Below are 72,089 nucleotides of genomic sequence, written 5' to 3'. Positions count from 1 at the left end.
TCGGTTAACAGCCGATCACGCGAGCGAACTGCGCCACAGAGACAGTCGTGCTCCACTCTCACCACCATGAGAACATATCTTCAAAGCTATCAGCACAAAGAAAAAAAAGCGCCGCACCACGACCGGGTGGGCTCGAACCTCCAACCTTTCAGTTAACAGCCGATCACGCTAGCGAACTGCGCCACGGAGACAGTCGTGCTCCACTCTCACCACCATCAGAACATATCTTCAAAGCTATCAGCGCAAAGAAAGGAAGCAACACACCAATCCCAGGAGGGCTCGAAACTCCAACCTTTCAGTTAACAGCCGATCGCGCAAGCCAATTGCGCCACGGAGACAGTCCAGCTCCACTCTCACCACCATCAGAACCTATCTTCAAAGCTATCAGCCCAAAGAAAAAAAAGCGCCACACCACCACCTGGTGGGGTCAAACCTCCAACCATTTGGTTAAAACCGAAATCGCGCTAGCCAATTGCGCCACGAAGACAGTCCTGCTCCACTCTCACCACCATCAGAACATATCTTCAAAACTATTACCGCAAAGAAAAACGCAACACACTAATTCCGGGAGGGCTCGAAACTCAAACCTTTTCGTTAACAGCCGATCGCGCTACCCCATTGCGCCACGGAGACAGTCCTGCTCCACTCTCACCACAATTAGAACATATCTTCAAAGCTATCAGCCCAAAGAAAAAAACGCGCCGCACCACCACTGGGTGGGCTCGAACCTCCAACCTTTCGGTTAACAGCCGATCGCGCTAGCCGATTGCGCCACAGAGACAGCGTGCTCGACTCTCACCACCATCAGAACATATCTTCAAAGCTATCAGCGCAATAAAAAAAGGAACACCGCCCACCCCGGACAGCTGGAACCTCCAACTTTTCGGTTAACAGCCATGCGCGCTAGCCGATTGCGCCACGGATACAGTCCTGCTCCACTCTCACCACCATGAGAACATATCTTCAAAGCTATCAGCCCAAAGAAAAAAAAGCGCCGATCCACCACCGGGTGGGCTCGAACCTCCAACCTTTCGGTTCACAGCCGATCGCGCAAGCCAATTGCGCCACGGAGACAGTCCAGCTCCACTCTCACCACCATCAGAACATATCTTCAAAGCTATCATCCCAAAGAAAAAAAAGCGCCACACCACCACCGGGTGGGCTCGAACCTCCGACGATTCGGTTAACAGCCGATTGCGCAGGCCAATTGCGCCACGGAGACAGTCCTGCTCCACTCTCACCACCATCAGAACATATCTTCAAAGCTATCAGCACAAAGAAAAAAAAGCGCCGCACCACCACCGGGTGGGCTCGAACCTCCAACCTTTCGGTTAACAGCCAATCGCGCTAGCCAATTGCGCCACGGAGAGAGTCCTCCTCCACTCTCACCACCGTCAGAACATACCTTCAAAGCTATCAGCCCAAAGAAGAAAAAGCGCCGCACCACCACCGGGTGGGCTCGAACCTCCAACTTTTCGGTTAACAGCCGATCGCGCTAGCCCATTGCGCCACGGACACAGTCCTGCTCCACTCTCACCACTATCAGAACATATCTTCAAAGCTATCAGCCCAAAGAAAAAAAAGCACCGCACCAACACCGGGTGGGCTCGAACCTCCAACCTTTCGGTTAACAGCCAATCGCGCTAGCCAGTTGCGCCACGGAGAGTCCTGCTCCACTCTCACCACCGTCAGAACATATCTTCAAAGCTATCAGCCCAAAGAAAAAAAAGCGCCACACCACCACCGGGTGGGCTCAAACCTCCAACCTTTCGGATAACAGCCGATCGTGCTAGCCAATTGCGCCACGAAGACAGTCCTGCTCCACTCTCACCACCATCAGAACATATCTTCAAAGCTATTACCGCAAAGAAAAAAGCAACACACTACTGCCGGGAGGGCTCGAAACTCCAACCTTTCGGTTAACAGCCGATCGCGCTAGCCCAGTGTGCCACGGAGACAGTCCTGCTCCACTCTCACCACAATTAGAACATATCTTCAAAGCTATCAGCCCAAAAAAAGCGCCGCACCACCACCGGGTGGGCTCGAACCTCCAACCTTTCGGTTAACAGCCGATCGCGCTAGCCAATTGCGCCACGGAAACAATCGTGCTCCACTCTCACCACCATCAGAAAATATCTTCAAAGCTATTACCGCAAAGAAAAAAGCAACACACTACTCCCGGGAGGGCTCGAAACTCCAACATTTCGGTTAACAGCCGATCGCGCTAGCCCATTGCGCCACGGAGACAGTCCTGCTCCACTCTCACCACAATTAGAACATATCTTCAAAGCTATCAGCCGAAAGAAAGAAAAGCGCCGCACAACCACCGGGTGGGCTCGAACCTCCAACCTTTCGGTTCACAGCCGATCGCGCAAGCCAATTGCGCCACGGAACCAGTCCAGCTCCACTCTCACCACCATCAGAACATATCTTCAAAGCTATCAGCACAAAGAAAAAAAAGCACCGCACCACCACCGGGTGGGCTCGAACCTCCAACCTTTCGGTTAACAGCCAATCGCGCTAGCCAATTGCGCCACGGAGAGAGTCCTCCTCCACTCTCACCACCGTCAGAACATACCTTCAAAGCTATCAGCCCAAAGAAGAAAAAGCGCCGCACCACCACCGGGTGGGCTCGAACCTCCAACTTTTCGGTTAACAGCCGATCGCGCTAGCCCATTGCGCCACGGACACAGTCCTGCTCCACTCTCACCACTATCAGAACATATCTTCAAAGCTATCAGCCCAAAGAAAAAAAAGCACCGCACCAACACCGGGTGGGCTCGAACCTCCAACCTTTCGGTTAACAGCCAATCGCGCTAGCCAATTGCGCCACGGAGAGTCCTGCTCCACTCTCACCACCGTCAGAACATATCTTCAAAGCTATCAGCCCAAAGAAAAAAAAGCGCCACACCACCACCGGGTGGGCTCAAACCTCCAACCTTTTGGATAACAGCCGATCGTGCTAGCCAATTGCGCCACGAAGACAGTCCTGCTCCACTCTCACCACCATCAGAACATATCTTCAAAGCTATTACCGCAAAGAAAAAAGCAACACACTACTCCTGGGAGGGCTCGAAACTCCAACCTTTCGGTTAACAGCCGATCGCGCTAGCCCATTGCGCCACGGAGACAGTCCTGCTCCACTCTCACCACCATCAGACCATTTCTTCAGAGCTGTCACCCCAAAGAAAAAAAAAGCGCCGCACCACCACCGGGTGGGCTCAAACATCCAACCTTTCGGATAACAGCCGATCGCGCTAGCCAATTGCGCCACGAAGACAGTCCTGCTCCACTCTCGCCACCATCAGAACATATCTTCAAAGCTATTACCGCAAAAAAAAGCAACACACCACTCCCGGGAGGGCTCGAAACTCCAACCTTTCGGTTAACAGCCGATCGCGCTAGCCCATTGCGCCACGGAGACAGTCTAGCTCCACTCTCACCGCCATCAGAACATATCTTCAAAGCTATCAGCGCAAAGAAAAAAAAGCGCCGCACCACCACCTGGTGGGCTTAAACCTCCAACCATTTGGTTAAAACCGAAATCGCGCTAGCCAATTGCACCACGGAGATAGTCCTACTCCACTCTCACCACCATCAGAACATATCTTCAAAGCTATCAGCGCAAAGAAAAAAGCGACACACCACTCCCGGGAGGGCTCGAAACTCCAACCTTTCGGTTAACAGCCGATCGCGCTAGCCCATTGCGCCACGGAGACAGTCTTGCTCTACTCTCACCACCATCAGAACATATCTTCAAAGCTATCAGCGCGAAGAAAAAAAGCGCCGCACCACCGCCGGGTGGGCTGAACCCTCAACCTTTCGGGTAACAGCCGATCGCGCAAGCCAATTGCGCCACGGAGACAGTCCAGCTCCACTCTCACCACCATCAGAACATATCTTCAAAGCTATCAGCCCAAAGAAAAAAAGCGCCACACCACCACCGGGTGGGCTCAAACCTCTGACTTTTCAGTTAACAGCCGATCGCGCTAGCCAATTGCGCCACGAAGACAGTCCTGCTCCACTCTCACCACCATGAGAACATATCTTCAAAGCTATCAGCACAAAGAAAAAAAAGCGCCGCACCACCACCGGGTGGGCTCGAACCTCCAACCTTTCAGTTAACAGCCGATCACGCTAGCGAACTGCGCCACGGAGACAGTCGTGCTCCACTCTCACCACCATCAGAACATATCTTCAAAGCTATCAGCGCAAAGAAAAGAAGCAACACACCAATCCCGGGAGGGCTCGAAACTCCAACCTTTCGGTTAACAGCCGATCGCGCTAGCCAATTGCGCCACGGAGACAGTCCAGCTCCACTCTCACCACCATCAGAACATATCTTCAAAGCTATTACCGCAAAGAAAAAAGCAACACACTACTCCCGGGAGGGCTCGAAACTCCAACCTTTCGGTTAACAGCCGATCGCGCTAGCCCATTGCGCCACGGAGACAGTCCTGCTCCACTCTCACCACAATTAGAACATATCTTCAAAGCTATCAGCCCAAAGAAAAAAAGCGCCGCACCACCACCGGGTGGGCTCGAACCTCCAACCTTTCGGTTAACAGCCGATCGCGCTAGCCAATTGCGCCACGGAGACAATCGTGCTCCACTCTCACCACCATCAGAACATATCTTCAAAGCTATCAGCGCAATAAAAAAGGAACACAGCCCACCCCGGACGGCTGGAACCTCCAACTTTTCGGTTAATAGCCGATCACGCTAGCCAATTGCGCCACGGGGACAGTCCTGCTCCACACTCACCACCGTCAGAACATTTCTTCAGAGCTATCACCCCAAAGAAAAAAAAAGCGCCGCACCATCACCGGGTGGGCTCGAACCTCCAACCTTTCGGTTCACAGCCGATCGCGCAAGCCAATTGCGCCACGGAGACAGTCCAGCTCCACTCTCACCACCATCATAACATATCTTCAAAGCTATCAGCCCAAAAAAAAAGCGCCACACCACCACCGGGTGGGCTCGAACCTCCAACCTTTCGGTTAACAGCCGATCGCGCTAGCGAACTGCGCCACGGAGACAGTCGTGCTCCACTCTCACCACCATCAGAACATATCTTCAAAGCTATCAGCCCAATGAAAAAAAAGCAACGCCCCACCACCGGGTGGGCTCGAACCTCCAACCTTTCGGTTAACAGCCGATCACGCGAGCGAACTGCGCCACAGAGACAGTCGTGCTCCACTCTCACCACCATGAGAACATATCTTCAAAGCTATCAGCACAAAGAAAAAAAAGCGCCGCACCACGACCGGGTGGGCTCGAACCTCCAACCTTTCAGTTAACAGCCGATCACGCCAGCGAACTGCGCCACGGAGACAGTCGTGCTCCACTCTCACCACCATCAGAACATATCTTCAAAGCTATCAGCGCAAAGAAAGGAAGCAACACACCAATCCCAGGAGGGCTCGAAACTCCAACCTTTCAGTTAACAGCCGATCGCGCAAGCCAATTGCGCCACGGAGACAGTCCAGCTCCACTCTCACCACCATCAGAACCTATCTTCAAAGCTATCAGCCCAAAGAAAAAAAAGCGCCACACCACCACCGGGTGGGCTCAAACCTCCAACCTTTCGGATAACAGCCGATTGCGCTAGCCAATTGCGCCACGAAGACAGTCCTGCTCCACTCTCACCACCATCAGAACATATCTTCAAAACTATTACCGCAAAGAAAAAAGCAACACACTAATCCCGGGAGGGCTCGAAACTCCAACCTTTTCGTTAACAGCCGATCGCGCTACCCCATTGCGCCACGGAGAGAGTCCTGCTCCACTCTCACCACAATTAGAACATATCTTCAAAGCTATCAGCCCAAAGAAAAAAACGCGCCGCACCACCACTGGGTGGGCTCGAACCTCCAACCTTTCGGTTAACAGCCGATCGCGCTAGCCGATTGCGCTACAGAGACAGCGTGCTCCACTCTCACCACCATCAGAACATATCTTCAAAGCTATCAGCGCAATAAAAAAAGGAACACCGCCCACCCCGGACAGCTGGAACCTCCAACTTTTCGGTTAACAGCCATGCGCGCTAGCCGATTGCGCCACGGATACAGTCCTGCTCCACTCTCACCACCATGAGAACATATCTTCAAAGCTATCAGCCCAAAGAAAAAAAAAGCGCCGATCCACCACCGGGTGGGCTCGAACCTCCAACCTTTCGGTTCACAGCCGATCGCGCAAGCCAATTGCGCCACGGAGACAGTCCAGCTCCACTCTCACCACCATCAGAACATATCTTCAAAGCTATCATCCCAAAGAAAAAAAAGCGCCACACCACCACCGGGTGGGCTCGAACCTCCGACGATTCGGTTAACAGCCGATTGCGCAGGCCAATTGCGCCACGGAGACAGTCCTGCTCCACTCTCACCACCATCAGAACATATCTTCAAAGCTATCAGCACAAAGAAAAAAAAGCACCGCACCACCACCGGGTGGGCTCGAACCTCCAACCTTTCGGTTAACAGCCAGTCGCGCTAGTCAATTGCGCCACGGAGAGAGTCCTCCTCCACTCTCACCACCGTCAGAACATACCTTCAAAGCTATCAGCCCAAAGAAGAAAAAGCGCCGCACCACCACCGGGTGGGCTCGAACCTCCAACTTTTCGGTTAACAGCCGATCGCGCTAGCCCATTGCGCCACGGACACAGTCCTGCTCCACTCTCACCACTATCAGAACATATCTTCAAAGCTATCAGCCCAAAGAAAAAAAAGCACCGCACCAACACCGGGTGGGCTCGAACCTCCAACCTTTTGGTTAACAGCCAATCGCGCTAGCCAGTTGCGCCACGGAGAGTCCTGCTCCACTCTCACCACCGTCAGAACATATCTCCCAAGCTATCAGCCCAAAGAAAAAAAAGCGCCACACCACCACCGGGTGGGCTCAAACCTCCAACCTTTCGGATAACAGCCGATCGTGCTAGCCAATTGCGCCACGAAGACAGTCCTGCTCCACTCTCACCACCATCAGAACATATCTTCAAAGCTATTACCGCAAAGAAAAAAGCAACACACTACTGCCGGGAGGGCTCGAAACTCCAACCTTTCGGTTAACAGCCGATCGCGCTAGCCCAGTGTGCCACGGAGACAGTCCTGCTCCACTCTCACCACAATTAGAACATATCTTCAAAGCTATCAGCCCAAAAAAAGCGCCGCACCACCACCGGGTGGGCTCGAACCTCCAACCTTTCGGTTAACAGCCGATCGCGCTAGCCAATTGCGCCACGGAAACAATCGTGCTCCACTCTCACCACCATCAGAAAATATCTTCAAAGCTATTACCGCAAAGAAAAAAGCAACACACTACTCCCGGCAGGGCTCGAAACTCCAACATTTAGGTTAACAGCCGATCGCGCTAGCCCATTGCGCCACGGAGACAGTCCTGCTCCACTCTCACCACAATTAGAACATATCTTCAAAGCTATCAGCCGAAAGAAAGAAAAGCGCCGCACAACCACCGGGTGGGCTCGAACCTCCAACCTTTCGGTTCACAGCCGATCGCGCAAGCCAATTGCGCCACGGAACCAGTCCAGCTCCACTCTCACCACCATCAGAACATATCTTCAAAGCTATCAGCCCAAAGAAAAAAAAGCGCCACACCACCACCGGGTGGGCTCGAACCTCCGACGATTCGGTTAACAGCCGATTGCGCTAGCCAATTGCGCCACGGACACAGTCCTGCTCCACTCTCACCACCATCAGAACATATCTTCAAAGCTATCAGCACAAAGAAAAAAAAGCACCGCACCACCACCGGGTGGGCTCGAACCTCCAACCTTTCGGTTAACAGCCAATCGCGCCAGCCAATTGCGCCACGGAGAGAGTCCCGCTCCACTCTCACCACCGTCAGAACATACCTTCAAAGCTATCAGCCCAAAGAAGAAAAAGTGCCGCACCACCACCGGGTGGGCTCGAAGCTCCAACTTTTCGGTTAACAGCCGATCGCGCTAGCCCATTGCGCCACGGACACAGTCCTGCTCCACTCTCACCACCATCAGATCATATCTTCAAAGCTATCAGCCCAAAGAAAAAAAAGCGCCGCACCACCCCCGGGTGGGCTCGAACCTCCGACCTTTTGGTTAGCAGCCGATCGCGCTAGCCAATTGCGCAACGGAGACAGTCCTGCACCACTCTCACCACCATCACAACATATCTTCAAAGCTATCAGCCCAAAGAAAAAAAAGCACCGCACCACCACCGGGTGGGCTGGAACCTCCAACCTTTCGGTTGACAGCCAATCGCGCTAGCCAATTGCGCCACGGAGAGAGTCCTGCTCCACTCTCACCACCGTCAGAACATATCTTCAAAGCTATCAGCCCAAAGAAAAAAAAGCGCCACACCACCACCGGGTGGGCTCAAACCTCCAACCTTTCGGATAATAGCCGATCGCGCTAGCCAATTGCGCCACGAAGACAGTCCTGCTCCACTCTCACCACCATCAGAACATAACTTCAAAGCTATTACCGCAAAGAAAAAGCAACACACTACTCCCGGGAGGCCTCGAAACTCCAACCTTTCGGTTAACAGCCGATCGCGCTAGCCCATTGCGCCACGGAGACAGTCCTGCTTCACTCTCACCACAATTAGAACATATCTTCAAAGCTATCAGCCCAAAGAAAAAAAAGCGCCGCACCACCACCGGGTGGGCTCGAACCTCCAACCTTTCGGTTAACAGCCGATCGCGCTAGCCAATCGCGCCACGGAGACAATCGTGCTCCACTCTCACCACCATCAGAAAATATCTTCAAAGCTATCAGCGCAATTAAAAAGCAACACAGCCCACCCGGGACGGCTGGAACCTCCAAATTTTCGGTTAATAGCCGATCGCGCTAGCCAATTGCGCCACGGGGACAGTCCTGCTCCACTCTCACCACCGTCAGAACATTTCTTCAGAGCTAGACCAAAGAAAAAAAAGCGCCGCACCAACACCGGGTGGGCTCGAACCTCCAACCTTTCGGTTAACAACGAAATCGCGCTAGCCAATTGCGCCACGGAGATAGTCCTGCACCACTGTCACCACCATCAGAACATATCTTCAAAGCTATCAGCGCCAAGAAAAAAGCAACACACCACTCCCGGGAGGGCTCGAAACTCACCCTTTCGGTTAACAGCCAATCGTGCTAGCCCGATGCGCCACGGAGACAGTCTTGCTCTACTCTCACCACCATCAGAACATATCTTCAAAGCTATCAGCGCAAAGAAAAAAAAAGCGCCGCACCACAACCGGGTGGGCTCGAACCTCCGGCGATTCGATTAACAGCCGATTGCGCTACCCAATTGCGCCACGGAGACAGTCCTGCTCCACTCTCACCACCATCAGAACATATCTTCAAAGCTATCACCACAAAGAAAAAAAAGCACCGCACCACCACCGGGTGGGCTCGAACCTCCAACCTTTCGGTTAACAGCCAATCGCGCTAGCCAATTGCGCCACGGAGAGAGTCCTCCTCCACTCTCACCACCGTCAGAACATACCTTCAAAGCTATCAGCCCAAAGAAGAAAAAGCGCCGCACCACCACCGGGTGGGCTCGAACCTCCAACTTTTCGGTTAACAGCCGATTGCGCTAGCCCATTGCGCTACGGACACAGTCCTGCTCCACTCTCACCACCATCAGAACATATCTTCAAAGCTATCAGCCCAAAGAAAAAAAAGCACCGCACCACCACCGGGTGGGCTCGAACCTCCAACCTTTCGGTTAACAGCCAATCGCGCTAGCCAATTGCGCCACGGAGAGAGTCCTGCTCCACTCTCACCACCGTCAGAACATATCTTCAAAGCTATTACCGCAAAGAAAAAAGCAACACACTACTCCCGGGAGGGCTCGAAACTCCAACCTTTCGGTTAACAGCCGATCGCGCTAGCCCATTGCGCCACGGAGACAGTCCAGCTCCACTCTCACCACAATTAGAACATATCTTCAAAGCTATGAGCCCAAAGAAAAAAAAGCGCCGCACCACCACCGGGTGGGCTCGAACCTCCAACCTTTCGGTTAACAGCCGATCGCGCTAGCCAATTGCGCCACGGAGACAATCGTGCTCCACTCTCACCACCATCAGAAAATATCTTCAAAGCTATTACCGCAAAGAAAAAAGCAACACACTACTCCCGGGAGGGCTCAAAACTCCAACATTTCGGTTAACAGCCGATCGCGCTAGCCCATTGCGCCACGGAGACAGTCCTGCTCCACTCTCACCACAATTAGAACATATCTTCAAAGCTATGAGCCCAAAGGAAGAAAAGCGCCGCACAACCACCGGGTGGGCTCGAACCTCCAACCTTTCGGTTAACAGCCGATCGCGCTAGCCAATTGCGCCACGGAGACAATCGTGCTCCACTCTCACCACCATCAGAACATATCTTCAAAGCTATCAGCGCAATAAAAAAGGAACACAGCCCACCCCGGACGGCTGGAACCTCCAACTTTTCGGTTAACAGCCAATCGCGCTAGCCAATTGCGCCACGGAGACAGTCCTGCTCCACTCTCACCACCATGAGAACATATCTTCAAAGCTATCAGCCCAAAGAAAAAAAAGCGCCGATCCACCACCGGGTGGGCTCGAACCTCCAACCTTTCGGTTCACAGCCGATCGCGCAAGCGAATTGCGCCACGGAGACAGTCCAGCTCCACTCTCACCACCATCAGAACATATCTTCAAAGCTATCAGCCCAAAGAAAAAAAAGCGCCACACCACCACCGGGTGGGCTCGAACCTCCGACGATTCGGTTAACAGCCGATTGCGCTAGCAAATCGCGCCACGGAGACAGTCCTGCTCCACTCTCACCACCATCAGAACATATCTTCAAAGCTATCAGCACAAAGAAAAAAAAGCACCGCACCACCACCGGGTGGGCTCGAACCTCCAACCTTTCGGTTAACAGCCAATCGCGCTAGCCAATTGCGCCACGGAGAGAGTCCTGCTCCACTCTCACCACCGTCAGAACATACCTTCAAAGCTATCAGCCCAAAGAAGAAACAGCGCCGCACCACCACCAGGTGGGCTCGAACCTCCAACTTTTCGGTTAACAGCCGATCGCGCTAGCCCATTGCGCCACGGACACAGTCCGTCTCCACTCTCACCACCATCAGAACATATCTTCAAAGCTATCAGCCCAAAGAAAAAAAAAGCGCCGCACCACCCCCGGGTGGGCTCGAACCTCCGACCTTTTGGTCAACAGCCGATCGCGCTAGCCAATTGCGCAACGGAGACAGTCCTGCTCCACTCTCACCACCATCACAACATACCTTCAAAGCTATCAGCCCAAACAAAAAAGCACCGCACCACCACCGGGTGGGCTCGAACCTCCAACCTTTCGGTTGAAAGCCAATCGCGCTAGCCAATTGCGCCACGGAGAGGGTCCTGCTCCACTCTCACCACCGTCAGAACATATCTTCAAAGCTATCAGCCCAAAGAAAAAAAAGCGCCACACCACCACCGGGTGGGCTCAAACCTCCAACCTTTCGGATAACAGCCGATCGCGCTAGCCAATTGCGCCACGAAGACAGCCCTGCTCCACTCTCACCACCATCCGAACATAACTTCAAAGCTATTACCGCAAAGAAAAAAGCAACACACTACTCCCGGGAGGGCTCGAAACTCCAACCTTTCGGTTAACAGCCGATCGCGCTAGCCCATTGCGCCACGGAGACAGTCCTGCTCCACTCTCACCACAATTAGAACATATCTTCAAAGCTATCAGCCCAAAGAAAAAAAAGCGCCGCACCACCACCGGGTGGGCTCGAACCTCCAACCTTTCGGTTAACAGCCGATCGCGCTAGCCAATTGCGCCACGGAGACAATTGTGCTCCATTCTCACCACCATCAGAAAATATCTTGAAAGCTATCAGCGCAATAAAAAAAGCAACACAGCCCACCCGGGACGGCTGGAACCTCCAACTTTTCGGTTAATAGCCGATCGCGCTAGCCAATTGCGCCACGGGGACAGTCCTGCTCCACTCTCACCACCGTGAGAACATTTCTTCAGAGCTAGACCAAAGAAAAAAAAGCGCCGCACCAACACCGGGTGGGCTCGAAACTCCAACCTTTCGGTTAACAGCCGATCGCGCTAGCCAATTGCGCCACAGAGACAGTCGTGCTCCACTCTCACCACCGTCAGACCATTTCTTCAGAGCTATCACCCCAAAGAAAAAAAAGCGCCGCACCACCACCGGGTGGGCTCAAACCTCCAACCTTTCGGATAACAGCCGATCGCGCTAGCCAATTGCGCCACGAAGTCAGTCCTGCTCCACTCTCACCACCAACAGAACATATCTTCAAAGCTATTAGCGCAAAGAAAAAAGCAACACACCACACCCGCGAGGGCTCGAAACTCCAACCTTTCGGTTAACAGCCAATCGCGCTAGCCCATTGCGCCACGGAGACAGTCTTGCTCCACTCTCACCGCCATCAGAACATATCTTCAAAGCTATCAGCGCAAAAAAAAAAGCGCCGCACCACCACCTGGTGGGCTCGAACCTCCAACCTTTCGGTTCACAGCCGATCGCGCAAGCCAATTGCGCCACGGAGACAGTCCAGCTCCACTCTCACCACCATCATAACATATCTTCAAAGCTATCAGCCCAAAAAAAAAAGCGCCACACCACCACCGGGTGGGCTCGAACCTCCAACCTTTCGGTTAACAGCCGATCGCGCTAGCGAACTGCGCCACGGAGACAGTCGTGCTCCACTCTCACCACCATCAGAACATATCTTCAAAGCTATCAGCCCAATGAAAAAAAAGCAACGCCCCACCACCGGGTGGGCTCGAACCTCCAACCTTTCGGTTAACAGCCGATCACGCGAGCGAACTGCGCCACAGAGACAGTCGTGCTCCACTCTCACCACCATGAGAACATATCTTCAAAGCTATCAGCACAAAGAAAAAAAAGCGCCGCACCACGACCGGGTGGGCTCGAACCTCCAACCTTTCAGTTAACAGCCGATCACGCTAGCGAACTGCGCCACGGAGACAGTCGTGCTCCACTCTCACCACCATCAGAACATATCTTCAAAGCTATCAGCGCAAAGAAAGGAAGCAACACACCAATCCCAGGAGGGCTCGAAACTCCAACCTTTCAGTTAACAGCCGATCGCGCAAGCCAATTGCGCCACGGAGACAGTCCAGCTCCACTCTCACCACCATCAGAACCTATCTTCAAAGCTATCAGCCCAAAGAAAAAAAAGCGCCACACCACCACCGGGTGGGCTCAAACCTCCAACCTTTCGGATAACAGCCGATTGCGCTAGCCAATTGCGCCACGAAGACAGTCCTGCTCCACTCTCACCACCATCAGAACATATCTTCAAAACTATTACCGCAAAGAAAAAAGCAACACACTAATCCCGGGAGGGCTCGAAACTCCAACCTTTTCGTTAACAGCCGATCGCGCTACCCCATTGCGCCACGGAGAGAGTCCTGCTCCACTCTCACCACAATTAGAACATATCTTCAAAGCTATCAGCCCAAAGAAAAAAACGCGCCGCACCACCACTGGGTGGGCTCGAACCTCCAACCTTTCGGTTAACAGCCGATCGCGCTAGCCGATTGCGCCACAGAGACAGCGTGCTCCACTCTCACCACCATCAGAACATATCTTCAAAGCTATCAGCGCAATAAAAAAAGGAACACCGCCCACCCCGGACAGCTGGAACCTCCAACTTTTCGGTTAACAGCCATGCGCGCTAGCCGATTGCGCCACGGATACAGTCCTGCTCCACTCTCACCACCATGAGAACATATCTTCAAAGCTATCAGCCCAAAGAAAAAAAAAGCGCCGATCCACCACCGGGTGGGCTCGAACCTCCAACCTTTCGGTTCACAGCCGATCGCGCAAGCCAATTGCGCCACGGAGACAGTCCAGCTCCACTCTCACCACCATCAGAACATATCTTCAAAGCTATCATCCCAAAGAAAAAAAAGCGCCACACCACCACCGGGTGGGCTCGAACCTCCGACGATTCGGTTAACAGCCGATTGCGCAGGCCAATTGCGCCACGGAGACAGTCCTGCTCCACTCTCACCACCATCAGAACATATCTTCAAAGCTATCAGCACAAAGAAAAAAAAGCACCGCACCACCACCGGGTGGGCTCGAACCTCCAACCTTTCGGTTAACAGCCAGTCGCGCTAGTCAATTGCGCCACGGAGACAGTCCTCCTCCACTCTCACCACCGTCAGAACATACCTTCAAAGCTATCAGCCCAAAGAAGAAAAAGCGCCGCACCACCACCGGGTGGGCTCGAACCTCCAACTTTTCGGTTAACAGCCGATCGCGCTAGCCCATTGCGCCACGGACACAGTCCTGCTCCACTCTCACCACTATCAGAACATATCTTCAAAGCTATCAGCCCAAAGAAAAAAAAGCACCGCACCAACACCGGGTGGGCTCGAACCTCCAACCTTTTGGTTAACAGCCAATCGCGCTAGCCAGTTGCGCCACGGAGAGTCCTGCTCCACTCTCACCACCGTCAGAACATATCTCCCAAGCTATCAGCCCAAAGAAAAAAAAGCGCCACACCACCACCGGGTGGGCTCAAACCTCCAACCTTTCGGATAACAGCCGATCGTGCTAGCCAATTGCGCCACGAAGACAGTCCTGCTCCACTCTCACCACCATCAGAACATATCTTCAAAGCTATTACCGCAAAGAAAAAAGCAACACACTACTGCCGGGAGGGCTCGAAACTCCAACCTTTCGGTTAACAGCCGATCGCGCTAGCCCAGTGTGCCACGGAGACAGTCCTGCTCCACTCTCACCACAATTAAAACATATCTTCAAAGCTATCAGCCCAAAAAAAGCGCCGCACCACCACCGGGTGGGCTCGAACCTCCAACCTTTCGGTTAACAGCCGATCACGCTAGCCAATTGCGCCACGGAAACAATCGTGCTCCACTCTCACCACCATCAGAAAATATCTTCAAAGCTATTACCGCAAAGAAAAAAGCAACACACTACTCCCGGCAGGGCTCGAAACTCCAACATTTAGGTTAACAGCCGATCGCGCTAGCCCATTGCGCCACGGAGACAGTCCTGCTCCACTCTCACCACAATTAGAACATATCTTCAAAGCTATCAGCCGAAAGAAAGAAAAGCGCCGCACAACCACCGGGTGGGCTCGAACCTCCAACCTTTCGGTTCACAGCCGATCGCGCAAGCCAATTGCGCCACGGAACCAGTCCAGCTCCACTCTCACCACCATCAGAACATATCTTCAAAGCTATCAGCCCAAAGAAAAAAAAGCGCCACACCACCACCGGGTGGGCTCGAACCTCCGACGATTCGGTTAACAGCCGATTGCGCTAGCCAATTGCGCCACGGACACAGTCCTGCTCCACTCTCACCACCATCAGAACATATCTTCAAAGCTATCAGCACAAAGAAAAAAAGCACCGCACCACCACCGGGTGGGCTCGAACCTCCAACCTTTCGGTTAACAGCCAATCGCGCCAGCCAATTGCGCCACGGAGAGAGTCCCGCTCCACTCTCACCACCGTCAGAACATACCTTCAAAGCTATCAGCCCAAAGAAGAAAAAGTGCCGCACCACCACCGGGTGGGCTCGAAGCTCCAACTTTTCGGTTAACAGCCGATCGCGCTAGCCAATTGCGCAACGGAGACAGTCCTGCACCACTCTCACCACCATCACAACATATCTTCAAAGCTATCAGCCCAAAGAAAAAAAAGCACCGCACCACCACCGGGTGGGCTGGAACCTCCAACCTTTCGGTTGACAGCCAATCGCGCTAGCCAATTGCGCCACGGAGAGAGTCCTGCTCCACTCTCACCACCGTCAGAACATATCTTCAAAGCTATCAGCCCAAAGAAAAAAAAGCGCCACACCACCACCGGGTGGGCTCAAACCTCCAACCTTTCGGATAATAGCCGATCGCGCTAGCCAATTGCGCCACGAAGACAGTCCTGCTCCACTCTCACCACCATCAGAACATAACTTCAAAGCTATTACCGCAAAGAAAAAGCAACACACTACTCCCGGGAGGCCTCGAAACTCCAACCTTTCGGTTAACAGCCGATCGCGCTAGCCCATTGCGCCACGGAGACAGTCCTGCTTCACTCTCACCACAATTAGAACATATCTTCAAAGCTATCAGCCCAAAGAAAAAAAAGCGCCGCACCACCACCGGGTGGGCTCGAACCTCCAACCTTTCGGTTAACAGCCGATCGCGCTAGCCAATCGCGCCACGGAGACAATCGTGCTCCACTCTCACCACCATCAGAAAATATCTTCAAAGCTATCAGCGCAATTAAAAAGCAACACAGCCCACCCGGGACGGCTGGAACCTCCAAATTTTCGGTTAATAGCCGATCGCGCTAGCCAATTGCGCCACGGGGACAGTCCTGCTCCACTCTCACCACCGTCAGAACATTTCTTCAGAGCTAGACCAAAGAAAAAAAAGCGCCGCACCAACACCGGGTGGGCTCGAACCTCCAACCTTTCGGTTAACAACGAAATCGCGCTAGCCAATTGCGCCACGGAGATAGTCCTGCACCACTGTCACCACCATCAGAACATATCTTCAAAGCTATCAGCGCCAAGAAAAAAGCAACACACCACTCCCGGGAGGGCTCGAAACTCACCCTTTCGGTTAACAGCCAATCGTGCTAGCCCGATGCGCCACGGAGACAGTCTTGCTCTACTCTCACCACCATCAGAACATATCTTCAAAGCTATCAGCGCAAAGAAAAAAAAAGCGCCGCACCACAACCGGGTGGGCTCGAACCTCCGGCGATTCGATTAACAGCCGATTGCGCTACCCAATTGCGCCACGGAGACAGTCCTGCTCCACTCTCACCACCATCAGAACATATCTTCAAAGCTATCACCACAAAGAAAAAAAAGCACCGCACCACCACCGGGTGGGCTCGAACCTCCAACCTTTCGGTTAACAGCCAATCGCGCTAGCCAATTGCGCCACGGAGAGAGTCCTCCTCCACTCTCACCACCGTCAGAACATACCTTCAAAGCTATCAGCCCAAAGAAGAAAAAGCGCCGCACCACCACCGGGTGGGCTCGAACCTCCAACTTTTCGGTTAACAGCCGATTGCGCTAGCCCATTGCGCTACGGACACAGTCCTGCTCCACTCTCACCACCATCAGAACATATCTTCAAAGCTATCAGCCCAAAGAAAAAAAAGCACCGCACCACCACCGGGTGGGCTCGAACCTCCAACCTTTCGGTTAACAGCCAATCGCGCTAGCCAATTGCGCCACGGAGAGAGTCCTGCTCCACTCTCACCACCGTCAGAACATATCTTCAAAGCTATTACCGCAAAGAAAAAAGCAACACACTACTCCCGGGAGGGCTCGAAACTCCAACCTTTCGGTTAACAGCCGATCGCGCTAGCCCATTGCGCCACGGAGACAGTCCAGCTCCACTCTCACCACAATTAGAACATATCTTCAAAGCTATGAGCCCAAAGAAAAAAAAGCGCCGCACCACCACCGGGTGGGCTCGAACCTCCAACCTTTCGGTTAACAGCCGATCGCGCAAGCCAATTGCGCCACGGAGACAATCGTGCTCCACTCTCACCACCATCAGAAAATATCTTCAAAGCTATTACCGCAAAGAAAAAAGCAACACACTACTCCCGGGAGGGCTCAAAACTCCAACATTTCGGTTAACAGCCGATCGCGCTAGCCCATTGCGCCACGGAGACAGTCCTGCTCCACTCTCACCACAATTAGAACATATCTTCAAAGCTATGAGCCCAAAGGAAGAAAAGCGCCGCACAACCACCGGGTGGGCTCGAACCTCCAACCTTTCGGTTAACAGCCGATCGCGCTAGCCAATTGCGCCACGGAGACAATCGTGCTCCACTCTCACCACCATCAGAACATATCTTCAAAGCTATCAGCGCAATAAAAAAGGAACACAGCCCACCCCGGACGGCTGGAACCTCCAACTTTTCGGTTAACAGCCAATCGCGCTAGCCAATTGCGCCACGGAGACAGTCCTGCTCCACTCTCACCACCATGAGAACATATCTTCAAAGCTATCAGCCCAAAGAAAAAAAAGCGCCGATCCACCACCGGGTGGGCTCGAACCTCCAACCTTTCGGTTCACAGCCGATCGCGCAAGCGAATTGCGCCACGGAGACAGTCCAGCTCCACTCTCACCACCATCAGAACATATCTTCAAAGCTATCAGCCCAAAGAAAAAAAAGCGCCACACCACCACCGGGTGGGCTCGAACCTCCGACGATTCGGTTAACAGCCGATTGCGCTAGCAAATTGCGCCACGGAGACAGTCCTGCTCCACTCTCACCACCATCAGAACATATCTTCAAAGCTATCAGCACAAAGAAAAAAAAGCACCGCACCACCACCGGGTGGGCTCGAACCTCCAACCTTTCGGTTAACAGCCAATCGCGCTAGCCAATTGCGCCACGGAGAGAGTCCTGCTCCACTCTCACCACCGTCAGAACATACCTTCAAAGCTATCAGCCCAAAGAAGAAACAGCGCCGCACCACCACCAGGTGGGCTCGAACCTCCAACTTTTCGGTTAACAGCCGATCGCGCTAGCCCATTGCGCCACGGACACAGTCCGTCTCCACTCTCACCACCATCAGAACATATCTTCAAAGCTATCAGCCCAAAGAAAAAAAAAGCGCCGCACCACCCCCGGGTGGGCTCGAACCTCCGACCTTTTGGTCAACAGCCGATCGCGCTAGCCAATTGCGCAACGGAGACAGTCCTGCTCCACTCTCACCACCATCACAACATACCTTCAAAGCTATCAGCCCAAACAAAAAAGCACCGCACCACCACCGGGTGGGCTCGAACCTCCAACCTTTCGGTTGAAAGCCAATCGCGCTAGCCAATTGCGCCACGGAGAGGGTCCTGCTCCACTCTCACCACCGTCAGAACATATCTTCAAAGCTATCAGCCCAAAGAAAAAAAAGCGCCACACCACCACCGGGTGGGCTCAAACCTCCAACCTTTCGGATAACAGCCGATCGCGCTAGCCAATTGCGCCACGAAGACAGTCCTGCTCCACTCTCACCACCATCCGAACATAACTTCAAAGCTATTACCGCAAAGAAAAAAGCAACACACTACTCCCGGGAGGGCTCGAAACTCCAACCTTTCGGTTAACAGCCGATCGCGCTAGCCCATTGCGCCACGGAGACAGTCCTGCTCCACTCTCACCACAATTAGAACATATCTTCAAAGCTATCAGCCCAAAGAAAAAAAAGCGCCGCACCACCACCGGGTGGGCTCGAACCTCCAACCTTTCGGTTAACAGCCGATCGCGCTAGCCAATTGCGCCACGGAGACAATTGTGCTCCATTCTCACCACCATCAGAAAATATCTTGAAAGCTATCAGCGCAATAAAAAAAGCAACACAGCCCACCCGGGACGGCTGGAACCTCCAACTTTTCGGTTAATAGCCGATCGCGCTAGCCAATTGCGCCACGGGGACAGTCCTGCTCCACTCTCACCACCGTGAGAACATTTCTTCAGAGCTAGACCAAAGAAAAAAAAGCGCCGCACCAACACCGGGTGGGCTCGAAACTCCAACCTTTCGGTTAACAGCCGATCGCGCTAGCCAATTGCGCCACAGAGACAGTCGTGCTCCACTCTCACCACCGTCAGACCATTTCTTCAGAGCTATCACCCCAAAGAAAAAAAAGCGCCGCACCACCACCGGGTGGGCTCAAACCTCCAACCTTTCGGATAACAGCCGATCGCGCTAGCCAATTGCGCCACGAAGTCAGTCCTGCTCCACTCTCACCACCAACAGAACATATCTTCAAAGCTATTAGCGCAAAGAAAAAAGCAACACACCACACCCGCGAGGGCTCGAAACTCCAACCTTTCGGTTAACAGCCAATCGCGCTAGCCCATTGCGCCACGGAGACAGTCTTGCTCCACTCTCAACACAATCAGAACATATCTTCAAAGCTAGCAGCGCAAAGAAAAAAAAGCGCCGCACCACCACTGGGTGGGCTCCAACCTCCAACCTTTCGGTCAACAACGAAATCGCGCTAGCCAATTGCGCCACGGAGATAGTCCTGCACCACTCTCATCACCATCAGAACATATCTTCAAAGCTATCAGCGCAAAGAAAAAAGCAACACACCACTCCCGGGAGGGCTCGAAACTCCAACCTTTCGGTTAACAGCCAATCGTGCTTGCCCATTGCGCCACGGAGACAGTCTTGCTCTACTCTCACCACCATCAAAGCATATCTTCAAAGCTATCAGCGCAAAGAAAAAAAAAGCGCCGCACCACCACCGGGTGGGCTCGAACCTCCAACCTTTCGGTTAACAGCCAATCGCGCTAGCCAATTGCGCCACAGAGACAGTCGCGATCCACTCTCACCACCGTCAGACCATTTCTTCAGAGCTATCACCCCGAAGAAAAAAAAGCGCCGCACCAGCACCGGGTGGGCTCAAACCTCCAACCTTTCGGATAACAGCCGATCGCGCTAGCCAATTGCGCCACGAAGACAGTCCTGCTCCACTCTCACCACCATCAGAACATATCTTCAAAGCTATTACCGCAAAGAAAAAAGCATTACACTACTCCCGGGAGGGCTCGAAACTCCAACCTTTCGGTTAACAGCCGATCGCGCTAGCCCATTGCGCCACGGAGACAGTCCTGCTCCACTCTCACCACCATCAGACCATTTCTTCAGAGCTGTCACCCCAAAGAAAAAAAAAGCGCCGCACCACCACCGGGTGGGCTCAAACCTCCAACTATCGGATAACAGCCGATCGCGCTAGCCAATTGCACCACGAAGACAGTCCTGCTCCACTCTCACCACCATGAGAACATAGCTTCAAAGCTATCAGCACAAAGAAGAAAAAGCGCCGCACCACCACCGGGTGGGCTCGAACCTCCAACTTTTCGGTTAACAGCCGATCGCGCTAGCCCATTGCGCCACGGACACAGTCCTGCTCCACTCTCACCACCATCAGATCATATCTTCAAAGCTATCAGCCCAAAGAAAAAAAAGCGCCGCACCACCCCCGGGTGGGCTCGAACCTCCGACCTTTTGGTTAACAGCCGATCGCGCTAGCCAATTGCACCACGAAGACAGTCCTGCTCCACTCTCACCACCATGAGAACATAGCTTCAAAGCTATCAGCACAAAGAAGAAAAAGCGCCGCACCACCACCGGGTGGGCTCGAACCTCCAACCTTTCGGTTGACAGCCAATCGCGCTAGCCAATTGCGCCACGGAGAGAGTCCTGCTCCACTCTCACCACCGTCAGCACATATCTTCAAAGCTATCAGCCCAAAGAAAAAAAAGCGCCACACCACCACCGGGTGGGCTCAAACCTCCAACCTTTCGGATAACAGCCGATCGCGCTAGCCAATTGCGCCACGAAGACAGTCCTGCTCCACTCTCACCACCATCAGAACATAACTTCAAAGCTATTACCGCAAAGAAAAAAGCAACACACTACTCCCGGGAGGGCTCGAAACTCCAACCTTTCGGTTAACAGCCGATCGCGCTAGCCCATTGCGCCACGGAGACAGTCCTGCTCCACTCTCACCACAATTAGAACATATCTTCAAAGCTATCAGCCCAAAGAAAAAAAAGCGCCGCACCACCACCGGGTGGGCTCGAACCTCCAACCTTTCGGTTAACAGCCGATCGCGCTAGCCAATTGTGCCACGGAGACAATCGTGCTCCACTCTCACCACCATCAGAAAATATCTTCAAAGCTATCAGCGCAATTAAAAAGCAACACAGCCCACCCGGGATGGCTGGAACATCCAAATTTTCGGTTAATAGCCGATCGCGCTAGCCAATTGCGCCACGGGGACAGTCCTGCTCCACTCTCACCACCGTCAGAACATTTCTTCAGAGCTAGACCAAAAAAAAAAGCGCCGCACCAACACCGGGTGGGCTCGAACCTCCAACCTTTCGGTTAACAACGAAATCGCGCTAGCCAATTGCGCCACGGAGATAGTCCTGCACCACTGTCACCACCATCAGAACATATCTTCAAAGCTATCAGCGCAAAGAAAAAAGCGCCGATCCACCACCGGGTGGGCTCGAACCTCCAACCTTTCGGTTCACAGCCGATCGCGCAAGCCAATTGCGCCACGGAGACAGTCCAGCTCCACTCTCACCGCCATCAGAACATATCTTCAAAGCTATCAGCCCAAAGAAGAAAAAGCGCCGCACCACCACCGGGTGGGCTCGAACCTCCAACTTTTCGGTTAACAGCCGATCGCGCTAGCCCATTGCGCCACGGACACAGTCCTGCTCCACTCTCACCACCATCAGATCATATCTTCAAAGCTATCAGCCCAAAGAAAAAAAAGCGCCGCACCACCCCCGGGTGGGCTCGAACCTCCGACCTTTTGGTTAACAGCCGATCGCGCTAGCCAATTGCGCAACGGAGACAGTCCTGCTCCACTCTCACCACCATCACAACATATCTTCAAAGCTATCAGCCCAAAGAAAAAAAAGCGCCGATCCACCACCGGGTGGGCTCGAACCTCCAACCTTTCGGTTCACAGCCGATCGCGCAAGCCAATTGCGCCACGGAGACAGTCCAGCTGCACTCTCACCGCCATCAGAACATATCTTCAAAGCTATCAGCCCAAAGAAGAAAAACGCCGCACCACCACCGGGTGGGCTCAAACCTCCAACCTTTCGGATAACAGCCGATCGCGCTAGCCAATTGCGCCACGAAGACAGTCCTGCTCCACTCTCACCACCATCAGAACATAACTTCAAAGCTATTACCGCAAAGAAAAAAGCAACACACTACTCCCGGGAGGGCTCGAAACTCCAACCTTTCGGTTAACAGCCGATCGCGCTAGCCCATTGCGCCACGGAGACAGTCCTGCTCCACTCTCACCACAATTAGAACATATCTTCAAAGCTATCAGCCCAAAGAAAAAAAAGCGCCGCACCACCACCGGGTGGGCTCGAACCTCCAACCTTTCGGTTAACAGCCGATCGCGCTAGCCAATTGCGCCACGGAGACAATCGTGCTCCACTCTCACCACCATCAGAAAATATCTTCAAAGCTATCAGCGCAATTAAAAAGCAACACAGCCCACCCGGGATGGCTGGAACCTCCAAATTTTCGGTTAATAGCCGATCGCGCTAGCCAATTGCGCCACGGGGACAGTCCTGCTCCACTCTCACCACCGTCAGAACAATTCTTCAGAGCTAGACCAAAGAAAAAAAAGCGCCGCACCAACACCGGGTGGGCTCGAACCTCCAACCTTTCGGTTAACAACGAAATCGCGCTAGCCAATTGCGCCACGGAGATAGTCCTGCACCACTGTCACCACCATCAGAACATATCTTCAAAGCTATCAGCGCAAAGAAAAAAGCAACACACCACTCCCGGGAGGGCTCGAAACTCCAACCTTTCGGTTAACAGCCAGTCGTGCTAGCCCGATGCGCCACGGAGACAGTCTTGCTCTACTCTCACCACCATCAGAACATATCTTCAAAGCTATCAGCGCAAAGAAAAAAAAGCGCCGCACCACAACCGGGGGGCTCGAACCTCCGACGATTCGGTTAACAGCCGATTGCGCTACCCAATTGCGCCACGGAGACAGTCCTGCTCCACTCTCACCACCATCAGAACATATCTTCAAAGCTATCAGCACAAAGAAAAAAAAGCACCGCACCACCACCGGGTGGGCTCGAACCTCCAACCTTTCGGTTAACAGCCAATCGCGCTAGCCAATTGCGCCACGGAGAGAGTCCTGCTCCACTCTCACCACCGTCAGAACATACCTTCAAAGCTATCAGCCCAAAGAAGAAAAAGCGCCGCACCACCACCGGGTGGGCTCGAACCTCCAACTTTTCGGTTAACAGCCGATTGCGCTAGCCCATTGCGCTACGGACACAGTCCTGCTCCACTCTCACCACCATCAGAACATATCTTCAAAGCTATCAGCCCAAAGAAAAAAAAGCACCGCACCACCACCGGGTGGGCTCGAACCTCCAACCTTTCGGTTAACAGCCAATCGCGCTAGCCAATTGCGCCACGGAGAGAGTCCTGCTCCACTCTCACCACCGTCAGAACATATCTTCAAAGCTATCAGCCCAAAGAAAAAAAAGCGCCACACCACCACCGGGTGGGCTCAAACCTCCAACCTTTCGGATAACAGCCGATCGTGCTAGCCAATTGCGCCACGAAGACAGTCCTGCTCCACTCTCACCACCATCAGAACATATCTTCAAAGCTATTACCGCAAAGAAAAAAGCAACACACTACTCCCGGGAGGGCTCGAAACTCCAACCTTTCGGTTAACAGCCGATCGCGCTAGCCCATTGCGCCACGGAGACAGTCCTGCTCCACTCTCACCACAATTAGAACATATCTTCAAAGCTATGAGCCCAAAGAAAGAAATGCGCCGCACAACCATCGGGTGGGCTCGAACCTCCAACCTTTCGGTTAACAGCCGATCGCGCTAGCCAATTGCGCCACGGAGACAATCGTGCTCCACTCTCACCACCATCAGAACATATCTTCAAAGCTATCAGCCCAAAGAAAAAAAAGCGCCGATCCACCACCGGGTGGGCTCGAACCTCCAACCTTTCGGTTAACAGCCGATCGCGCTAGCCAATTGCGCAACGGAGACAGTCCTGCTCCACTCTCACCACCATCACAACATATCTTCAAAGCTATCAGCCCAAAGAAAAAAAAGCACCGCACCACCACCGGGTGGGCTCGAACCTCCAACCTTTCGGTTGACAGCCATTCGCGCTAGCCAATTGCGCCACGGAGAGAGTCCTGCTCCACTCTCACCACCGTCAGAACATATCTTCAAAGCTATCAGCCCAAAGAAAAAAAAGCGCCACACCACCACCGGGTGGGCTCAAACCTCCAACCTTTCGGATAACAGCCGATCGCGCTAGCCAATTGCGCCACGAAGACAGTCCTGCTCCACTCTCACCACCATCAAAACATAACTTCAAAGCTATTACCGCAAAGAAAAAAGCAACACACTACTCCCGGGAGGGCTCGAAACTCCAACCTTTCGGTTAACAGCCGATCGCGCTAGCCCATTGCGCCACAGAGACAGTCCTGCTCCACTCTCACCACAATTAGAACATATCTTCAAAGCTATCAGCCCAAAGAAAAAAAAAGCGCCGCACCACCACCGGGTGGGCTCGAACCTCCAACCTTTCGGTTAACAGCCGATCGCGCTAGCCAATTGCGCCACGGAGACAATTGTGCTCCATTCTCACCACCATCAGAAAATATCTTGAAAGCTATCAGCGCAATAAAAAAAGCAACACAGCTCACCCGGGACGGCTGGAACCTCCAACTTTTCGGTTAATAGCCGATCGCGCTAGCCAATTGCGCCACGAAGTCAGTCCTGCTCCACTCTCACCACCAACAGAACATATCTTCAAAGCTATTAGCGCAAAGAAAAAAGCAACACACCACACCCGGGAGGGCTCGAAACTCCAACCTTTCGGTTAACAGCCAATCGCGCTAGCCCATTGCGCCACGGAGACAGTCTTGCTCCACTCTCACCACAATCAGAACATATCTTCAAAGCTAGCAGCGCAAAGAAAAAAAAGCGCCGCACCACCACTGGGTGGGCTCCAACCTCCAACCTTTCGGTCAACAACGAAATCGCGCTAGCCAATTGCGCCACGGAGATAGTCCTGCACCACTCTCACCACCATCAGAACATATCTTCAAAGCTATCAGCGCAAAGAAAAAAGCAACACACCACTCCCGGGAGGGCTCGAAACTCCAACCTTTCGGTTAACAGAGAATCGTGCTTGCCCATTGCGCCACGGAGACAGTCTTGCTCTACTCTGACCACCATCAAAGCATATCTTCAAAGCTATCAGCGCAAAGAAAAAAAAAGCGCCGCACCACCACCAGGTGGGCTCGAACCTCCAACGATTCCGTTAACAGCCGATTGCGCCAGCCAATTGCGCCACGGAGACAGTCCTGCTCCACTCTCACCACCATCAGAACATATCTTCAAAGCTATCAGCCCAAATAAAAAAAAAGCACCGCACCACCACCGGGTGGGCTCGAAACTCCGACCTTTTGGTTAACAGCCGATCGCGCTAGCCAATTGCGCCACGAAGACAGTCCTGCTCTACTCTCACCACCATCAGAACATATCTTCAAAGCTATCAGCCCAAAGAAAAAAAGCACCGCACCACCACCGGGTGGGCTCGAACCTCCAACCTTTCGGTTAACAGCCAATCGCGCTAGCCAATTGCGCCACAGAGACAGTCGCGCTCCACTCTCACCACCGTCAGACCATTTCTTCAGAGCTATCACCCCGAAGAAAAAAAAGCGCCGCACCAGCACCGGGTGGGCTCAAACCTCCAACCTTTCGGATAACAGCCGATCGCGCTAGCCAATTGCGCCACGAAGACAGTCCTGCTCCACTCTCACCACCATCAGAACATATCTTCAAAGCTATTACCGCAAAGAAAAAAGCAACACACTACTCCCGGGAGGGCTCGAAACTCCAACCTTTCGGTTAACAGCCGATCGCGCTAGCCCTTTGCGCCACGGAGACAGTCCTGCTCCACTCTCACCACCATCAGACCATTTCTTCAGAGCTGTCACCCCAAAGAAAAAAAAAGCGCCGCACCACCACCGGGTGGGCTCAAACTTCCAACCTTTCGGATAACAGCCGATCGCGCTAGCCAATTGCGCCACGAAGACAGTCCTGCTCCACTCTCACCACCATCAGAACATATCTTCAAAGCTATCAGCCCAAAGAAAAAAAGCACCGCACCACCACCGGGTGGGCTCGAACCTCCAACCTTTCGGTTAACAGCCAATCGCGCTAGCCAATTGCGCCACAGAGACAGTCGCGCTCCACTCTCACCACCGTCAGACCATTTCTTCAGAGCTATCACCCCGAAGAAAAAAAAGCGCCGCACCAGCACCGGGTGGGCTCAAACCTCCAACCTTTCGGATAACAGCCGATCGCGCTAGCCAATTGCGCCACCGAGACAGTCCTGCTCCACTCTCACCACCATCAGAACATATCTTCAAAGCTATCAGCCCAAAGAAAAAAAGCACCGCACCACCACCGGGTGGGCTCGAACCTCCAACCTTTCGGTTAACAGCCAATCGCGCTAGCCAATTGCGCCACAGAGACAGTCGCGCTCCACTCTCACCACCGTCAGACCATTTCTTCAGAGCTATCACCCCGAAGAAAAAAAAGCGCCGCACCACCACCGGGTGGGCTCGAACCTCCAACTTTTCGGTTAACAGCCGATCGCGCTAGCCCATTGCGCCACGGACACAGTCCTGCTCCACTCTCACCACCATCAGATCATATCTTCAAAGCTATCAGCCCAAAGAAAAAAAAGCGCCGCACCACCCCCGGGTGGGCTCGAACCTCCGACCTTTTGGTTAACAGCCGATCGCGCTAGCCAATTGCGCAACGGAGACAGTCCTGCTCCACTCTCACCACCATCACAACATATCTTCAAAGCTATCAGCCCAAAGGAAAAAAAGCACCGCACCACCACCGGGTGGGCTCGAACCTCCAACCTTTCGGTTGACAGCCAATCGCGCTAGCCAATTGCGCCACGGAGAGAGTCCTGCTCCACTCTCACCACCGTCAGCACATATCTTCAAAGCTATCAGCCCAAAGAAAAAAAAGCGCCACACCACCACCGGGTGGGCTCAAACCTCCAACCTTTCGGATAACAGCCGATCGCGCTAGCCAATTGCGCCACGAAGACAGTCCTGCTCCACTCTCACCACCATCAGAACATAACTTCAAAGCTATTACCGCAAAGAAAAAAGCAACACACTACTCCCGGGAGGGCTCGAAACTCCAACCTTTCGGTTAACAGCCGATCGCGCTAGCCCATTGCGCCACGGAGACAGTCCTGCTCCACTCTCACCACAATTAGAACATATCTTCAAAGCTATCAGCCCAAAAAAAAAAGCGCCGCACCACCACCGGGTGGGCTCGAACCTCCAACCTTTCGGTTAACAGCCGATCGCGCTAGCCAATTGTGCCACGGAGACAATCGTGCTCCACTCTCACCACCATCAGAAAATATCTTCAAAGCTATCAGCGCAATTAAAAAGCAACACAGCCCACCCGGGATGGCTGGAACATCCAAATTTTCGGTTAATAGCCGATCGCGCTAGCCAATTGCGCCACGGGGACAGTCCTGCTCCACTCTCACCACCGTCAGAACATTTCTTCAGAGCTAGACCAAAAAAAAAAAGCGCCGCACCAACACCGGGTGGGCTCGAACCTCCAACCTTTCGGTTAACAACGAAATCGCGCTAGCCAATTGCGCCACGGAGATAGTCCTGCACCACTGTCACCACCATCAGAACATATCTTCAAAGCTATCAGCGCAAAGAAAAAAGCGCCGATCCACCACCGGGTGGGCTCGAACCTCCAACCTTTCGGTTCACAGCCGATCGCGCAAGCCAATTGCGCCACGGAGACAGTCCAGCTCCACTCTCACCGCCATCAGAACATATCTTCAAAGCTATCAGCCCAAAGAAGAAAAAGCGCCGCACCACCACCGGGTGGGCTCGAACCTCCAACTTTTCGGTTAACAGCCGATCGCGCTAGCCCATTGCGCCACGGACACAGTCCTGCTCCACTCTCACCACCATCAGATCATATCTTCAAAGCTATCAGCCCAAAGAAAAAAAAGCGCCGCACCACCCCCGGGTGGGCTCGAACCTCCGACCTTTTGGTTAACAGCCGATCGCGCTAGCCAATTGCGCAACGGAGACAGTCCTGCTCCACTCTCACCACCATCACAACATATCTTCAAAGCTATCAGCCCAAAGAAAAAAAAGCGCCGATCCACCACCGGGTGGGCTCGAACCTCCAACCTTTCGGTTCACAGCCGATCGCGCAAGCCAATTGCGCCACGGAGACAGTCCAGCTGCACTCTCACCGCCATCAGAACATATCTTCAAAGCTATCAGCCCAAAGAAGAAAAAGCGCCGCACCACCACCGGGTGGGCTCAAACCTCCAACCTTTCGGATAACAGCCGATCGCGCTAGCCAATTGCGCCACGAAGACAGTCCTGCTCCACTCTCACCACCATCAGAACATAACTTCAAAGCTATTACCGCAAAGAAAAAAGCAACACACTACTCCCGGGAGGGCTCGAAACTCCAACCTTTCGGTTAACAGCCGATCGCGCTAGCCCATTGCGCCACGGAGACAGTCCTGCTCCACTCTCACCACAATTAGAACATATCTTCAAAGCTATCAGCCCAAAGAAAAAAAAGCGCCGCACCACCACCGGGTGGGCTCGAACCTCCAACCTTTCGGTTAACAGCCGATCGCGCTAGCCAATTGCGCCACGGAGACAATCGTGCTCCACTCTCACCACCATCAGAAAATATCTTCAAAGCTATCAGCGCAATTAAAAAGCAACACAGCCCACCCGGGATGGCTGGAACCTCCAAATTTTCGGTTAATAGCCGATCGCGCTAGCCAATTGCGCCACGGGGACAGTCCTGCTCCACTCTCACCACCGTCAGAACATTTCTTCAGAGCTAGACCAAAGAAAAAAAAGCGCCGCACCAACACCGGGTGGGCTCGAACCTCCAACCTTTCGGTTAACAACGAAATCGCGCTAGCCAATTGCGCCACGGAGATAGTCCTGCACCACTGTCACCACCATCAGAACATATCTTCAAAGCTATCAGCGCAAAGAAAAAAGCAACACACCACTCCCGGGAGGGCTCGAAACTCCAACCTTTCGGTTAACAGCCAGTCGTGCTAGCCCGATGCGCCACGGAGACAGTCTTGCTCTACTCTCACCACCATCAGAACATATCTTCAAAGCTATCAGCGCAAAGAAAAAAAAGCGCCGCACCACAACCGGGGGGCTCGAACCTCCGACGATTCGGTTAACAGCCGATTGCGCTACCCAATTGCGCCACGGAGACAGTCCTGCTCCACTCTCACCACCATCAGAACATATCTTCAAAGCTATCAGCACAAAGAAAAAAAAGCACCGCACCACCACCGGGTGGGCTCGAACCTCCAACCTTTCGGTTAACAGCCAATCGCGCTAGCCAATTGCGCCACGGAGAGAGTCCTGCTCCACTCTCACCACCGTCAGAACATACCTTCAAAGCTATCAGCCCAAAGAAGAAAAAGCGCCGCACCACCACCGGGTGGGCTCGAACCTCCAACTTTTCGGTTAACAGCCGATTGCGCTAGCCCATTGCGCTACGGACACAGTCCTGCTCCACTCTCACCACCATCAGAACACATCTTCAAAGCTATCAGCCCAAAGAAAAAAAAGCACCGCACCACCACCGGGTGGGCTCGAACCTCCAACCGTTCGGTTAACAGCCAATCGCGCTAGCCAATTGCGCCACGGAGAGAGTCCTGCTCCACTCTCACCACCGTCAGAACATATCTTCAAAGCTATCAGCCCAAAGAAAAAAAAGCGCCACACCACCACCGGGTGGGCTCAAACCTCCAACCTTTCGGATAACAGCCGATCGTGCTAGCCAATTGCGCCACGAAGACAGTCCTGCTCCACTCTCACCACCATCAGAACATATCTTCAAAGCTATTACCGCAAAGAAAAAAGCAACACACTACTCCCGGGAGGGCTCGAAACTCCAACCTTTCGGTTAACAGCCGATCGCGCTAGCCCATTGCGCCACGGAGACAGTCCAGCTCCACTCTCACCACAATTAGAACATATCTTCAAAGCTATCAGCCCAAAGAAAAAAAAGCGCCGCACCACCACCGGGTGGGCTCGAACCTCCAACCTTTCGGTTAACAGCCGATCGCGCTAGCCAATTGCGCCACGGAGACAATCGTGCTCCACTCTCACCACCATCAGAAAATATCTTCAAAGCTATTACCGCAAAGAAAAAAGCAACACACTACTCCCGGGAGGGCTCGAAACTCCAACATTTCGGTTAACAGCCGATCGCGCTAGCCCATTGCGCCACGGAGACAGTCCTGCTCCACTCTCACCACAATTAGAACATATCTTCAAAGCTATGAGCCCAAAGAAAGAAATGCGCCGCACAACCATCCGGTGGGCTCGAACCTCCAACCTTTCGGTTAACAGCCGATCGCGCTAGCCAATTGCGCCACGGAGACAATCGTGCTCCACTCTCACCACCATCAGAACATATCTTCAAAGCTATCAGCCCAAAGAAAAAAAAGCGCCGATCCACCACCGGGTGGGCTCGAACCTCCAACCTTTCGGTTAACAGCCGATCGCGCTAGCCAATTGCGCAACGGAGACAGTCCTGCTCCACTCTCACCACCATCACAACATATCTTCAAAGCTATCAGCCCAAAGAAAAAAAAGCACCGCACCACCACCGGGTGGGCTCGAACCTCCAACCTTTCGGTTGACAGCCAATCGCGCTAGCCAATTGCGCCACGGAGAGAGTCCTGCTCCACTCTCACCACCGTCAGAACATATCTTCAAAGCTATCAGCCCAAAGAAAAAAAAGCGCCACACCACCACCGGGTGGGCTCAAACCTCCAACCTTTCGGATAACAGCCGATCGCGCTAGCCAATTGCGCCACGAAGACAGTCCTGCTCCACTCTCACCACCATCAAAACATAACTTCAAAGCTATTACCGCAAAGAAAAAAGCAACACACTACTCCCGGGAGGGCTCGAAACTCCAACCTTTCGGTTAACAGCCGATCGCGCTAGCCCATTGCGCCACAGAGACAGTCCTGCTCCACCCTCACCACAATTAGAACATATCTTCAAAGCTATCAGCCCAAAGAAAAAAAAAGCGCCGCACCACCACCGGGTGGGCTCGAACCTCCAACCTTTCGGTTAACAGCCGATCGCGCTAGCCAATTGCGCCACGGAGACAATTGTGCTCCATTCTCACCACCATCAGAAAATATCTTGAAAGCTATCAGCGCAATAAAAAAAGCAACACAGCCCACCCGGGACGGCTGGAACCTCCAACTTTTCGGTTAATAGCCGATCGCGCTAGCCAATTGCGCCACGAAGTCAGTCCTGCTCCACTCTCACCACCAACAGAACATATCTTCAAAGCTATTAGCGCAAAGAAAAAAGCAACACACCACACCCGGGAGGGCTCGAAACTCCAACCTTTCGGTTAACAGCCAATCGCGCTAGCCCATTGCGCCACGGAGACAGTCTTGCTCCACTCTCACCACAATCAGAACATATCTTCAAAGCTAGCAGCGCAAAGAAAAAAAAGCGCCGCACCACCACTGGGTGGGCTCCAACCTCCAACCTTTCGGTCAACAACGAAATCGCGCTAGCCAATTGCGCCACGGAGATAGTCCTGCACCACTCTCACCACCATCAGAACATATCTTCAAAGCTATCAGCGCAAAGAAAAAAGCAACACACCACTCCCGGGAGGGCTCGAAACTCCAACCTTTCGGTTAACAGAGAATCGTGCTTGCCCATTGCGCCACGGAGACAGTCTTGCTCTACTCTGACCACCATCAAAGCATATCTTCAAAGCTATCAGCGCAAAGAAAAAAAAAGCGCCGCACCACCACCAGGTGGGCTCGAACCTCCAACGATTCCGTTAACAGCCGATTGCGCCAGCCAATTGCGCCACGGAGACAGTCCTGCTCCACTCTCACCACCATCAGAACATATCTTCAAAGCTATCAGCCCAAATAAAAAAAAAGCACCGCACCACCACCGGGTGGGCTCGAAACTCCGACCTTTTGGTTAACAGCCGATCGCGCTAGCCAATTGCGCCACGAAGACAGTCCTGCTCTACTCTCACCACCATCAGAACATATCTTCAAAGCTATCAGCCCAAAGAAAAAAAGCACCGCACCACCACCGGGTGGGCTCGAACCTCCAACCTTTCGGTTAACAGCCAATCGCGCTAGCCAATTGCGCCACAGAGACAGTCGCGCTCCACTCTCACCACCGTCAGACCATTTCTTCAGAGCTATCACCCCGAAGAAAAAAAAGCGCCGCACCAGCACCGGGTGGGCTCAAACCTCCAACCTTTCGGATAACAGCCGATCGCGCTAGCCAATTGCGCCACGAAGACAGTCCTGCTCCACTCTCACCACCATCAGAACATATCTTCAAAGCTATTACCGCAAAGAAAAAAGCAACACACTACTCCCGGGAGGGCTCGAAACTCCAACCTTTCGGTTAACAGCCGATCGCGCTAGCCCTTTGCGCCACGGAGACAGTCCTGCTCCACTCTCACCACCATCAGACCATTTCTTCAGAGCTGTCACCCCAAAGAAAAAAAAAGCGCCGCACCACCACCGGGTGGGCTCAAACCTCCAACCTTTCGGATAACAGCCGATCGCGCTAGCCAATTGCGCCACGAAGACAGTCCTGCTCCACTCTCACCACCATCAGAACATATCTTCAAAGCTATCAGCCCAAAGAAAAAAAGCACCGCACCACCACCGGGTGGGCTCGAACCTCCAACCTTTCGGTTAACAGCCAATCGCGCTAGCCAATTGCGCCACAGAGACAGTCGCGCTCCACTCTCACCACCGTCAGACCATTTCTTCAGAGCTATCACCCCGAAGAAAAAAAAGCGCCGCACCAGCACCGGGTGGGCTCAAACCTCCAACCTTTCGGATAACAGCCGATCGCGCTAGCCAATTGCGCCACGGAGATAGTCCTGCACCACTCTCACCACCATCAGAACATATCTTCAAAGCTATCAGCGCAAAGAAAAAAGCAACACACCACTCCCGGGAGGGCTCGAAACTCCAACCTTTCGGTTAACAGCCAATCGTGCTTGCCCATTGCGCCACGGAGACAGTCTTGCTCTACTCTCACCACCATCAAAGCATATCTTCAAAGCTATCAGCGCAAAGAAAAAAAAAGCGCCGCACCACCACCAGGTGGGCTCGAACCTCCAACGATTCCGTTTACAGCCGATCGCGCTAGCCAATTGCGCCACGAAGACAGTCCTGCTCCACTCTCACCACCATCAGAACATATCTTCAAAGCTATCAGCCCAAAGAAAAAAAGCACCGCACCACCACCGGGTGGCCTCGAACCTCCAACCTTTCGGTTAACAGCCAATCGCGCTAGCCAATTGCGCCACAGAGACAGCCGCGATCCACTCTCACCACCGTCAGACCATTTCTTCAGAGCTATCACCCCGAAGAAAAAAAAGCGCCGCACCAGCACCGGGTGGGCTCAAACCTCCAACCTTTCGGATAACAGCCGATCGCGCTAGCCAATTGCGCCACGAAGACAGTCCTGCTCCACTCTCACCACCATCAGAACATATCTTCAAAGCTATTACCGCAAAGAAAAAAGCAACACACTACTCCCGGGAGGGCTCGAAACTCCAACCTTTCGGTTAACAGCCGATCGCGCTAGCCCATTGCGCCACGGAGACAGTCCTGCTCCACTCTCACCACCATCAGACCATTTCTTCAGAGCTGTCACCCCAAAGAAAAAAAAAAGCGCCGCACCACCACCGGGTGGGCTCAAACCTCCAACCTTTCGGATAACAGCCGATCGCGCTAGCCAATTGCACCACGAAGACAGTCCTGCTCCACTCTCACCACCATGAGAACATAGCTTCAAAGCTATCAGCACAAAGAAGAAAAAGCGCCGCACCACCACCGGGTGGGCTCGAACCTCCAACTTTTCGGTTAACAGCCGATCGCGCTAGCCCATTGCGCCACGGACACAGTCCTGCTCCACTCTCACCACCATCAGATCATATCTTCAAAGCTATCAGCCCAAAGAAAAAAAAGCGCCGCACCACCCCCGGGTGGGCTCGAACCTCCGACCTTTTGGTTAACAGCCGATCGCGCTAGCCAATTGCGCAACGGAGACAGTCCTGCTCCACTCTCACCACCATCACAACATATCTTCAAAGCTATCAGCGCAATTAAAAAGCAACACAGCCCACCCGGGATGGCTGGAACCTCCAAATTTTCGGTTAATAGCCGATCGCGCTAGCCAATTGCGCCACGGGGACAGTCCTGCTCCACTCTCACCACCGTCAGAACATTTCTTCAGAGCTAGACCAAAGAAAAAAAAGCGCCGCACCAACACCGGGTGGGCTCGAACCTCCAACCTTTCGGTTAACAACGAAATCGCGCTAGCCAATTGCGCCACGGAGATAGTCCTGCACCACTGTCACCACCATCAGAACATATCTTCAAAGCTATCAGCGCAAAGAAAAAAGCAACACACCACTCCCGGGAGGGCTCGAAACTCCAACCTTTCGGTTAACAGCCAATCGTGCTAGCCCGATGCGCCACGGAGACAGTCTTGCTCTACTCTCACCACCATCAGAACATATCTTCAAAGCTATCAGCGCAAAGAAAAAAAAAGCGCCGCACCACAACCGGGTGGGCTCGAACCTCCGACGATTCGGTTAACAGCCGATTGCGCTACCCAATTGCGCCACGGAGACAGTCCTGCTCCACTCTCACCACCATCAGAACATATCTTCAAAGCTATCAGCACAAAGAAAAAAAAGCACCGCACCACCACCGGGTGGGCTCGAACCTCCAACCTTTCGGTTAACAGCCAATCGCGCTAGCCAATTGCGCCACGGAGAGAGTCCTGCTCCACTCTCACCACCGTCAGAACATACGTTCAAAGCTATCAGCCCAAAGAAGAAAAAGCGCCGCACCACCACCGGGTGGGCTCGAACCTCCAACTTTTCGGTTAACAGCCGATTGCGCTAGCCCATTGCGCTACGGACACAGTCCTGCTCCACTCTCACCACCATCAGAACATATCTTCAAAGCTATCAGCCCAAAGAAAAAAAGCACCGCACCACCACCGGGTGGGCTCGAACCTCCAACCTTTCGGTTAACAGCCAATCGCGCTAGCCAATTGCGCCACGGAGAGAGTCCTGCTCCACTCTCACCACCGTCAGAACATATCTTCAAAGCTATCAGCCCAAAAAAAAAAGCGCCACACCACCACCGGCTGGGCTCAAACCTCCAACCTTTCGGATAACAGCCGATCGTGCTAGCCAATTGCGCCACGAAGACAGTCCTGCTCCACTCTCACCACCATCAGAACATATCTTCAAAGCTATTACCGCAAAGAAAAAAGCAACACACTACTCCCGGGAGGGCTCGAAACTCCAACCTTTCGGTTAACAGCCGATCGCGCTAGCCCATTGCGCCACGGAGACAGTCCAGCTCCACTCTCACCACAATTAGAACATATCTTCAAAGCTATCAGCCCAAAGAAAAAAAAGCGCCGCACCACCACCGGGTGGGCTCGAACCTCCAACCTTTCGGTTAACAGCCGATCGCGCTAGCCAATTGCGCCACGGAGACAATCGTGCTCCACTCTCACCACCATCAGAAAATATCTTCAAAGCTATTACCGCAAAGAAAAAAGCAACACACTACTCCCGGGAGGGCTCGAAACTCCAACATTTCGGTTAACAGCCGATCGCGCTAGCCCATTGCGCCACGGAGACAGTCCTGCTCCACTCTCACCACAATTAGAACATATCTTCAAAGCTATGAGCCCAAAGAAAGAAAAGCGCCGCACAACCACCGGGTGGGCTCGAACCTCCAACCTTTCGGTTAACAGCCGATCGCGCTAGCCAATTGCGCCACGGAGACAATCGTGCTCCACTCTCACCACCATCAGAACATATCTTCAAAGCTATCAGCCCAAAGAAAAAAAAGCGCCGATCCACCACCGGGTGGGCTCGAACCTCCAACCTTTCGGTTAACAGCCGATCGCGCTAGCCAATTGCGCAACGGAGACAGTCCTGCTCCACTCTCACCACCATCACAACATATCTTCAAAGCTATCAGCCCAAAGAAAAAAAAGCACCGCACCACCACCGGGTGGGCTCGAACCTCCAACCTTTCGGTTGACAGCCAATCGCGCTAGCCAATTGCGCCACGGAGAGAGTCCTGCTCCACTCTCACCACCGTCAGAACATATCTTCAAAGCTATCAGCCCAAAGAAAAAAAAGCGCCACACCACCACCGGGTGGGCTCAAACCTCCAACCTTTCGGATAACAGCCGATCGCGCTAGCCAATTGCGCCACGAAGACAGTCCTGCTCCACTCTCACCACCATCAAAACATAACTTCAAAGCTATTACCGCAAAGAAAAAAGCAACACACTACTCCCGGGAGGGCTCGAAACTCCAACCTTTCGGTTAACAGCCGATCGCGCTAGCCCATTGCGCCACAGAGACAGTCCTGCTCCACTCTCACCACAATTAGAACATATCTTCAAAGCTATCAGCCCAAAGAAAAAAAAAGCGCCGCACCACCACCGGGTGGGCTCGAACCTCCAACCTTTCGGTTAACAGCCGATCGCGCTAGCCAATTGCGCCACGGAGACAATTGTGCTCCATTCTCACCACCATCAGAAAATATCTTGAAAGCTATCAGCGCAATAAAAAAAGCAACACAGCCCACCCGGGACGGCTGGAACCTCCAACTTTTCGGTTAATAGCCGATCGCGCTAGCCAATTGCGCCACGGGGACAGTCCTGCTCCACTCTCACCACCGTGAGAACATTTCTTCAGAGCTAGACCAAAGAAAAAAAAGCGCCGCACCAACACCGGGTGGGTTCGAACCTCCAACCTTTCGGTTAACAGCCGATCGCGCTAGCCAATTGCGCCACAGAGACAGTCGTGCTCCACTCTCACCACCGTCAGACCATTTCTTCAGAGCTATCACCCCAAAGAAAAAAAAGCGCCGCACCACCACCGGGTGGGCTCAAACCTCCAACCTTTCGGATAACAGCCGATCGCGCTAGCCAATTGCGCCACGAAGTCAGTCCTGCTCCACTCTCACCACCAACAGAACATATCTTCAAAGCTATTAGCGCAAAGAAAAAAGCAACACACCACACCCGGGAGGGCTCGAAACTCCAACCTTTCGGTTAACAGCCAATCGCGCTAGCCCATTGCGCCACGGAGACAGTCTTGCTCCACTCTCACCACAATCAGAACATATCTTCAAAGCTAGCAGCGCAAAGAAAAAAAAGCGCCGCACCACCACTGGGTGGGCTCCAACCTCCAACCTTTCGGTCAACAACGAAATCGCGCTGCCAATTGCGCCACGGAGATAGTCCTGCACCACTCTCACCACCATCAGAACATATCTTCAAAGCTATCAGCGCAAAGAAAAAAGCAACACACCACTCCCGGGAGGGCTCGAAACTGCAACCTTTCGGTTAACAGCCAATCGTGCTTGCCCATTGCGCCACGGAGACAGTCTTGCTCTACTCTCACCACCATCAAAGCATATCTTCAAAGCTATCAGCGCAAAGAAAAAAAAAGCGCCGCACCACCACCAGGTGGGCTCGAACCTCCAACGATTCCGTTAACAGCCGATTGCGCCAGCCAATTGCGCCACGGAGACAGTCCTGCTCCACTCTCACCACCATCAGAACATATCTTCAAAGCTATCAGCCCAAATAAAAAAAAAGCACCGCACCACCACCGGGTGGGCTCGAAACTCCGACCTTTTGGTTAACAGCCGATCGCGCTAGCCAATTGCGCCACGAAGACAGTCCTGCTCTACTCTCACCACCATCAGAACATATCTTCAAAGCTATCAGCCCAAAGAAAAAAAGCACCGCACCACCACCGGGTGGGCTCGAACCTCCAACCTTTCGGTTAACAGCCAATCGCGCTAGCCAATTGCGCCACAGAGACAGTCGCGCTCCACTCTCACCACCGTCAGACCATTTCTTCAGAGCTATCACCCCGAAGAAAAAAAAGCGCCGCACCAGCACCGGGTGGGCTCAAACCTCCAACCTTTCGGATAACAGCCGATCGCGCTAGCCAATTGCGCCACGAAGACAGTCCTGCTCCACTCTCACCACCATCAGAACATATCTTCAAAGCTATTACCGCAAAGAAAAAAGCAACACACTACTCCCGGGAGGGCTCGAAACTCCAACCTTTCGGTTAACAGCCGATCGCGCTAGCCCTTTGCGCCACGGAGACAGTCCTGCTCCACTCTCACCACCATCAGACCATTTCTTCAGAGCTGTCACCCCAAAGAAAAAAAAAGCGCCGCACCACCACCGGGTGGGCTCAAACCTCCAACCTTTCGGATAACAGCCGATCGCGCTAGCCAATTGCGCCACGAAGACAGTCCTGCTCCACTCTCACCACCATCAGAACATATCTTCAAAGCTATCAGCCCAAAGAAAAAAAGCACCGCACCACCACCGGGTGGGCTCGAACCTCCAACCTTTCGGTTAACAGCCAATCGCGCTAGCCAATTGCGCCACAGAGACAGTCGCGCTCCACTCTCACCACCGTCAGACCATTTCTTCAGAGCTATCACCCCGAAGAAAAAAAAGCGCCGCACCAGCACCGGGTGGGCTCAAACCTCCAACCTTTCGGATAACAGCCGATCGCGCTAGCCAATTGCGCCACGGAGATAGTCCTGCACCACTCTCACCACCTTCAGAACATATCTTCAAAGCTATCAGCGCAAAGAAAAAAGCAACACACCACTCCCTGGAGGGCTCGAAACTCCAACCTTTCTGTTAACAGCCAATCGTGCTTGCCCATTGCGCCACGGAGACAGTCTTGCTCTACTCTCACCACCATCAAAGCATATCTTCAAAGCTATCAGCGCAAAGAAAAAAAAAGCGCCGCACCACCACCAGGTGGGCTCGAACCTCCAACGATTCCGTTAACAGCCGATCGCGCTAGCCAATTGCGCCACGAAGACAGTCCTGCTCCACTCTCACCACCATCAGAACATATCTTCAAAGCTATCAGCCCAAAGAAAAAAAGCACCGCACCACCACCGGGTGGGCTCGAACCTCCAACCTTTCGGTTAACAGCCAATCGCGCTAGCCAATTGCGCCACAGAGACAGTCGCGATCCACTCTCACCACCGTCAGACCATTTCTTCAGAGCTATCACCCCGAAGAAAAAAAAGCGCCGCACCAGCACCGGGTGGGCTCAAACCTCCAACCTTTCGGATAACAGCCGATCGCGCTAGCCAATTGCGCCACGGAGATAGTCCTGCACCACTCTCACCACCATCAGAACATATCTTCAAAGCTATCAGCGCAAAGAAAAAAGCAACACACCACTCCCTGGAGGGCTCGAAACTCCAACCTTTCTGTTAACAGCCAATCGTGCTTGCCCATTGCGCCACGGAGACAGTCTTGCTCTACTCTCACCACCATCAAAGCATATCTTCAAAGCTATCAGCGCAAAGAAAAAAAAAGCGCCGCACCACCACCAGGTGGGCTCGAACCTCCAACGATTCCGTTAACAGCCGATCGCGCTAGCCAATTGCGCCACGAAGACAGTCCTGCTCCACTCTCACCACCATCAGAACATATCTTCAAAGCTATCAGCCCAAAGAAAAAAAGCACCGCACCACCACCGGGTGGGCTCGAACCTCCAACCTTTCGGTTAACAGCCAATCGCGCTAGCCAATTGCGCCACAGAGACAGTCGCGATCCACTCTCACCACCGTCAGACCATTTCTTCAGAGCTATCACCCCGAAGAAAAAAAAGCGCCGCACCAGCACCGGGTGGGCTCAAACCTCCAACCTTTCGGATAACAGCCGATCGCGCTAGCCAATTGCGCCACGAAGACAGTCCTGCTCCACTCTCACCACCATCAGAACATATCTTCAAAGCTATTACCGCAAAGAAAAAAGCAACACACTACTCCCGGGAGGGCTCGAAACTCCAACCTTTCGGTTAACAGCCGATCGCGCTAGCCCATTGCGCCACGGAGACAGTCCTGCTCCACTCTCACCACCATCAGACCATTTCTTCAGAGCTGTCACCCCAAAGAAAAAAAAAGCGCCACACCACCACCGGGTGGGCTCAAACCTCCAACCTTTCGGATAACAGCCGATCGCGCTAGCCAATTGCACCACGAAGACAGTCCTGCTCCACTCTCACCACCATGAGAACATAGCTTCAAAGCTATCAGCACAAAGAAGAAAAAGCGCCGCACCACCACCGGGTGGGCTCGAACCTCCAACTTTTCGGTTAACAGCCGATCGCGCTAGCCCATTGCGCCACGGACACAGTCCTGCTCCACTCTCACCACCATCAGATCATATCTTCAAAGCTATCAGCCCAAAGAAAAAAAAGCACCGCACCACCACCGGGTGGGCTCGAACCTCCAACCTTTCGGTTGACAGCCAATCGCGCTAGCCAATTGCGCCACGGAGAGAGTCCTGCTCCACTCTCACCACCGTCAGAACATATCTTCAAAGCTATCAGCCCAAAGAAAAAAAAGCGCCACACCACCACCGGGTGGGCTCAAACCTCCAACCTTTCGGATAACAGCCGATCGCGCTAGCCAATTGCGCCACGAAGACAGTCCTGCTCCACTCTCACCACCATCAGAACATAACTTCAAAGCTATTACCGCAAAGAAAAAAGCAACACACTACTCCCGGGAGGGCTCGAAACTCCAACCTTTCGGTTAACAGCCGATCGCGCTAGCCCATTGCGCCACGGAGACAGTCCTGCTCCACTCTCACCACAATTAGAACATATCTTCAAAGCTATCAGCGCAATTAAAAAGCAACACAGCCCACCCGGGATGGCTGGAACCTCCAAATTTTCGGTTAATAGCCGATCGCGCTAGCCAATTGCGCCACGGGGCGTCCTGCTCCTGCTCCACTCTCACCACCGTCAGAACATTTCTTCAGAGCTAGACCAAAGAAAAAAAAGCGCCGCACCAACACCGGGTGGGCTCGAAACTCCAACTTTTCGGTTAACAACGAAATCGCGCTAGCCAATTGCGCCACGGAGATAGTCCTGCACCACTGTCACCACCATCAGAACATATCTTCAAAGCTATCAGCGCAAAGAAAAAAGCGCCGATCCACCACCGGGTGGGCTCGAACCTCCAACCTTTCGGTTCACAGCCGATCGCGCAAGCCAATTGCGCCACGGAGACAGTCCAGCTCCACTCTCACCGCCATCAGAACATATCTTCAAAGCTATCAGCCCAAAGAAGAAAAAGCGCCGCACCACCACCGGGTGGGCTCGAACCTCCAACGTTTCGGTTAACAGCCGATCCCGCTAGCCCATTGCGCCACGGACACCGTCCTGCTCCACTCTCACCACCATCAGATCATATCTTCAAAGCTATCAGCCCAAAGAAAAAAAAGCGCCGCACCACCCCCGGGTGGGCTCGAACCTCCGACCTTTTGGTTAACAGCCGATCGCGCTAGCCAATTGCGCAACGGAGACAGTCCTGCTCCACTCTCACCACCATCACAACATATCTTCACAGCTATCAGCCCAAAGAAAAAAAAGCACCGCACCACCACCGGGTGGGCTCGAACCTCCAACCTTTCGGTTGACAGCAAATCGCGCTAGCCAATTGCGCCACGGAGACAGTCCAGCTCCACTCTCACCACAATTAGAACATATCTTCAAAGCTATCAGCCCAAAGAAAAAAAAGCGCCGCACCACCACCGGGTGGGCTCGAACCTCCAACCTTTCGGTTAACAGCCGATGGCGCTAGCCAATTGCGCCACGGAGACAATCGTCCTCCACTCTCACCACCATCAGAAAATATCTTCAAAGCTATTACCGCAAAGAAAAAAGCAACACACTACTCCCGGGAGGGCTCGAAACTCCAACATTTCGGTTAACAGCCGATCGCGCTAGCCCATTGCGCCACGGAGACAGTCCTGCTCCACTCTCACCACAATTATAACATATCTTCAAAGCTATGAGCCCAAAGAAAGAAAAGCGCCGCACAACCACCGGGTGGGCTCGAACCTCCAACCTTTCGGTTAACAGCCGATCGCGCTAGCCAATTGCGCCACAGAGACAATCGTGCTCCACTCTCACCACCATCAGAAAATATCTTCAAAGCTATCAGCGCAATTAAAAAGCAACACAGCCCACCCGGGATGGCTGGAACCTCCAAATTTTCGGTTAATAGCCGATCGCGCTAGCCAATTGCGCCACGGGGACAGTCCTGCTCCACTCTCACCACCGTCAGAACATTTCTTCAGAGCTAGACCAAAGAAAAAAAAGCGCCGCACCAACACCGGGTGGGCTCGAACCTCCAACCTTTCGGTTAACAACGTAATCGCGCTAGCCAATTGCGCCACGGAGATAGTCCTGCACCACTGTCACCACCATCAGAACATATCTTCAAAGCTATCAGCGCAAAGAAAAAAGCAACACACCACTCCCGGGAGGGCTCGAAACTCCAACCTTTCGGTTAACAGCCAATCGTGCTAGCCCGATGCGCCACGGAGACAGTCTTGCTCTACTCTCACCACCATCAGAACATATCTTCAAAGCTATCAGCGCAAAGAAAAAAAAAGCGCCGCACCACAACCGGGTGGGCTCGAACCTCCGACGATTCGGTTAACAGCCGATTGCGCTACCCAATTGCGCCACGGAGACAGTCCTGCTCCACTCTCACCACCATCAGAACATATCTTCAAAGCTATCAGCACAAAGAAAAAAAAGCACCGCACCACCACCGGGTGGGCTCGAACCTCCAACCTTTCGGTTAACAGCCAATCGCGCTAGCCAATTGCGCCACGGAGAGAGTCCTGCTCCACTCTCACCACCGTCAGAACATACCTTCAAAGCTATCAGCCCAAAGAAGAAAAAGCGCCGCACCACCACCGGGTGGGCTCGAACCTCCAACTTTTCGGTTAACAGCCGATTGCGCTAGCCCATTGCGCTACGGACACAGTCCTGCTCCACTCTCACCACCATCAGAACATATCTTCAAAGCTATCAGCCCAAAGAAAAAAAAGCACCGCACCACCACCGGGTGGGCTCGAACCTCCAACCTTTCGGTTAACAGCCAATCGCGCTAGCCAATTGCGCCACGGAGAGAGTCCTGCTCCACTCTCACCACCGTCAGAACACATCTTCAAAGCTATCAGCCCAAAGAAAAAAAAGCGCCACACCACCACCGGGTGGGCTCAAACCTCCAACCTTTCGGATAACAGCCGATCGTGCTAGCCAATTGCGCCACGAAGACAGTCCTGCTCCACTCTCACCACCATCAGAACATATCTTCAAAGCTATTACCGCAAAGAAAAAAGCAACACACTACTCCCGGGAGGGCTCGAAACTCCAACCTTTCGGTTAACAGCCGATCGCGCTAGCCCATTGCGCCACGGAGACAGTCCAGCTCCACTCTCACCACAATTAGAACATATCTTCAAAGCTATCAGCCCAAAGAAAAAAAAGCGCCGCACCACCACCGGGTGGGCTCGAACCTCCAACCTTTCGGTTAACAGCCGATCGCGCTAGCCAATTGCGCCACGGAGACAATCGTGCTCCACTCTCACCACCATCAGAAAATATCTTCAAAGCTATTACCGCAAAGAAAAAAGCAACACACTACTCCCGGGAGGGCTCGAAACTCCAACATTTCGGTTAACAGCCGATCGCGCTAGCCCATTGCGCCACGGAGACAGTCCTGCTCCACTCTCACCACAATTAGAACATATCTTCAAAGCTATGAGCCCAAAGAAAGAAAAGCGCCGCACAACCACCGGGTGGGCTCGAACCTCCAACCTTTCGGTTAACAGCCGATCGCGCTAGCCAATTGCGCCACGGAGACAATCGTGCTCCACTCTCACCACCATCAGAACATATCTTCAAAGCTATCAGCGCAATAAAAAAGGAACACAGCCCACCCCGGACGGCTGGAACCTCCAACTTTTCGGTTAACAGCCAATCGCGCTAGCCAATTGCACCACGGAGACAGTCCTGCTCCACTCTCACCACCATGAGAACATATCTTCAAAGCTATCAGCCCAAAGAAAAAAAAGCGCCGATCCACCACCGGGTGGGCTCGAACCTCCAACCTTTCGGTTCACAGCCGATCGCGCAAGCGAATTGCGCCACGGAGACAGTCCTGCTCCACTCTCACCACCATCAGAACATATCTTCAAAGCTATCAGCCCAAAGAAAAAAAAGCGCCACACCACCACCGGGTGGGCTCGAACCTCCGACGATTCGGTTAACAGCCGATTGCGCTAGCCAATTGCGCCACGGAGACAGTCCTGCTCCACTCTCACCACCATCAGAACATATCTTCAAAGCTATCAGCACAAAGAAAAAAAGCACCGCACCACCACCGGGTGGGCTCGAACCTCCAACTTTTCGGATAACAGCCGATCGCGCTAGCCCATTGCGCCACGGACACAGTCCGTCTCCACTCTCACCACCATCAGAACATATCTTCAAAGCTATCAGCCCAAAGAAAAAAAAGCGCTGCACCACCCCCGGGTGGGCTCGAACCTCTGACCTTTTGGTTAACAGCCGATCGCGCTAGCCAATTGCGCAACGGAGACAGTCCTGCTCCACTCTCACCACCATCACAACATATCTTCAAAGCTATCAGCCCAAAGAAAAAAAAGCACCGCACCACCACCGGGTGGGCTCGAACCTCCAACCTTTCGGTTGACAGCCAATCGCGCTAGCCAATTGCGCCACGGAGAGAGTCCTGCTCCACTCTCACCACCGTCAGAACATATCTTCAAAGCTATCAGCCCAAAGAAAAAAAAGCGCCACACCACCACCGGGTGGGCTCAAACCTCCAACCTTTCGGATAACAGCCGATCGCGCTAGCCAATTGCGCCACGAAGACAGTCCTGCTCCACTCTCACCACCATCAGAACATAACTTCAAAGCTATTACCGCAAAGAAAAAAGCAACACACTACTCCCGGGAGGGCTCGAAACTCCAACCTTTCGGTTAACAGCCGATCGCGCTAGCCCAATGCGCCACGGAGACAGTCCTGCTCCACTCTCACCACAATTAGAACATATCTTCAAAGCTATCAGCCCAAAGAAAAAAAAGCGCCGCACCACCACCGGGTGGGCTCGAACCTCCAACCTTTCGGTTAACAGCCGATCGCGCTAGCCAATTGCGCCACGGAGACAATTGTGCTCCATTCTCACCACCATCAGAAAATATCTTGAAAGCTATCAGCGCAATAAAAAAAGCAACACAGCCCACCCGGGACGGCTGGAACCTCCAACTTTTCGGTTAATAGCCGATCGCGCTAGCCAATTGCGCCACGGGGACAGTCCTGCTCCACTCTCACCACCGTGAGAACATTTCTTCAGAGCTAGACCAAAGAAAAAAAAGCGCCGCACCAACACCGGGTGGGCTCGAACCTCCAACCTTTCGGTTAACAGCCGATCGCGCTAGCCAATTGCGCCACAGAGACAGTCGTGCTCCACTCTCACCACCGTCAGACTATTTCTTCAGAGCTATCACCCCAAAGAAAAAAAAGCGCCGCACCACCACCGGGTGGGCTCAAACCTCCAACCTTTCGGATAACAGCCGATCGCGCTAGCCAATTGCGCCACGAAGTCAGTCCTGCTCCACTCTCACCACCAACAGAACATATCTTCAAAGCTATTAGCGCAAAGAAAAAAGCAACACACCACACCCGGGAGGGCTCGAAACTCCCTTTCGGTTAACAGCCAATCGCGCTAGCCCATTGCGCCACGGAGACAGTCTTGCTCCACTCTCACCACAATCAGAACATATCTTCAAAGCTAGCAGCGCAAAGAAAAAAAAGCGCCGCACCACCACTGGGTGGGCTCCAACCTCCAACCTTTCGGTCAACAACGAAATCGCGCTAGCCAATTGCGCCACGGAGATAGTCCTGCACCACTCTCACCACCATCAGAACATATCTTCAAAGCTATCAGCGCAAAGAAAAAAGCAACACACCACTCCCGGGAGGGCTCGAAACTCCAACCTTTCGGTTAACAGCCAATCGTGCTTGCCCATTGCGCCACGGAGACAGTCTTGCTCTACTCTCACCACCATCAAAGCATATCTTCAAAGCTATCAGCGCAAAGAAAAAAAAAGCGCCGCACCACCACCAGGTGGGCTCGAACCTCCAACGATTCCGTTAACAGCCGATTGCGCCAGCCAATTGCGCCACGGAGACAGTCCTGCTCCACTCTCACCACCATCAGAACATATCTTCAAAGCTATCAGCCCAAAGAAAAAAAGCACCGCACCACCACCGGGTGGGCTCGAACCTCCAACCTTTCGGTTAACAGCCAATCGCACTAGCCAATTGCGCCACAGAGACAGTCGCGCTCCACTCTCACCACCGTCAGACCATTTCTTCAGAGCTATCACCCCGAAGAAAAAAAAGCGCCGCACCAGCACCGGGTGGGCTCAAACCTCCAACCTTTCGGATAACAGCCGATCGCGCTAGCCAATTGCGCCACGAAGACAGTCCTGCTCCACTCTCACCACCATCAGAACATATCTTCAAAGCTATTACCGCAAAGAAAATAGCAACACACTACTCCCGGGACGGCTCGAAACTCCAACCTTTCGGTTAACAGCCGATCGCGCTAGCCCTTTGCGCCACGGAGACAGTCCTGCTCCACTCTCACCACCATCAGACCATTTCTTCAGAGCTGTCACCCCAAAGAAAAAAAAAGCGCCGCAGCACCACCGGGTGGGCTCAAACCTCCAACCTTTCGGATAACAGCCGATCGCTCTAGCCAATTGCGCCACGAAGACAGTCCTGCTCCACTCTCACCACCATCAGAACATGTCTTCAAAGCTATCAGCCCAAAGAAAAAAAGCACCGCACCACCACCGGGTGGGCTCGAACCTCCAACCTTTCGGTTAACAGCCAATCGCGCTAGCCAATTGCGCCACAGAGACAGTCGCGCTCCACTCTCACCACCGTCAGACCATTTCTTCAGAGCTATCACCCCGAAGAAAAAAAAGCGCCGCACCAGCACCGGGTGGGCTCAAACCTCCAACCTTTCGGATAACAGCCGATCGCGCTAGCCAATTGCGCCACGAAGACAGTCCTGCTCCACTCTCACCACCATCAGAAGATATCTTCAAAGCTATTACCGCAAAGAAAAAAGCAACACACTACTCCCGGGAGGGCTCGAAACTCCAACCTTTCGGTTAACAGCCGATCGCGCTAGCCCATTGTGCCACGGAGACAGTCCTGCTCCACTCTCACCACCATCAGACCATTTCTTCAGAGCTGTCACCCCAAAGAAAAAAAAAGCGCCGCACTACCACCGGGTGGGCTCAAACCTCCAACCTTTCAGATAACAGCCGATCGCGCTAGCCAATTGCGCCACGAAGACAGTCCTGCTCCACTCTCACCACCGTCAGAACATATCTTCAAAGCTATCAGCCCGAAGAAAAAAAAGCGCCACACCACCACCGGGTGGGCTCAAACCTCCAACCTTTCGGATAACAGCCGATCGCGCTAGCCAATTGCGCCACGAAGACAGTCCTGCTCCACTCTCACCACCATCAGAACATAACTTCAAAGCTATTACCGCAAAGAAAAAAGCAACACACTACTCCCGGGAGGGCTCGAAACTCCAACCTTTCGGTTAACAGCCGATCGCGCTAGCCCATTGCGCCACGGAGACAGTCCTGCTCCACTCTCACCACAATTAGAACATATCTTCAAAGCTATCAGCCCAAAGAAAAAAAAGCGCCGCACAACCACCGGGTGGGCTCGAACCTCCAACCTTTCGGTTAACAGCCGATCGCGCTAGCCAATTGCGCCACGGAGACAATTGTGCTCCATTCTCACCACCATCAGAAAATATCTTGAAAGCTATCAGCGCAATAAAAAAAGCAACACAGCCCACCCGGGACGGCTGGAACCTCCAACTTTTCGGTTAATAGCCGATCGCGCTAGCCAACTGCGCCACGGGGACAGTCCTGCTCCACTCTCACCACCGTGAGAACATTTCTTCAGAGCTAGACCAAAGAAAAAAAGCGCCGCACCAACACCGGGTGGGCTCGAACCTCCAACCTTTCGGTTAACAGCCGATCGCGCTAGCCAATTGCGCCACAGAGACAGTCGTGCTCCACTCTCACCACAATCAGAACATATCTTCAAAGCTAGCAGCGCAAAGAAAAAAAAGCGCCGCACCACCACTGGGTGGGCTCCAACCTCCAACCTTTCGGTCAACAACGAAATCGCGCTAGCCAATTGCGTCACGGAGATAGTCCTGCACCACTCTCACCACCATCAGAACATATCTTCAAAGCTATCAGCGCAAAGAAAAAAGCAACACACCACTCCCGGGAGGGCTCGAAACTCCAACCTTTCGGTCAACAGCCAATCGTGCTTGCCCATTGCGCCACGGAGACAGTCTTGCTCTACTCTCACCACCATCAAAGCATATCTTCAAAGCTATCAGCGCAAAGAAAAAAAAAGCGCCGCACCACCACCAGGTGGGCTCGAACCTCCAACGATTCCGTTAACAGCCGATTGCGCCAGCCAATTGCGTCACGGAGACAGTCCTGCTCTACTCTCACCACCATCAGAACATATCTTCAAAGCTATCAGCCCAAATAAAAAAAAAGCACCGCACCACCACCGGGTGGGCTCGAAACTACGACCTTTTGGTTAACAGCCGATCGCGCTAGCCAATTCCGCCACGAAGACAGTCCTGCTCCACTCTCACCACCATCAGAACATATCTTCAAAGCTATCAGCCCAAAGAAAAAAAAGCACCGCACCACCACCGGGTGGGCTCGAACCTCCAACCTTTCGGTTAACAGCCAATCGCGCTAGCCAATTGCGCCACAGAGACAGTCGCGCTCCACTCTCACCACCGTCAGACCATTTCTTCAGAGCTATCACCCCGAAGAAAAAAAAGCGCCGCACCAGCACCGGGTGGGCTCAAACCTCCAACCTTTCGGATAACAGCCGATCGCGCTAGCCAATTGCGCCACGAAGACAGTCCTGCTCCACTCTCACCACCATCAGAACATATCTTCAAAGCTATTACCGCAAAGAAAATAGCAACACACTACTCCCGGGACGGCTCGAAACTCCAACCTTTCGGTTAACAGCCGATCGCGCTAGCCCTTTGCGCCACGGAGACAGTCCTGCTCCACTCTCACCACCATCAGACCATTTCTTCAGAGCTGTCACCCCAAAGAAAAAAAAAGCGCCGCAGCACCACCGGGTGGGCTCAAACCTCCAACCTTTCGGATAACAGCCGATCGCGCTAGCCAATTGCGCCACGAAGACAGTCCTGCTCCACTCTCACCACCATCAGAACATGTCTTCAAAGCTATCAGCCCAAAGAAAAAAAGCACCGCACCACCACCGGGTGGGCTCGAACCTCCAACCTTTCGGTTAACAGCCAATCGCGCTAGCCAATTGCGCCACAGAGACAGTCGCGCTCCACTCTCACCACCGTCAGACCATTTCTTCAGAGCTATCACCCCGAAGAAAAAAAAGCGCCGCACCAGCACCGGGTGGGCTCAAACCTCCAACCTTTCGGATAACAGCCGATCGCGCTAGCCAATTGCGCCACGAAGACAGTCCTGCTCCACTCTCACCACCATCAGAAGATATCTTCAAAGCTATTACCGCAAAGAAAAAAGCAACACACTACTCCCGGGAGGGCTCGAAACTCCAACCTTTCGGTTAACAGCCGATCGCGCTAGCCCATTGTGCCACGGAGACAGTCCTGCTCCACTCTCACCACCATCAGACCATTTCTTCAGAGCTGTCACCCCAAAGAAAAAAAAAGCGCCGCACTACCACCGGGTGGGCTCAAACCTCCAACCTTTCAGATAACAGCCGATCGCGCTAGCCAATTGCGCCACGAAGACAGTCCTGCTCCACTCTCACCACCGTCAGAACATATCTTCAAAGCTATCAGCACAAAGAAAAAAAAGCGCCACACCACCACCGGGTGGGCTCAAACCTCCAACCTTTCGGATAACAGCCGATCGCGCTAGCCAATTGCGCCACGAAGACAGTCCTGCTCCACTCTCACCACCATCAGAACATAACTTCAAAGCTATTACCGCAAAGAAAAAAGCAACACACTACTCCCGGGAGGGCTCGAAACTCCAACCTTTCGGTTAACAGCCGATCGCGCTAGCCCATTGCGCCACGGAGACAGTCCTGCTCCACTCTCACCACAATTAGAACATATCTTCAAAGCTATCAGCCCAAAGAAAAAAAAGCGCCGCACAACCACCGGGTGGGCTCGAACCTCCAACCTTTCGGTTAACAGCCGATCGCGCTAGCCAATTGCGCCACGGAGACAATTGTGCTCCATTCTCACCACCATCAGAAAATATCTTGAAAGCTATCAGCGCAATAAAAAAAGCAACACAGCCCACCCGGGACGGCTGGAACCTCCAACTTTTCGGTTAATAGCCGATCGCGCTAGCCAACTGCGCCACGGGGACAGTCCTGCTCCACTCTCACCACCGTGAGAACATTTCTTCAGAGCTAGACCAAAGAAAAAAAAGCGCCGCACCAACACCGGGTGGGCTCGAACCTCCAACCTTTCGGTTAACAGCCGATCGCGCTAGCCAATTGCGCCACAGAGACAGTCGTGCTCCACTCTCACCACAATCAGAACATATCTTCAAAGCTAGCAGCGCAAAGAAAAAAAAGCGCCGCACCACCACTGGGTGGGCTCCAACCTCCAACCTTTCGGTCAACAACGAAATCGCGCTAGCCAATTGCGTCACGGAGATAGTCCTGCACCACTCTCACCACCATCAGAACATATCTTCAAAGCTATCAGCGCAAAGAAAAAAGCAACACACCACTCCCGGGAGGGCTCGAAACTCCAACCTTTCGGTCAACAGCCAATCGTGCTTGCCCATTGCGCCACGGAGACAGTCTTGCTCTACTCTCACCACCATCAAAGCATATCTTCAAAGCTATCAGCGCAAAGAAAAAAAAAGCGCCGCACCACCACCAGGTGGGCTCGAACCTCCAACGATTCCGTTAACAGCCGATTGCGCCAGCCAATTGCGTCACGGAGACAGTCCTGCTCTACTCTCACCACCATCAGAACATATCTTCAAAGCTATCAGCCCAAATAAAAAAAAAGCACCGCACCACCACCGGGTGGGCTCGAAACTACGACCTTTTGGTTAACAGCCGATCGCGCTAGCCAATTCCGCCACGAAGACAGTCCTGCTCCACTCTCACCACCATCAGAACATATCTTCAAAGCTATCAGCCCAAAGAAAAAAAAGCACCGCACCACCACCGGGTGGGCTCGAACCTCCAACCTTTCGGTTAACAGCCAATCGCGCTAGCCAATTGCGCCACAGAGACAGTCGCGCTCCACTCTCACCACCGTCAGACCATTTCTTCAGAGCTATCACCCCGAAGAAAAAAAAGCGCCGCACCAGCACCGGGTGGGCTCAAACCTCCAACCTTTCGGATAACAGCCGATCGCGCTAGCCAATTGCGCCACGAAGACAGTCCTGCTCCACTCTCACCACCATCAGAACATATCTTCAAAGCTATTACCGCAAAGAAAAAAGCAACACACTACTCCCGGGAGGGCTCGAAACTCCAACCTTTCGGTTAACAGCCGATCGCGCTAGCCCATTGCGCCACGGAGACAGTCCTGCTCCACTCTCACCACCATCAGACCATTTCTTCAGAGCTGTCACCCCAAAGAAAAAAAAAGCGCCGCACCACCACCGGGTGGGCTCAAACCTCCAACCTTTCGGATAACAGCCGATCGCGCTAGCCAATTGCGCCACGAAGACAGTCCTGCTCCACTCTCACCACCATCAGAACATATCTTCAAAGCTATCAGCCCAAAGAAAAAAAAGCACCGCACCACCACCGGGTGGGCTCGAACCTCCAACCTTTCGGTTAACAGCCAATCGCGCTAGCCAATTGCGCCACAGAGACAGTCGCGATCCACTCTCACCACCGTCAGACCATTTCTTCAGAGCTATCACCCCGAAGAAAAAAAAGCGCCGCACCAGCACCGGGTGGGCTCAAACCTCCAACCTTTCGGATAACAGCCGATCGCGCTAGCCAATTGCGCCACGAAGACAGTCCTGCTCCACTCTCACCACCATCAGAACATATCTTCAAAGCTATTACCGCAAAGAAAAAAGCAACACACTACTCCCGGGAGGGCTCGAAACTCCAACCTTTCGGTTAACAGCCGATCGCGCTAGCCCATTGCGCCACGGAGACAGTCCTGCTCCACACTCACCACAATTAGAACATATCTTCAAAGCTATCAGCCCAAAGAAAAAAAGCGCCGCACCACCACCGGGTGGGCTCGAACCTCCAACCTTTCGGTTAACAGCCGATCGCGCTAGCCAATTGCGCCACGGAGACAATCGTGCTCCACTCTCACCACCATCAGAAAATATCTTCAAAGCTATCAGCGCAATTAAAAAGCAACACAGCCCACCCGGGATGGCTGGAACCTCCAAATTTTCGATTAATAGCCGATCGCGCTAGCCAATTGCGCCACGGGGACAGTCCTGCTCCACTCTCACCACCGTCAGAACATTTCTTCAGAGCTAGACCAAAGAAAAAAAAGCGCCGCACCAACACCGGGTGGGCTCGAACCTCCAACCTTTCGGTTAACAACGAAATCGCGCTAGCCAATTGCGCCACGGAGATAGTCCTGCACCACTGTCACCACCATCAGAACATATCTTCAAAGCTATCAGCGCAAAGAAAAAAGCGCCGATCCACCACCGGGTGGGCTCGAACCTCCAACCTTTCGGTTCACAGCCGATCGCGCAAGCCAATTGCGCCACGGAGACAGTCCAGCTCCACTCTCACCGCCATCAGAACATATCTTCAAAGCTATCAGCCCAAAGAAGAAAAAGCGCCGCACCACCACCGGGTGGGCTCGAACCTCCAACTTTTCGGTTAACAGCCGATCGCGCTAGCCCATTGCGCCACGGACACAGTCCTGCTCCACTCTCACCACCATCAGATCATATCTTCAAAGCTATCAGCCCAAAGAAAAAAAAGCGCCGCACCACCCCCGGGTGGGCTCGAACCTCCGACCTTTTGGTTAACAGCCGATCGCGCTAGCCAATTGCGCAACGGAGACAGTCCTGCTCCACTCTCACCACCATCACAACATATCTTCAAAGCTATCAGCCCAAAGAAAAAAAAGCACCGCACCACCACCGGGTGGGCTCGAACCTCCAACCTTTCGGTTGACAGCCAATCGCGCTAGCCAATTGCGCCACGGAGAGAGTCCTGCTCCACTCTCACCACCGTCAGAACATATCTTCAAAGCTATCAGCCCAAAGAAAAAAAAGCGCCACACCACCACCGGGTGGGCTCAAACCTCCAACCTTTCGGATAACAGCCGATCGTGCTAGCCAATTGCGCCACGAAGACAGTCCTGCTCCACTCTCACCACCATCAGAACATATCTTCAAAGCTATTACCGCAAAGAAAAAAGCAACACACTACTCCCGGGAGGGCTCGAAACTCCAACCTTTCGGTTAACAGCCGATCGCGCTAGCCCATTGCGCCACGGAGACAGTCCAGCTCCACTCTCACCACAATTAGAACATATCTTCAAAGCTATCAGCCCAAAGAAAAAAAAAGCGCCGCACCACCACCGGGTGGGCTCGAACCTCCAACCTTTCGGTTAACAGCCGATCGCGCTAGCCAATTGCGCCACGGAGACAATCGTGCTCCACTCTCACCACCATCAGAAAATATCTTCAAAGCTATTACCGCAAAGAAAAAAGCAACACACTACTCCCGGGAGGGCTCGAAACTCCAACATTTCGGTTAACAGCCGATCGCGCTAGCCCATTGCGCCACGGAGACAGTCCTGCTCCACTCTCACCACAATTAGAACATATCTTCAAAGCTATGAGCCCAAAGAAAGAAAAGCGCCGCACAACCACCGGGTGGGCTCGAACCTCCAACCTTTCGGTTAACAGCCGATCGCGCTAGCCAATTGCGCCACGGAGACAATCGTGCTCCACTCTCACCACCATCAGAACATATCTTCAAAGCTATCAGCGCAATTAAAAAGGAACACAGCCCACCCCGGACGGCTGGAACCTCCAACTTTTCGGTTAACAGCCAATCGCGCTAGCCAATTGCGCCACGGAGACAGTCCTGTTCCACTCTCACCACCATGAGAACATATCTTCAAAGCTATCAGCCCAAAGAAAAAAAGCGCCGATCCACCACCGGGTGGGCTCGAACCTCCAACCTTTCGGTTCACAGCCGATCGCGCAAGCGAATTGCGCCACGGAGACAGTCCTGCTCCACTCTCACCACCATCAGAACATATCTTCAAAGCTATAAGCCCAAAGAAAAAAAAGCGCCACACCACCACCGGGTGGGCTCGAACCTCCGACGATTCGGTTAACAGCCGATTGCGCTAGCCAATTGCGCCACGGAGACAGTCCTGCTCCACTCTCACCACCATCAGAACATATCTTCAAAGCTATCAGCACAAAGAAAAAAAGCACCGCACCACCACCGGGTGGGCTCGAACCTCCAACCTTTCGGTTAACAGCCAATCGCGCTAGCCAATTGCGCCACGGAGAGAGTCCTGCTCCACTCTCACCACCGTCAGAACATACCTTCAAAGCTATCAGCCCAAAGAAGAAAAAGCGCCGCACCACCACCGGGTGGGCTCGAACCTCCAACTTTTCGGTTAACAGCCGATCGCGCTAGCCCATTGCGCCACGGACACAGTCCGTCTCCACTCTCACCACCATCAGAACATATCTTCAAAGCTATCAGCCCAAAGAAAAAAAAGAGCCGCACCACCCCCGGGTGGGCTCGAACCTCCGACCTTTTGGTTAACAGCCGATCGCGCTAGCCAATTGCGCAACGGAGACAGTCCTGCTCCACTCTCACCACCATCACAACATATCTTCAAAGCTATCAGCCCAAAGAAAAAAAAGCACCGCACCACCACCGGGTGGGCTCGAACCTCCAACCTTTCGGTTGACAGCCAATCGCGCTAGCCAATTGCGCCACGGAGAGAGTCCTGCTCCACTCTCACCACCGTCAGAACATATCTTCAAAGCTATCAGCCCAAAGAAAAAAAAGCGCCACACCACCACCGGGTGGGCTCAAACCTCCAACCTTTCGGATAACAGCCGATCGCGCTAGCCAATTGCGCCACGAAGACAGTCCTGCTCCACTCTCACCACCATCAGAACATAACTTCAAAGCTATTACCGCAAAGAAAAAAGCAACACACTACTCCCGGGAGGGCTCGAAACTCCAACCTTTCGGTTAACAGCCGATCGCGCTAGCCCATTGCGCCACGGAGACAGTCCTGCTCCACTCTCACCACAATTAGAACATATCTTCAAAGCTATCAGCCCAAAGAAAAAAAAGCGCCGCACCACCACCGGGTGGGCTCGAACCTCCAACCTTTCGGTTAACAGCCGATCGCGCTAGCCAATTGCGCCACGGAGACAATTGTGCTCCGTTCTCACCACCATCAGAAAATATCTTGAAAGCTATCAGCGCAATAAAAAAAGCAACACAGCCCACCCGGGATGGCTGGAACCTCCAACTTTTCGGTTAATAGCCGATCGCGCTAGCCAATTGCGCCACGGGGACAGTCCTGCTCTACTCTCACCACCGTGAGAACATTTCTTCAGAGCTAGACCAAAGAAAAAAAAGCGCCGCACCAACACCGGGTGGGCTCGAACCTCCAACCTTTCGGTTAACAGCTGATCGCGCTAGCCAATTGCGCCACAGAGACAGTCGTGCTCCACTCTCACCACCGTCAGACTATTTCTTCAGAGCTATCACCCCAAAGAAAAAAAAAGCGCCGCACCACCACCGGGTGGGCTCAAACCTCCAACCTTTCGGATAACAGCCGATCGCGCTAGCCAATTGCGCCACGAAGTCAGTCCTGCTCCACTCTCACCACCAACAGAACATATCTTCAAAGCTATTAGCGCAAAGAAAAAAGCAACACACCACACTCGGGAGGGCTCGAAACTCCCTTTCGGTTAACAGCCAATCGCGCTAGCCCATTGCGCCACGGAGACAGTCTTGCTCCACTCTCACCACAATCAGAACATATCTTCAAAGCTAGCAGCGCAAAGAAAAAAAAGCGCCGCACCACCACTGGGTGGGCTCCAACCTCCAACCTTTCGGTCAACAACGAAATCGCGCTAGCCAATTGCGCCACGGAGATAGTCCTGCACCACTCTCACCACCATCAGAACATATCTTCAAAGCTATCAGCGCAAAGAAAAAAGCAACACACCACTCCCGGGAGGGCTCGAAACTCCAACCTTTCGGTTAACAGCCAATCGTGCTTGCCCATTGCGCCACGGAGACAGTCTTGCTCTACTCTCACCACCATCAAAGCATATCTTCAAAGCTATCAGCGCAAAGAAAAAAAAAGCGCCGCACCACCACCAGGTGGGCTCGAACCTCCAACGATTCCGTTAACAGCCGATTGCGCCAGCCAATTGCGCCACGGAGACAGTCCTGCTCCACTCTCACCACCATCAGAACATATCTTCAAAGCTATCAGCCCAAAGAAAAAAAGCACCGCACCACCACCGGGTGGGCTCGAACCTCCAACCTTTCGGTTAACAGCCAATCGCGCTAGCCAATTGCGCCACAGAGACAGTCGCGCTCCACTCTCACCACCGTCAGACCATTTCTTCAGAGCTATCACCCCGAAGAAATAAAAGCGCCGCACCAGCACCGGGTGGGCTCAAACCTCCAACCTTTCGGATAACAGCCGATCGCGCTAGCCAATTGCGCCACGAAGACAGTCCTGCTCCACTCTCACCACCATCAGAACATATCTTCAAAGCTATTACCGCAAAGAAAAAAGCAACACACTACTCCCGGGAGGGCTCGAAACTCCAACCTTTCGGTAAACAGCCGATCGCGCTAGCCCTTTGCGCCATGGAGACAGTCCTGCTCCACTCTCACCACCATCAGACCATTTCTTCAGAGCTGTCACCCCAAAGAAAAAAAAAGCGCCGCACCACCACCGGGTGGGCTCAAACCTCCAACCTTTCGGATAACAGCCGATCGCGCTAGCCAATTGCGCCACGAAGACAGTCCTGCTCCACTCTCACCACCATCAGAACATATCTTCAAAGCTATCAGCCCAAAGAAAAAAAGCACCGCACCACCACCGGGTGGGCTCGAACCTCCAACCTTTCGGTTAACAGCCAATCGCGCTAGCCAATTGCGCCACAGAGACAGTCGCGCTCCACTCTCACCACCGTCAGACCATTTCTTCAGAGCTATCACCCAGAAGAAAAAAAAGCGCCGCACCAGCACCGGGTGGGTTCAAACCTCCAACCTTTCGGATAACAGCCGATCGCGCTAGCCAATTGCGCCACGAAGACAGTCCTGCTCCACTCTCACCACCATCAGAACATATCTTCAAAGCTATTACCGCAAAGAAAAAAGCAACACACTACTCCCGGGAGGGCTCGAAACTCCAACCTTTCGGTTAACAGCCGATCGCGCTAGCCCATTGTGCCACGGAGACAGTCCTGCTCCACTCTCACCACCATCAGACCATTTCTTCAGAGCTGTCACCCCAAAGAAAAAAAAAGCGCCGCACCACCACCGGGTGGGCTCAAACCTCCAACCTTTCGGATAACAGCCGATCGCGCTAGCCAATTGCGCCACGAAGACAGTCCTGCTCCACTCTCAACACCGTCAGAACATATCTTAAAAGCTATCAGCCCAAAGAAAAAAAAGCGCCACACCACCACCGGGTGGGCTCAAACCTCCAACCTTTCGGATAACAGCCGATCGCGCTAGCCAATTGCGCCACGAAGACAGTCCTGCTCCACTCTCACCACCATCAGAACATAACTTCAAAGCTATTACCGCAAAGAAAAAAGCAACGCACTACTCCCGGGAGGGCTCGAAACTCCAACCTTTCGGTTAACAGCCGATCGCGCTAGCCCATTGCGCCACGGAGACAGTCCTGCTCCACTCTCACCACAATTAGAACATATCTTCAAAGCTATCAGCCCAAAGAAAAAAAAGCGCCGCACAACCACCGGGTGGGCTCGAACCTCCAACCTTTCGGTTAACAGCCGATCGCGCTAGCCAATTGCGCCACGGAGACAATTGTGCTCCATTCTCACCACCATCAGAAAATATCTTGAAAGCTATCAGCGCAATAAAAAAAAGCAACACAGCCCACCCGGGACGGCTGGAACCTCCAACTTTTCGGTTAATAGCCGATCGCGCTAGCCAACTGCGCCACGGGGACAGTCCTGCTCCACTCTCACCACCGTGAGAACATTTCTTCAGAGCTAGACCAAAGAAAAAAAAGCGCCGCACCAACACCGGGTGGGCTCGAACCTCCAACCTTTCGGTTAACAGCCGATCGCGCTAGCCAATTGCGCCACAGAGACAGTCGTGCTCCACTCTCACCAAAATCAGAACATATCTTCAAAGCTAGCAGCGCAAAGAAAAAAAAGCGCCGCACCACCACTGGGTGGGCTCCAACCTCCAACCTTTCGGTCAACAACGAAATCGCGCTAGCCAATTGCGCCACGGAGATAGTCCTGCACCACTCTCACCACCATCAGAACATATCTTCAAAGCTATCAGCGCAAAGAAAAAAGCAACACACCACTCCCGGGAGGGCTCGAAACTCCAACCTTTCGGTTAACAGCCAATCGTGCTTGCCCATTGCGCCACGGAGACAGTCTTGCTCTACTCTCACCACCATCAAAGCATATCTTCAAAGCTATCAGCGCAAAGAAAAAAAAAGCGCCGCACCACCACCAGGTGGGCTCGAACCTCCAACGATTCCGTTAACAGCCGATTGCGCCAGCCAATTTCGCCACGGAGACAGTCCTGCTCCACTCTCACCACCATCAGAACATATCTTCAAAGCTATCAGCCCAAATAAAAAAAAAGCACCGCACCACCACCGGGTGGGCTCGAAACTCCGACCTTTTGGTTAACAGCCGATCGCGCTAGCCAATTGCGCCACGAAGACAGTCCTGCTCCACTCTCACACCATCAGAACATATCTTCAAAGCTATCAGCCCAAAGAAAAAAAAGCACCGCACCACCACCGGGTGGGCTCGAACCTCCAACCTTTCGGTTAACAGCCAATCGCGCTAGCCAATTGCGCCACAGAGACAGTCGCGCTCCACTCTCACCACCGTCAGACCATTTCTTCAGAGCTATCACCCCGAAGAAAAAAAAGCGCCGCACCAGCACCGGGTGGGCTCAAACCTCCAACCTTTCGGATAACAGCCGATCGCGCTAGCCAATTGCGCCACGAAGACAGTCCTGCTCCACTCTCACCACCATCAGAACATATCTTCAAAGCTATTACCGCAAAGAAAAAAGCAACACACTACTCCCGGGAGGGCTCGAAACTCCAACCTTTCGGTTAACAGCCGATCGCGCTAGCCCATTGCGCCACGGAGACAGTCCTGCTCCACTCTCACCACCATCAGACCATTTCTTCAGAGCTGTCACCCCAAAGAAAAAAAAAGCACCGCACCACCACCGGGTGGGCTCAAACCTCCAACCTTTCGGATAACAGCCGATCGCGCTAGCCAATTGCGCCACGAAGACAGTCCTGCTCCACTCTCACCACCATCAGAACATATCTTCAAAGCTATCAGCCCAAAGAAAAAAAAGCACCGCACCACCACCGGGTGGGCTCGAACCTCCAACCTTTCGGTTAACAGCCAATCGCGCTAGCCAATTGCGCCACAGAGACAGTCGCGATCCACTCTCACCACCGTCAGACCATTTCTTCAGAGCTATCACCCCGAAGAAAAAAAAGCGCCGCACCAGCACCGGGTGGGCTCAAACCTCCAACCTTTCGGATAACAGCCGATCGCGCTAGCCAATTGCGCCACGAAGACAGTCCTGATCCACTCTCACCACCATCAGAACATATCTTCAAAGCTATTACCGCAAAGAAAAAAGCAACACACTACTCCCGGGAGGGCTCGAAACTCCAACCTTTCGGTTAACAGCCGATCGCGCTAGCCCATTGCGCCACGGAGACAGTCCTGCTCCACTCTCACCACCATCAGACCATTTCTTCAGAGCTGTCACCCCAAAGAAAAAAAAAGCGCCGCACCACCACCGGGTGGGCTCAAACCTCCAACCTTTCGGATAACAGCCGATCGCGCTAGCCAATTGCGCCACGAAGACAGTCCTGCTCCACTCTCACCACCATCAGAACATATCTTCAAAGCTATCAGCCCAAAGAAAAAAAAGCACCGCACCACCACCGGGTGGGCTCGAACCTCCAACCTTTCGGTTAACAGCCAATCGCGCTAGCCAATTGCGCCACAGAGACAGTCGCGATCCACTCTCACCACCGTCAGACCATTTCTTCAGAGCTATCACCCCGAAGAAAAAAAAGCGCCGCACCAGCACCGGGTGGGCTCAAACCTCCAACCTTTCGGATAACAGCCGATCGCGCTAGCCAATTGCGCCACGAAGACAGTCCTGCTCCACTCTCACCACCATCAGAACATATCTTCAAAGCTATTACCGCAAAGAAAAAAGCAACACACTACTCCCGGGAGGGCTCGAAACTCCAACCTTTCGGTTAACAGCCGATCGCGCTAGCCCATTGCGCCACGGAGACAGTCCTGCTCCTCTCTCACCACCATCAGACCATTTCTTCAGAGCTGTCACCCCAAAGAAAAAAAAAGCGCCGCACCACCACCGGGTGGGCTCAAATTTCCAACCTTTCGGATAACAGCCGATCGCGCTAGCCAATTGCGCCACGAAGACAGTCCTGCTCCACGCTCGCCCCCATCAGAACATATCTTCAAAGCAATTACCGCAAAGAAAAAAGCAACACACTACTCCCGCGAGGGCTCAAACCTCCAACCTTTCGGATAACAGCCGATCGCGCTAGCCAATTGCGCCACGAAGACAGTCCTGCTCCACTCTCACCACCATCAGAACATATCTTCAAAGCTATTACCGCAAAGAAAAAAGCAACACACTACTCCCGGGAGGGCTCGAAACTCCAACCTTTCGGTTAACAGCCGATCGCGCTAGCCCATTGCGCCACGGAGACAGTCCTGCTCCTCTCTCACCACCATCAGACCATTTCTTCAGAGCTGTCACCCCAAAGAAAAAAAAAGCGCCGCACCACCACCGGGTGGGCTCAAATTTCCAACCTTTCGGATAACAGCCGATCGCGCTAGCCAATTGCGCCACGAAGACAGTCCTGCTCCACGCTCGCCACCATCAGAACATATCTTCAAAGCAATTACCGCAAAGAAAAAAGCAACACACTACTCCCGCGAGGGCTCGAAACTCCAACCTTTCGGTTAACAGCCGATCGCGCTAGCCCATTGCGCCACGGAGACAGTCTTGCTCCACTCTCACCGCCATCAGAACACATCTTCAAAGCTATCAGCGCAAAGAAACAAAAGCGCCGCACCACCACCTGGTGGGCTCAAACCTCCAACCTTTTGGTTAAAACCGAAATCGCGCTAGCGAATTGCACCACGGAGATAGTCCTACTCCACTCTCACCACCATCAGAACATATCTTCAAAGCTATCAGCGCAAAGAAAAAAGCGACACACCACTCCCGGGAGGGCTCGAAACTCCAACCTTTCGGTTAACAGCCGATCGCGCTAGCCCATTGCGCCACGGAGACAGTCTTGCTCTACTCTCACCACCATCAGAACATATCTTCAAAGCTATCAGCGCGAAGAAAAAAAGCGCCGCACCACCACCGGGTGGGCTGAGCCCTCAACCTTTCGGGTAACAGCCGATCGCGCAAGCCAATTGCGCCACGGAGACAGTCCAGCTCCACTCTCACCACCATCAGAACATATCTTCAAAGCTATCAGCCCAAAGAAAAAAAAGCACCACACCACCACCAGGTGGGCTCAAACCTCTGACTTTTCGGTTAACAGCCGATCGCGCTAGCCAATTGCGCCACGGAGACAGTCCTGCTCCACTCTCACCACCATGAGAACATATCTTCAAAGCTATCAGCACAAAGAAAAAAAAGCGCCGCACCACCACCGGGTGGGCTCGAACCTCCAACCTTTCAGTTAACAGCCGATCGCGCTAGCCAATTGCGTCACGAAGACAGTCCTGCTCCACTCTCACCACCATCAGAACATATCTTCGAAGCTAATACCGCAAAGAAAAAAGCAACACACTACTCCCGGGAGGGCTCGAAACTCCAACCTTTCGGTTAACAGCCGATCGCGCTAGCCCATTGCGCCACGGAGACAGTCCTGCTCCACTCTCACCACAATTAGAACATATCTTCAAAGCTATCAGCCCAAAGAAAAAAAAGCGCCGCACCACCACCGGGTGTTATTTGCAGCTTAAGGCGCGAAAACGACACGGACGAAGAGAGACAGTACACACACACGGAGCGCCACTTCCAACAAAGATTTATTTCGAAAGAGCACAGAACATATATAGACACCGCGCGCGCCGTCACCGTAGCCTTAATGCGCAGCCGCATTTAAGTAGCGTAACTCCTTTGGCGATAAAGAAATGGAGGCTACGCTGACACACAGATCACCTAATTCGATTATTCTCTTGGCCTCAATGATTAGTCTTACTGATTTATCAGGGCTTCGGGCGACTACCGCGCAGGCGCTAAAGTTAGGAACGCAATGACAATCCCGGCAGTGAATTGCGAGGTGGCCCTCTCTGCCATTTCTGACGTTGTTATTATGCTGTCTTAGCCTATCATTCAGGCATTGCTCGGTATGGCCTACGTACCATCTACCACACGAACAGGGGAACTCGTAGACCACACCCTTCTGACAAATTACATACTTGTTCTGGTGGTTCACATTGCAGGCCGGAGCTTTCCTGAGAAAGGGGTTAGTCAACTTGCAGAGCCTGGAAAGTTTTAACGGCGCAGAGAAGACCACCTTTACATCAACCTGTTCGGCAATCTTTTTCAGATTATGGGATACGCGGTGTATATAAGGAATCACAGCAAGCTTAACATTATCCTGGGGTGACCCTTCGCTTGTGTGGCAGTTCCGCGACTTCTTCAAAATCTTCTCCGCCACTGACACCAAAGTGTGCTGTGGATAGCCCGCCTGCTCAAGACGGTCAACCTGCTTGAGGAAACTGTCTGCTGCTCTGTGTGGGCAGGATTTCTTGAAAGCATTCAGCAGGCACATGTTGGCGATGCTACGTTTGACAAGCTTAGAATGGGACGAGCTAAAAGGTAGTAATGGTTTGTTAGCACGAGGCTCATACTGCCAACATGTATGATCAGTTGTTACAAACAATCTAAGATCTAAAAACCTTATAGTCGAATCGACCGACAGTTCGTGTGTCACTATTAAGGGCGATAAAACAAGCCTAAAAATTGTTAAGGTGTTAGTAACGACTTGGTCGGTGTCCATGAACTTTTTGTCTATGAGAACTAAAAAATCATCTACAAATCTAAAAACCCTGATGACACCGCTACCTTCGAGAAGGCTAGAAATGGTCCTGCCTGCGCGAGCTAAAAACAGGTCACTTAAAAATGGCGCTAAACAGGAACCTATACAAACGCCACTCTTTTGCAGGTATAGGTTACCGTCCCACTCTACAAAAGTCGACCTCAAATACAATTCTAGCATTGCCATGAATTTTCCCTCTGGTATACCTGCGTCATTTTGAAATGACAGGGGGCCGTATTGGTCAATGCTGTCCTGAACACACTGAAGCAACGCATTTTTCGGTATAGAATAATACAAGTCTTTCAGATCAATGGAAAAGGCGTCGAGGGCTACCCCTACTTGCCCGGCAAGAAAGTTTACTACTTCGCTGGAATCTTTCACCCGATAGGGATCGTCAACCTTAAGAAGCCGGAACTTATCGAGCAGGAAGACGGCAAGGCATTTCTGCCAAGTGTTACGTTCTGACACGATTACTCTGAGGGGGCAACCCTCCTTATGAGTCTTTGCACTGAAGAAGACCTCGAGAGTGCCTGATTTGCTGTTTGCGACGTCCCTAACCAACTTTGAAAGGTTCATACTCTCACATAGTTTTTTAGCTTCACTTTTTAGTTTGTTGATCTGGACGTTCTCGCGGCATTGAAATACAGAACTCAACGCTTCAAGCGCTTTCACCTTGTAAAGGTCCCGTGGGAAGACGGCGAATCCACCTTCCTTGTCCGAAGGGAGAACGCAGTATGAGTTCGTTTTCAGGTAGGACGCCAAACGACGAACAATAGGACGCCTTGGTTCCCGTTGGTCACGTAGAAGTACATCTACACCACTAGAAACACATCTATCCATTTCACTCGCGGGAGCTAGGCCAGACACCATGTGCACCAAGGAGAGCAGCTCCGGACCGGAGGTCCGCGGCTGCACGGCGAACTTTGGCCCTAAGGCGAGACCCTTGCAGATATCCTCTGGTAACGTGACGTTTCCTTCGGTGTAGATTCTGTTCACTTGTACCGTTTTCACTTTTGGACGATGAAGTGCTCGCAGTTGTGACAAAGTGCACTGCCAGAGGGATTCGGTTGTCTGATTGGCCAGATGACTGAAATGCCGAAACGCCCGCTGTGCTTGCTCCGCTCCCAATGAGCTGTGTAGTTGGCCTTCAAGGTGTATTCGGTAAAGGCGTGCCTGCCTTGACCATTCCGACTTGAGGATGCTGCAGATGCGCTTCCCATGACCCATTGAAGGGCTGAAGCCTCCGAACAGTAGCCTCACGTCCTCAGGCAAAATCCGGTGACGATTGCAGAAAGACAGCATGCGAGCTTTGCATGTGGCGACGGCGATCAACGCGACTGTGGTGCTTGGATTGGAAACACATAAAAGAGAGCCCGATGTACTAGAAATATACGATGTAAGAATAGCAGACTGGGCTTGTTGGTTTAACATATTTGCAGCTTAAGGCGCGAAAACGAGTGGCGTTTGTATAGGTTCCTGTTTAGCGCCATTTTTAAGTGACCTGTTTTTAGCTCGCGCAGGCAGGACCATTTCTAGCCTTCTCGAAGGTAGCGGTGTCATCAGGGTTTTTAGATTTGTAGATGATTTTTTAGTTCTCATAGACAAAAAGTTCATGGACACCGACCAAGTCGTTACTAACACCTTAACAATTTTTAGGCTTGTTTTATCGCCCTTAATAGTGACACACGAACTGTCGGTCGATTCGACTATAAGGTTTTTAGATCTTAGATTGTTTGTAACAACTGATCATACATGTTGGCAGTATGAGCCTCGTGCTAACAAACCATTACTACCTTTTAGCTCGTCCCATTCTAAGCTTGTCAAACGTAGCATCGCCAACATGTGCCTGCTGAATGCTTTCAAGAAATCCTGCCCACACAGAGCAGCAGACAGTTTCCTCAAGCAGGTTGACCGTCTTGAGCAGGCGGGCTATCCACAGCACACTTTGGTGTCAGTGGCGGAGAAGATTTTGAAGAAGTCGCGGAACTGCCACACAAGCGAAGGGTCACCCCAGGATAATGTTAAGCTTGCTGTGATTCCTTATATACACCGCGTATCCCATAATCTGAAAAAGATTGCCGAACAGGTTGATGTAAAGGTGGTCTTCTCTGCGCCGTTAAAACTTTCCAGGCTCTGCAAGTTGACTAACCCCTTTCTCAGGAAAGCTCCGGCCTGCAATGTGAACCACCAGAACAAGTATGTAATTTGTCAGAAGGGTGTGGTCTACGAGTTCCCCTGTTCGTGTGGTAGATGGTACGTAGGCCATACCGAGCAATGCCTGAATGATAGGCTAAGACAGCATAATAACAACGTCAGAAATGGCAGAGAGGGCCACCTCGCAATTCACTGCCGGGATTGTCATTGCGTTCCTAACTTTAGCGCCTGCGCGGTAGTCGCCCGAAGCCCTGATAAATCAGTAAGACTAATCATTGAGGCCAAGAGAATAATCGAATTAGGTGATCTGTGTGTCAGCGTAGCCTCCATTTCTTTATCGCCAAAGGAGTTACGCTACTTAAATGCGGCTGCGCATTAAGGCTACGGTGACGGCGCGCGCGGTGTCTATATATGTTATGTGCTCTTTCGAAATAAATCTTTGTTGGAAGTGGCGCTCCGTGTGTGTGTACTGTCTCTCTTCGTCCGTGTCGTTTTCGCGCCTTAAGCTGCAAATATGTTAAACCAACAAGCCCAGTCTGCTATTCTTACATCGTATATTTCTAGTACATCGGGCTCTCTTTTATGTGTTTCCAATCCAAGCACCACAGTCGCGTTGATCGCCGTCGCCACATGCAAAGCTCGCATGCTGTCTTTCTGCAATCGTCACCGGATTTTGCCTGAGGACGTGAGGCTACTGTTCGGAGGCTTCAGCCCTTCAATGGGTCATGGGAAGCGCATCTGCAGCATCCTCAAGTCGGAATGGTCAAGGCAGGCACGCCTTTACCGAATACACCTTGAAGGCCAACTACACAGCTCATTGGGAGCGGAGCAAGCACAGCGGGCGTTTCGGCATTTCAGTCATCTGGCCAATCAGACAACCGAATCCCTCTGGCAGTGCACTTTGTCACAACTGCGAGCACTTCATCGTCCAAAAGTGAAAACGGTACAAGTGAACAGAATCTACACCGAAGGAAACGTCACGTTACCAGAGGAGATCTGCAAGGGTCTCGCCTTAGGGCCAAAGTTCGCCGTGCAGCCGCGGACCTCCGGTCCGGAGCTGCTCTCCTTGGTGCACATGGTGTCTGGCCTAGCTCCCGCGAGTGAAATGGATAGATGTGTTTCTAGTGGTGTAGATGTACTTCTACGTGACCAACGGGAACCAAGGCGTCCTATTGTTCGTCGTTTGGCGTCCTACCTGAAAACGAACTCATACTGCGTTCTCCCTTCGGACAAGGAAGGTGGATTCGCCGTCTTCCCACGGGACCTTTACAAGGTGAAAGCGCTTGAAGCGTTGAGTTCTGTATTTCAATGCCGCGAGAACGTCCAGATCAACAAACTAAAAAGTGAAGCTAAAAAACTATGTGAGAGTATGAACCTTTCAAAGTTGGTTAGGGACGTCGCAAACAGCAAATCAGGCACTCTCGAGGTCTTCTTCAGTGCAAAGACTCATAAGGAGGGTTGCCCCCTCAGAGTAATCGTGTCAGAACGTAACACTTGGCAGAAATGCCTTGCCGTCTTCCTGCTCGATAAGTTCCGGCTTCTTAAGGTTGACGATCCCTATCGGGTGAAAGATTCCAGCGAAGTAGTAAACTTTCTTGCCGGGCAAGTAGGGGTAGCCCTCGACGCCTTTTCCATTGATCTGAAAGACTTGTATTATTCTATACCGAAAAATGCGTTGCTTCAGTGTGTTCAGGCCAGCATTGACCAATACGGCCCCCTGTCATTTCAAAATGACGCAGGTATACCAGAGGGAAAATTCATGGCAATGCTAGAATTGTATTTGAGGTCGACTTTTGTAGAGTGGGACGGTAACCTATACCTGCAAAAGAGTGGCGTTTGTATAGGTTCCTGTTTAGCGCCATTTTTAAGTGACCTGTTTTTAGCTCGCGCAGGCAGGACCATTTCTAGCCTTCTCGAAGGTAGCGGTGTCATCAGGGTTTTTAGATTTGTAGATGATTTTTTAGTTCTCATAGACAAAAAGTTCATGGACACCGACCAAGTCGTTACTAACACCTTAACAATTTTTAGGCTTGTTTTATCGCCCTTAATAGTGACACACGAACTGTCGGTCGATTCGACTATAAGGTTTTTAGATCTTAGATTGTTTGTAACAACTGATCATACATGTTGGCAGTATGAGCCTCGTGCTAACAAACCATTACTACCTTTTAGCTCGTCCCATTCTAAGCTTGTCAAACGTAGCATCGCCAACATGTGCCTGCTGAATGCTTTCAAGAAATCCTGCCCACACAGAGCAGCAGACAGTTTCCTCAAGCAGGTTGACCGTCTTGAGCAGGCGGGCTATCCACAGCACACTTTGGTGTCAGTGGCGGAGAAGATTTTGAAGAAGTCGCGGAACTGCCACACAAGCGAAGGGTCACCCCAGGATAATGTTAAGCTTGCTGTGATTCCTTATATACACCGCGTATCCCATAATCTGAAAAAGATTGCCGAACAGGTTGATGTAAAGGTGGTCTTCTCTGCGCCGTTAAAACTTTCCAGGCTCTGCAAGTTGACTAACCCCTTTCTCAGGAAAGCTCCGGCCTGCAATGTGAACCACCAGAACAAGTATGTAATTTGTCAGAAGGGTGTGGTCTACGAGTTCCCCTGTTCGTGTGGTAGATGGTACGTAGGCCATACCGAGCAATGCCTGAATGATAGGCTAAGACAGCATAATAACAACGTCAGAAATGGCAGAGAGGGCCACCTCGCAATTCACTGCCGGGATTGTCATTGCGTTCCTAACTTTAGCGCCTGCGCGGTAGTCGCCCGAAGCCCTGATAAATCAGTAAGACTAATCATTGAGGCCAAGAGAATAATCGAATTAGGTGATCTGTGTGTCAGCGTAGCCTCCATTTCTTTATCGCCAAAGGAGTTACGCTACTTAAATGCGGCTGCGCATTAAGGCTACGGTGACGGCGCGCGCGGTGTCTATATATGTTCTGTGCTCTTTCGAAATAAATCTTTGTTGGAAGTGGCGCTCCGTGTGTGTGTACTGTCTCTCTTCGTCCGTGTCGTTTTCGCGCCTTAAGCTGCAAATATGTTAAACCAACAAGCCCAGTCTGCTATTCTTACACCACCGGGTGGGCTCGAACCTCGAACCTTTCGGTTAACAGCCGATCGCGCTAGCCAATTGCGCCACGGAGACAATCGTGCTCCACTCTCACCACCATCAGAACATATCTTCAAAGCTATCAGCGCAATAAAAAAAGGAACACAGCCCACCCCGGACGGCTGGAACCTCCAACTTTTCGGTTAATAGCCGATCGCGCTAGCCAATTGCGCCATGGGACAGTCCTGCTCCACACTCACCACCGTCAGAACATTTCTTCAGAGCTATCACCCCAAAGAAAAAAAAGCGCCGCACCATCACCGGGTGGGCTCAAACCTCCAACCTTTCGGTTCACAGCCGATCGCGCAAGCCAATTGCGCCACGGAGACAGTCCAGCTCCACTCTCACCACCATCATAACATATCTTCAAAGCTATCAGCCCAAAGAAAAAAAAGCACCACACCACCACCGGGTGGGCTCGAACCTCCAACCTTTCGGTTAACAGCCGATCGCGCTAGCGAACTGCGCCACGGAGACAGTCGTGCTCCACTCTCACCACCATCAGAACATATCTTCAAAGCTATCAGCGCAAAGAAAAGAAGCAACACACCTCTCCCGGGAAGGCTCGAAACTCCAACCTTTCGGTTAACAGCCGATCGCGCTAGCCAATTGCGCAACGGAGACAGTCATGCTCTATTCTCACCACCATCAGAACATATCTTCAAAGCTATCAGCGCAAAGAAAAAAAAGCGCCGCACCACCACCGGGTGGGCTCGAAACTCCGACCTTTTGGTTAACAGCCGATCGCGCTAGCCAATTGCGCCACGGAGACAGTCCTGCTCCACTCTCACCACCATCAGAACATATCTTCAAAGCTATCAGCCCAAAGAAAAAAAAGCACCGCACCACCACCGGGTGGGCTCGAACCTCCATACCTTTCGGTTAACAGCCAATCGCGCTAGCCAATTGCGCCACAGAGACAGTCGTGCTCCACTCTCACCACCGTCAGACCATTTCTTCAGAGCTATCACCCCAAAGAAAAAAAAGCGCCGCACCACCACCGGGTGGGCTCAAACCTCCAACCTTTCGGATAACAGCCGATCGCGCTAGCCAATTGCGCCACGAAGACAGTCCTGCTCCACTTTCACCACCATCAGAACATATCTTCAAAGCTATTACCGCAAAGAAAAAAGCAACAAACTACTCCCGGGAGGGCTCGAAACTCCAACCTTTCGGTTAACAGCCGATCGCGCTAGCCCATTGCGCCACGGAGACAGTCCTGCTCCACTCTCACCACCGTCAGACCATTTCTTCAGAGCTGTCACCCCAAAGAAAAAAAAAGCGCCGCACCACCACCGGGTGGGCTCAAACCTCCAACCTTTCGGATAACAGCCGATCGCGCTAGCCAATTGCGCCACGAAGACAGTCCTGCTCCACTCTCGCCACCATCAGAACATATCTTCAAAGCTATTACTGCAAAGAAAAAAGCAACACACCACTCCCGGGTGGGCTCAAACCTCCAACCTTTCGGATAACAGCCGATCGCGCTAGCCAATTGCGCCACGAAGACAGTCCTGCTCCACTCTCGCCACCATCAGAACATATCTTCAAAGCTATTACTGCAAAGAAAAAAGCAACACACCACTCCCGGGAGGGCTCGAATTTCCAACCTTTCGGTTAACAGCCGATCGCGCTAGCCAATTGCACAACGGAGATAGTCCTACTCCACTCTCACCACCATCAGAACATATCTTCAAAGCTATCAGCGCAAAGAAAAAAGCAACACACCACACACGGGAGGGCTCGAAACTCCAACCTTTCGGTTAACAGCCGATCGCGCTAGCCCATTGCGCCACGGAGACAGTCTTGCTCTACTCTCACCACCATCAGAACATATCTTCAAAGCTATCAGCGCGAAGAAAAAAAAGCGCCGCACCACCACCGGGTGGGCTGAACCCTCAACCTTTCGGGTAACAGCCGATCGCGCAAGCCAATTGCGCCACGGAGACAGTCCAGCTCCACTCTCACCACCATCAGAACATATCTTCAAAGCTATCAGCCCAAAGAAAAAAAAGCGCCACACCACCACCGGGTGGGCTCAAACCTCCGACTTTTCGGTTAACAGCCGATCGCGCTAGCCAATTGCGCCACGTAGACAGTCCTGCTCCACTCTCACCACCATAAGAACATATCTTCAAAGCTATCAGCCCAATGAAAAGAAGCAACACACCACTCCCGGGAGGACTCGAAACTCCAACCTTTCGGTTAACAGCCGATCGCGCTAGCCCATTGCGCCACGGAGACAGTCCTGCTCTACTCTCACCACCATCAGAACATATCTTCAAAGCGATCAGCCCAAAGAAAAAAAAAGCGCCGCACCACCACCGGGTGGGCTCGAAACTCCAACCTTTCGGTTAACAGCCGATCGCGCAAGCCAATTGCGCCACGGAGACAGTCCAGCTCCACTCTCACCACCATCAGAACATATCTTCAAAGCTATCAGCCCAAAGAAAAAAAGCGCCACACCACCACCGGGTGGGCTCAAACCTCCAACCTTTCGGATAACAGCCGATCGCGCTAGCCAATTGCGCCACGAAGACAGTCCTGCTCCACTCTCACCACCATCAGAACATATCTTCAAAGCTATTACCGCAAAGAAAAAAGCAACACACTACTCCCGGGAGGGCTCGAAACTCCAACCTTTCGGTTAACAGCCGATCGCGCTAGCCCATTGCGCCACGGAGACAGTCCTGCTCCACTCTCACCACAATTAGAACATATCTTCAAAGCTA

Source organism: Rhipicephalus microplus, chromosome 2 (genome assembly GCF_043290135.1).
Source record: "Rhipicephalus microplus isolate Deutch F79 chromosome 2, USDA_Rmic, whole genome shotgun sequence".
NCBI lineage: Eukaryota > Metazoa > Arthropoda > Arachnida > Ixodida > Ixodidae > Rhipicephalus > Rhipicephalus microplus.
Note: the sequence above shows the minus strand (reverse complement) of the source record.